The 69,519-nt window shown below is 51.3% G+C and overlaps 3 protein-coding genes across 8 annotated transcripts in view; 2 read left to right on the top strand and 1 right to left on the bottom strand.

The window, feature by feature from the left end:
• The first annotated feature begins 9,940 nt into the window (after window positions 1-9,940).
• On the top strand, window positions 9,941-26,069 carry LOC100153205 (anomalous homeobox protein). 2 transcript variants are annotated; one of them, XM_084993387.1, is made up of 10 exons: window positions 9,941-10,025; window positions 12,155-12,424; window positions 14,652-14,779; window positions 16,891-17,014; window positions 17,956-18,160; window positions 18,585-18,705; window positions 20,150-20,439; window positions 23,317-23,464; window positions 25,136-25,220; window positions 25,441-26,069. In XM_084993387.1, exons 2-10 carry the CDS (start codon window positions 12,176-12,178, stop codon window positions 25,525-25,527), a joined length of 1,437 nt encoding a protein of 478 aa, XP_084849513.1. In that variant the 5' UTR covers window positions 9,941-10,025; window positions 12,155-12,175; the 3' UTR covers window positions 25,528-26,069. The 2 variants fall into 2 exon arrangements, with proteins under 2 accessions (XP_084849513.1, XP_084849514.1); XM_084993388.1 differs by having other exon boundaries at window positions 20,150-20,421.
• Window positions 26,070-34,443: 8,374 nt separating this feature from the next.
• Window positions 34,444-36,714, top strand: LOC100157664 (methyl-CpG-binding domain protein 3-like 1). The gene has a single exon (XM_021072904.2). The coding sequence runs from the start codon at window positions 34,444-34,446 to the stop codon at window positions 35,074-35,076; it is 633 nt and encodes a 210-aa protein (XP_020928563.1). The 3' UTR covers window positions 35,077-36,714.
• Window positions 36,715-47,273: 10,559 nt separating this feature from the next.
• Window positions 47,274-69,519, bottom strand: part of LOC102158190 (anomalous homeobox protein-like) — a 23,388-nt gene continuing 1,142 nt past the window's right edge. Inside the window, exons 2-10 of one of the 5 annotated variants that reach the window (XM_084993384.1) lie at window positions 68,982-69,251; window positions 67,019-67,146; window positions 64,817-64,940; window positions 63,669-63,873; window positions 63,124-63,244; window positions 61,392-61,681; window positions 58,378-58,525; window positions 56,635-56,719; window positions 47,274-47,590 (exon numbers count right to left, since the gene is read on the bottom strand). In XM_084993384.1, coding sequence (XP_084849510.1) covers window positions 47,585-47,590; window positions 56,635-56,719; window positions 58,378-58,525; window positions 61,392-61,681; window positions 63,124-63,244; window positions 63,669-63,873; window positions 64,817-64,940; window positions 67,019-67,146; window positions 68,982-69,230 — 1,356 coding nt within the window. In that variant the 5' untranslated portion in view covers window positions 69,231-69,251 and the 3' untranslated portion in view covers window positions 47,274-47,584. Of the gene's footprint in view, window positions 47,591-55,783; window positions 56,415-56,634; window positions 56,720-58,377; window positions 58,526-61,391; window positions 61,682-63,123; window positions 63,245-63,668; window positions 63,874-64,816; window positions 64,941-67,018; window positions 67,147-68,981; window positions 69,252-69,519 lie in introns of those variants that run through there. The other 4 variants (XM_084993383.1, XM_021072907.2, XM_084993385.1 and 1 more) reach the window with 4 other exon arrangements.

The following is a 69,519-nucleotide window of genomic DNA, read 5'->3' on the forward strand; positions in this document are numbered from 1 at the left end:
AGAGTCCTGAATAAAACTATATACTGCATCATTTGATTTTTGTCAGAATTACAAAAACAAGTCATTGGAAAGAGGATAGTCCTTTTTTTAAAATGGTGCAGAGAGAGTTCCTATCATGGCTCAGTGGTAAACAAATCTGACTAGGAACCATGAGGTTGCAGGTTCCATCTCTGGCCTCACACAGTGGGTTAAGGATCTGGTGTTGCTGTGAGCTATGTGTAGGTCAAAGATGTGGCTCAGATCGCGCATTGCTGTGGTTCTGGCATAGGCTGGCAGCTACAGCTCCCATTAGACCCCTAGCCTGGGAACCTCCATATGCCGTGGGTGCAGCCCTAGAAAAGACAAAAAAAAAAAAAAAAAAAAAAAAATGGTGTGGAGGATTTCCCATTGTGGTGCAATTGAAATGAATCTGACTGGCATCCCTGAGGATGCGGGGTTGATCCCTGGCCTCACTCAGTGTGTTAAAAGATTTGATGTTGTCATGAACTGTGGTATAGGTTGCAGTCGGGCTTAGATACTGCATTGCTGTGGCTGTGGCGAAGGCCAGAGGCTACAGCTCCGATTCGCCCCTAGCCTGGGAACTTCCATATACTGCAGGCACAGCCCTAAAAAGCAAAATAAATAAACAAATAAATAAATAAATGAATAAGGAGTTCCCGTCATGGCTCAGTGGAAACAAATCTGACTAGCATACATGAGGACCAGGTCTGATCCCTGGCCTTGCCCAGTGAGTTAAGAATCTGGCATCGCCATGAATTGTGGTGTAGGTTGTAGACATAGCTTGAATCTGGCGTTGCCATGGCTGTGGTGAAGGCCAGAGGCTACAGCTTCGATTTACCCCTAGCCTGGGAACCCCCTCAGCCTGAAAAAGACAAAATTAATTAAATATATAAATAAATAAAAAGGTGCTGATTCACTTGCACATCTGTATGAAAAAATACATGTGTATCTTGATCTATACTTACCTGATATACAAAAATTAATTTTCTGAGGAATATACTGGAGGTTGAGCTTCATCCACCTAAAGGTTTGGTGTGAGCATTTAATATATGTAATTTCATAGCTAAGATTAAAATGAGGGTTGATCAAAGATGGAAGAATACTATATATTTTCTGGTAAATAAGTAGGAATGTAAGCAAGCATGGGAAGAGATTGAGGGGTGGGGAAAGTAAAGTATTGCCATTGAAATTAGGTGGAAATCAAAGACCACTTCAACTGATAGACTGATAATAAAAGGTGGAGAGAAGTGGGATTCAGGGCATTATAAATAAAAGGAATAATTAGAACAAAAATATAAAGCCTAAATTACAAGACAAATTACTTGAAGGAAGAAAGAACCATGCAGAACAAAAAAGTGAATATAAAAATAAATGATTTGCACTGAAAATAATGGGTAGGAGGAAATGATGAAATAAAATTGTCACTGGGCAACCTCTATAGTAAGGATTGTTTCAGGGCAGAATTATCAATAGATGCTAAAACTTGTAAGCAAAATGTTGTGAGGAACAAGTATTGGTCTCACAGCATCTTCCAGATACTTTTTAATTACAGAAAGAGTGATAAATTTCAGAAGCTAGGAAATATTTTTACATAAATGTTTGTAAAATACAATGTCAAAGAGTGAAGAGAAAATGTAAATTTTTAAATTAACATATTAAGAAAAAGGTTGAAAACCAATTACATAGCCCTCTATTTCAAGAAGGCAGAATAAATAAAACCCAGAGAAAGGAGAAGGAAGGCAATAATGAACAGTAGCAGTCAATTAAATAGCAAATGTACAAAGGAGAAAATAGCACTGAAAGTACTGGTCCTTTTATTAGTGAAATACACTACTGATTAGGAAAAAAGCAAGAAAGTAGAAAAAAATAGTTTGCTAGTATCCAAAATGAAAATGGAGCATGACAAGTAAAGTCAATGAATAAATTAATATAAAAGTTAAACAAAAGTAAAAGAATGTTATATAATAGAAAAATACATACGACAGTTTAGGTCAGGCAGACAAATATCTTAAAAATCACAACTTTAAAATGAACACAAGGAGAAATAAAACACAATTCAGTCCTAAAACTATTGAAGAAATTGAATCCAAAAATTAAAACCTTTTCACAAAGAGAGCTTGATGCCTAGAAGACTTCACCAGTGAATTCTTCTGATATTCAAAGGAGAAATAATTTCAATTCTATAAATATTTCAAAAGAACAGAAAAAATAAGAGCATACACACCAGTACTACTTAGGAGACCTGCATGTAACTTTGGTGCCAAATACAGCAAACACCTTAGGAAAAACAAAAATGTAGACATAATTCTTTTTCTTGAATGGAGATACAAAAGTCCTAAAAAATTATCAGGCTGAATCTGGTGATATGTAAAAATTTTAATAAATCATGATCAAATATGGTTTATTCTGTCCATGCAAGAATGGTTTAATTTTAAAAAATAAAACCAACCAACCACTATAATCCACCACCTTTATAGAATAAAGGAGGAAAACAACCAAGATTGTAGGGGAAAAAAAAAAGTTGATGATATTAAACAAGTGTTCCTAGCAAAAGCTCTTAAACTAGTAATAGAGGGGAAATTCCTCAATCGAATAAAGCTTGTCTACAAAAGAAATCTACCGCATGGAGTTCCCATTGTGGCTCAGTGGTTAGCGAATCCAACTAGGAACCATGAGGTTGTGGGTTTGATCCCTAGCCTCGCTCAGTGGGTTAAGGATCCAGCGTTGCCATGAGCTGTAGTGTGGGTCGCAGACACAGCTTGGATCTGGCATTCCTGTGGCTGTGGCGTAGGCTGGCAGCTACAGCTCTGATTTGACCCCTAGCCTGGGAACCTCCATATGCTGCGGGAGCAGCCCTAGAAAAGGCAAAAAGACCAAAAAAAAAAAAAAAAAAATCTACTGCAAACACTTCCTGATGCAAATACATCATCATTTCAGGTGAAATATTTAATGCTCCCTCATTACATACAAGAACAAAAAATTACAACTGTTACCTCTTATATTCAACACTGAATATTGGTGGCCCTAACCAGTGCAATAAGCTTTTTTAAGTGTGAAGATTAGAAATAAATAGGAGTCTCCACTGTGGCACAGTGGGTTAGGATCCGACATTGCTGCAGCTGTGGCATAGGTCCCAGCTGCAGCTCAGATTTGATCCCTGGCCCTGGAAATTCTGTATGCCACAGGTGTGGCCAGAAAAAAAAAAGAAAGAAAAAAAGAAAACTTGTCTTTCCTACAAAATATTTGTATATACTTAGAAAACCCAAAAAATCTACAGATAAACAAAATCAAGTGAATTTAGCAGAGTTGCTAGGTAGAATGTCAGTATGCAAAACAACCATATTTCTATATATTAAAAATTAGTTATATAATGGAACTAAAAGTACCATTGACAATGACATCAAAAGCGTTAAATATTAGAAACAAGTCTAAAGAAAGATATGAAAAACTTCTGTAGGGGAAAAAAACACAAAGAATTGCTTGAAATTAAATGAGATCTCTTTCCATATCAGTGGATTGGAAGACACAGCATTGTTCTCAAACAGTTCCCAAAGTGATCTATAAACTCAGTAGATACTCAAAGCCCTAGTGGACACATTTTTGTCAAAATTAACAAGCAGATTTTGAAATTTATGTGAAAATGAAAAGGGTAAAGCAGAAGTTCCCGTCGAGGCTCAGTGAAAAACCAATCTGACTAGTATACATGAGGATGCAGGTTCAATACCTGACCTCACTCAGTGGGTTAAGGATCCCGTGTTGCCATGAGCCATGGCGTAGGCTGCAGATGCAGCTCGGATCTGGTGTTGCTGTGACTGTGGTGTAGGCCAGCGGCTACAGCTCTGATTTGATCCCTAGCCTAGGAATTTCCATATACCCTGGGTGTGGCCCTAAAAAGTAAAGAAAAGGGTAAATAAAGCATGGCAAAGACAAAGAGGAAGAAATTGGAAGGATACAGACTGAATATCGACTTACCCCAGGATTAAAACAGTGTAGTTTTGTGTGAAGCTAAACAGACAGACAATGGAACAACAGGCCAGAGAACTCAGAAACAGACCTGCACATGTACTATCATCTGATTTAAGAGAAAACGTGCCACTGGAATTAGTGGTGAAGACACTCTTCATTCAATTGGCTGGATCAGTTGGATATCCTATGGGGAGGAGGGAGTTAACACCCCATTACCTCATACTAGAAGTTAAGGTTACTTCCAGGCGAATTGTACTCCTAAATGTAAAGGGGGAAAAGTAGACCTTCTAGAAGGTTACCCATGGAAACTTTACAGCATTTGAGAAAGCAGGTCAAGTGCCAAAACAGACAAAGCTAATGTATGGTGACGTAAGTCCAGTGATTACCTTGGGGGCGGTTGTGTCTGTAAATGAGGCTGAGCCTTTGCACATGCTAGAAGTAGTGGTGACACACGTGTCTGCGTGTATGAAAAAACAGGTAAACCCTAAAGATGTGTGCACTTTATGTAAATTACCACTCAGCAGAAAAGACAGAGGAGCCAAATCGTTAAGAACTTTCACAATGTGTTTTCATTTTCCTGGATTTTTATGTTCAGTTTTTCACATGTAATACTATGTTAATTTAAAATGCTTTTCACTAAGTATCTTTTTTTTTTTTTTTTTTTTTTAAGCTGCACCCAGAGCATATGGAAGTTCACAGGCTAGGGGTTGAATTAGAGCTGTAGCCACTGGCCTACACCACAGCCACAGCAACAAGGGATCCAGGTGGAGTCTGTGATCTACACCCAGTTCACACCAATGCTGGGTTCTTTAACCTGCTGAGCGAAGCCAGGGATGGAACCTGCATCCTCATGGATACTAGCAAGTTTCGTTACCCCTGAGGTACAATGGGAACTCCCTCGTTAAATATCTTTTTAGGCTCTTTTTTTCTTTTTCTTTTTTTCTTTTTCTTTTTTTTTTTTTTTTACTTTTTAATAACAAGAGTAGATAGATTGATGTATTCCTGTGCTACACAGGGGAGGCAGTCAGCAGGTCTTGAGAGGCTGGATTCCTCAAACACAGGGACACCACTGATGCAGTGCCCAACATGAGCCTGGAGCACAACAAGCACCAGGAAGTTTTGCTGAGTGATGATGGAGTGAAGTTTACACCCAGACAGCCCTCTTCTCCCTGTTCCAATTCAGTGTGCTGCTAGGTAACGTCAAAACCACACGCTTTGGGAGTTCCCGCTGTGGCTCAACAGAATCACCGGTGTCTCTGGAGCACTGGGACGAAGGTTTGATTTCTAGCCAGACACAATGGGTTAAGGATTGGCCTTGCCATTGCTAGGTCGGAACTGTGGCTGGGATCTAACCCTTGGCCTGGGAACTCCGAATGCTGCCGGGTAGCCATTGAAGCCAGGTGAGAGGGGTTAACCTCACACCCACCCCTACCAGTTCTGTGACTCTAGACCACTGACTTGACCTTTCTGGAGGATGTCTTCTAATTTGGGAATAATGGCAAAGTTCCCACTTCGCAGGAAGATCAGTAAACAATCCATGGGTTTTTGAGTCCCCCTTCCTCCCTGCACCTGACCTGCCACCAGAGGGAAAGAAGGTTTTAGCAGGTGAAGTGGGCCTTGTTTGGGCACAGCGCCAGGGCTCAGCCACCTGTGAGCCGGAAGCAAGGAAAAATCAGTAAACTCATCTTGTCTTTGACATTTAAAAAAATATATATTCATCATGGATTCTCTGCCCAAAAAAGTGATTTTCAAAAATATTGCATTAAAATGTTTCTCTTATTACTGAGTTTTTTGTCTTTTTTTCTTTTTTTTTTTTTTAAGGGCTGCCTCCACGCATATGGAGGTTCCCAGGCTAGGGATCTAATTGGAGCTATAGCCGCCGGCCTATGCCACAGCCATGCCAGATCCTTAACCCATTGATCAAGCCCAGGGATCAAACCCGAAACCTCTTGGTTCCTAGTCGGATTTGTTTCCGCTGCGCCATGACAGGAACTCCATTACTGAATTTTTTGATTCCCCACCTGCCTCACCCTAATCCAGCCTTATTGGAAGATAGAGCACTCCTTCTGGGGCCTTAGAGATCCAGACTGCGGGGGTATGTTAAGCACCCACCTGCTGGTTCCTTGCCCTGAGTGGTGAAGCTAGCACCCACTGTGATGATGAAGAAGCTGGCTCCAGCCTTCCGGCAGGTCTTTAGCCTGAATTGCCTCTAGCACAGAAAAGGAAAAAAGGAGTTTCCAGCACCTCTGGGGCAGAATGTGGAAGGGTTTTCCTGTTCCTGCCTCCATCTTCCAAGAAAGGAAGGCCAGCCAATCACTCTTTCACGCTCTTGTGGAAGCGCCCAGGGTCCTTCACAGCATTCTGCCCAGGAGGTCACATACCCCTCCGGTCCTGTCAGGCACCTGTTTCCCAGGGTGTTCCCCAGAGGAGCTGTTCCTGCAGGTCTGTGAGCCCAACAAAGGGGCCAAAGGGCTGGTCTCCAACAGCTATAAGCACCGCCAGTGTGCAAGACACACAGCCAACATGTGGAAGGCCCTTCCCTGGGTTTGGGCAGGTTGGGCAGGAACTCCTTCAGGGGAACCTTGGTGATGAAGATAGTTTCCTGGAAGGAATAGGGGGCTCAGGGTGAAGAAGCGGTTCCCAGGAGGCTGATCCACCTGGGCTTCCAGGCTTCTGTGGATCAGGGATTTTTTTAAAAAAACGTGTTCAGCTAGTCATTGTGGATGAAAGTACATGAATGGCCAGGGAATTTCTGAGAAGAAGTCATAAGGGGAAAGTGACCAGATTTTGACTGTGTTAAAGATGAACAGTGTAGATAAAAAACAAAATGATGAAGAGGAAGACTGAACGTGTTGACTCTTGACACATTTAATTATCTCAATTCAGTGAGGGAAGAAGTGCTGTTATTACAAGTAATAAACTTGACCAAAGAAGAGAGAAGGTACAGAGAGCATCAGGAACTTGTCTAAAGTCCAACAGCTTTGAAGTAGTTGATGGGAAATCCGCCCCAGGTAGTCTGGGTCCAGAGTGAAGAGAAAATAGGAAATAACAGGGAAATATGCCTTAGAATGTGTCATGCGGTAATGACTGCATTTCAGATTAGAGCACACGGAACAGGAGAGAAGCAGCCTCTGTGTACAGTGGGTTGTGAATAACTACGTTTTTGAGATGGGTCCTGTGGCTCACAGCTCACAAAACCAGTACTCACTGATGTGACAGGAAGCACGGTTTCCATCCCCATGCCCCCAATCCAGAAAGATAGTGGACTCTGCATGCCCCTCAACCCCCCTCCCAAGATTCTGCTTGGCCATGAAAGTTTTTAAAGGGAATCAGGGAAGTCATCTCAGTTAATCGTTGAGGGGGGTGGGGTCAGGTTGTTGTGCCCCCCCCATGCAGCCTTGTGGCCTCCTCCTGATCTTTCTGTAGATGCCACCTTGATGACACTGTTTGAGAGATCATTGGAGGGGAAGCCAGGGAAGAAACCTGGTCATCTGTTAATTACTTATTTTTCATGTCTACTTTGATCTATGGGAAGAACCAACGAGTTAGGCAAAGTATTGTGTGATCAAAAGATGTGAAAGACTTGTTAGGGACAGAGATGATTAGGACATGGGGGTGCCTGGTTCAAGGTTAGCGACCAAGACAAAAGGGTGCCTAGTGCAGAGAATCCTTTCCTGCACAAAGCTTTTTTTCCTGCCAAAAGTTTCTTACAATGACATTTTGGCCTACCTTTTGTAGGAGGATTAGACCTCTATTACAAGTGAATCTTATGAACAATTTGCCTCATTAGAATACTTAAAATTGTTATATGCTTATGTTAAGAGTGTATATTTTTGTGTCTGACAGTGCTTATTGGTGGAGGGCCTCTGGAAAGTGGTTTAAAATTCACTGGACCTGGAGTTCCCGTCATGGCACAGCAGGAAACGAATCCAACTAGGAACCATGAGATTGCAGGTTCAATCCCTGGCCTCAGTCAGTGGGTTAAGGATCTGGCATTGCCATGAGCTGTGGTGTAGGTTGAAGACGCGGCTCAGATCTGATGTGGCTGTGGCTGTGGCGTAGGCTGCCGGCTACAGCTCCGATTGGACCCCTAGCCTGGGAACCTCCTTATGCCGTGGATGTGGCCCTAAAAAGACAATAAATAAATAAATAAAATTCAGTGGACCTATTTATTTTCTTATCAGTAACAAGAGAACATAACTCTTGCTCAAGGAGCCTTGAGAGGCTCTAATAAGGCAGTATTTGTAAACGTCTTACCTAGCAACCCAAAAAAGTACCTGATTTTATAACAATGAATTAGAATCATAAAATTTGAGTTACATTTAATTGAAGAATATAGACATTTTGGGTTCTGCTGATGGTTTAGATTCATTTGTGCTAGTGGGTAGAGAGAAATTGGGAATATTCTCATGGAGCACTTAGGGTGCCCCAGAGAAAGACCTGTGACTGCATCCCCACAGTGGGAAGATTTGCTGCCCAATCCTCGAATTTCCCTGGCAGGGTTGCTTCTGCCTTAGGACACTTGGTGGCTGGGGATGGCTCCCCTCAGCCCTGCTGTCTGTGTTTTTTCTTTCACTTCTTGAAAAAGAACCTTAAAAAGCAGAAAACAGAGATAATCTTTTTTATAAAAATTGAAAAGCAGAATAGAAAAATGAGACAAAGTCATAATGCCGTGGCCTGGTGGCAACTAGGGTTTAACAATGTGGCACATATATTTTATGTCTGTACTTTTCAAATGGGCTCATATCCCACCATTTTGTAACAGGTCGTTTTTATTGTACAATGTATCATGATCACTAGTCTGGTCAGGAAGCGTTCTTCCTCTGCACAACTCCTAATTGCCTTCCAGGAGCCCAGCCTCTTCTGAAGTGGGATTTATTTAGCAAATCTTCCACCAGACTCTTGAATTGTTTCTAGATTTTCATGGGAGCAAATGCCAAAATATTTCTCTTTCTGCCGAAGGCTTTTGCATGAGTGTAGGCATAAGCTTTGATGTCAGAGAATTTTTACCCTGACCAGCCTTTTAAAACCAACTTGGGGAGTTCTCTGGTGGCTTGGTAGATTAAGGATTTGCCATTGTCACTGCTGTGGCATGGGTCAGTCCCTGACCGGGGAAACTCTGAATGCCAAAGGAGAACAAAAAAACAAAACCCAACCAACGTGAACTCTTCCTGGTCTCATCTCTAGAGCTTCTTCCCTGCTTGATGTGCCAAACAAGTAATACAGCTAAACTGCGTGGGATGAGGTCAGCGTCCCGCCAAGACGATGGCAGCTCAGCAGTTTCTCCTGCGTAGCCGACCAGGGTGAAGGAGAACCCGCCCTCTAGACCCCAGGATTGTGAAGTCCTCTCCACCTTGCGCAGGGTTGCGAGCCCAGGATGCTGGGGGTCGTCCCAGCATGGGATCTGCAGGGTCCTCTGCGGAGAGGCCCTCTCCTTGAAGGCACCCCTCTCCCAGGGGCCAGGCTGAGTGTGGGGATCTTGACCAGCAACATGAGGGCCTGGAGTGTTCGCTGCATAGGCTGTGAGCCCAGCTGGGCTTTGACTCTGCAGCGCACCAGGGCGATGGCGTGGGGTTACTCCAGGGTCAAAGCTTCCTCCTACAGCAGGGGGTGGGGGTCGTGGCGCCCTCTCCACTACAGCTCATGGCCCCCAGGATCCCAGCTCCACTCCATCCGGGGCCTGAGGGCATGCAGAGCCAGTCCTGATGGCGCCTCAAATTCCCCTCATTCCACCCCCTGGACTCTTGACCAGATCCCTGGATTCCACGGACCCCCAGAACCTCTTGACTCACAAAGAACCAAAACCACAAGAACCCCCATAAATACAGGCAGATCTCCAGACACCCCCACCTATGTAGGGAATCCAGGGGTGGCGGGGCACAGGTCCAGGTCGTGGGGTGGGGCCATTGCAGGGATTGGCTGAGGCCTCGATACTTTGTAGCTTCATCGCATTCGCTGCTGCCTGCCAGGAGGTGTTGGGGGAACACAAGCACACCAAGCAAGGAAGGCTGAGCTGGACCTGCGCCTATTGAGAGAGTCCCAGGGGTATCCAGGTAAAGGTGAGTGAATTGGGGAGCATCTGGGAGGAGGTGAGAATGGGGGCGTCCAAGCCAGAGTGATTGAGTCAGGGGTGCTGGGTGGGCAGCCTGGGAGCTATCTCGGAGCCATGATAAACGAAAGATACCAGGCACAGGGCACCGTATACCCCGTGATACCACGAAAGATAACAGGGACGCAGGGCCACAGCCGGGCAGAGGGTGTCAAGCAGGACGTGCAGCAAAGCCCCCTGCCCGCTCCATCCCCTCAGTGTTTGGGGTGCCCCCAGAAACCACTTCCTCCCAGAACTCCAGGACTTATCCTCGTGAATGCGGCCCTTAGCCCCCTTCCCGCCCTTCCTGGATCTGGGAGGATAGTGGGCGCTGGAGGAAACCCGGGGTCCCTCGAGGGATTGGAGGTCAGGGGTCTCCGGCTAATCACGACAGGAAGAAAGCAGGGCTCTGGGGCGGGACCTGGTGAGAAGACACTATCGTTGGTGACAAGACAAGTGACAAGACACTAAGCCTGAAAGGGGCAGCACAGAGAAGAGCATGGCCCTTGGTGGGCGTCCTGGAGGCGGTGCAGGGCAGAAAGAGCTGGAAACAGGCCAGACCCTCCACCAGGAGCACAGGAACTCTCTGCAGATCCTCATACCCTGCGAGGAAAACAAGTTGGCAGCATCTCCTGAGCCTCGCTTCCAGGAGTGTGTTCCACGGAAGGATGGGCAGCTGTGAACACAGGCCTGAAGGTTAATGTCTGACAAAGTGACCACGCGCGCAAGCTGCCTGAACGCCCTGGGCTGGGGAGGTGCTGCCTCGAGTTAGGGCCGCTTCCTTCCCCGGGTACTTCGGGTACTTCACTGGGCCCCACAGAGACTAGGATTTGTGTCTGCGGCGCCTCTCTGCTGTGAAAACTTCATCTTTGTTTACACAGTTTGTACAAAAGAAATTCAAAAGCATCCATCCAGGTCACTGGAGCTCTTCGTTTTTTGTGGGGGCTGGGAGGACAGAGTGGATAGAAGACAGCAGAGGGGGCTTTGGGGCTTAAAGATCAGTGGCAGCCCCCACACCATAACTTCCCCCCCAAAACACACCCCCTTCTGCCGCAGCCAGCCAGCCTGCCAGGACCCTGACCCTCTGGCCTTTACAAGTCACCTTGACTCTCTCAGCCTCTGTCCTCACCTGGCTGCAGGGCTGTGAGTGCTGGGCCAGCGAGGTGGGCCCGTGTTCATCCCTTTGTGCAGGTTCTTCTCTCCCGCCTTTCTATCCTTCCTTTTTTCTATCCTTCTTCCCTTCCCTTTCTTCTTTGATTAATTGGTTGGATTAGGGCAACCTTAAAATCTTTGTGGTTTTCAAAAATGGTTTTTTTTTTTCCAAAATTAAAATAGTTAAAACCAAATTAAAAAAAAAAAAATGGGAGTTCCTGTCATGGCGCAGTGGAAACGAATCCAACTAGGAACCATGAGGTTGTAGGTTCAATCCCTGCCCTCGCTCAGTGGGTTAAGGATCCGCCATTGCCGTGAGCTGCAGTGTAGGTTGCAGACTCAGCTTGGATCTGGCATTGCTGTGGCTCTAGTGTAGGCCGGCGGCTACAGCTCCAATTGGACCCCTAGCCTGGGAACCTCCATATGCTGCGGGTGCAGCCCTAAAAGGAAAAAAGACCAAAAAAATTTTTTGCTGATCCTTCCCCAGTGGCCCCTTGACTCCCCTTCCCAGGAGTGTAAAGGTCGTCTGCCCACCTGCTCTGAGAGGCCTTGACCTTCATCTGGCAGATGCTGGGGGAATCTGACACCCCAATTCAGGGGGCCCTGCACCACTGAGCCCGGGGAAGGAGCAAAAGGAACTCAGTAACAGAGTGTGTGAGAAGTGGGGTGTGGGGGTGCAAGAGGGGAGGAGATGGGGCCCCCTGGGAAACAGACAGGAAGGTCCTGAGGCCGGAGGTGAACTCTTGCAGCAATATCACCCAGCTGGGTCTTGGTGCACAGCCAAGGTCTGGATTGTTTGGGGACTAAAAGGGACCTGGCAGGCACTTCTCTCCTCATTCGCAGGAGGACCTGTGGCAGGAGAGGCCCCGCCGTGTAGGTCTGAGGACTGATGGGCAGTCAGCCCGTGGTCAGTGTGGGCCATGGTCCTGACTGTCCTCTTGTTTGCAGGGGCCACCTACCCGACCAAGGATGCAGAGCTTCCTGCAGCTGCTGAGGGGCAGCGGGGGCACTGGCCCGCCCTTGGCGGAGCTGGTGACCCTCGCAGGCAGGCTGTGCCGGGACCTCCAGGACGACCCCGAGCAGGTGCAGCCTTTGGTCTCAGCCGTGCTGGACAGCCAGCTCCGCCTGTACCTCCTGGACCACGCGGATGTGGCCCTGGTATGTGCCCGCGCGCTGGCCCAGCAGGAGCAGCACCAGGCCGCCTGCCGGCTGCTGGAGGTAGGACTGGGGCTCAGGGGGTGCGGAAAGAGGGGCAGCAGCCACTACCATCCCCAGCCCCATGGAGATGCCCAGAAGTCAGCAAGGCCTTGGGAAGGGGGCCTCTAAACCAAGCCGGGATGACAAGCTCTCGTGGCACTAAGTTCCAAGTCATTTGGTAACCTAAGAGCAAACTATCCCGTTGTTACATCCCAGTGGTCCTGGAATAGTGGTCCTGGCTGGGAGAGTTGGTGTCTCAATTAGCCAAGACAGTCAGAGAGACCCAAGGTCTCAGTCCCTCATCTGGGGGTCTGCATTCAGGATCTCTGAAACCACAAGTATCTTTGTCACTCCTCTGGTGGCACCTTGAACCTCAACTCACTTGACATCAAAGCCTGAGTCGCACTGGTGTGAAGCTGTTTTGGGTCTTTATTTATCCACTTAATGTCCGGCGATACCTAAATACAGGATGTTACTTGCCTCAGATGACACTGGGGTAGGGTCAAGTAAGGTAGCAACGCCTGGGTTACTACCTAAAACCTGAGAAATTCTTTTTTTTGTTTGTTTGTTTGTTCGTTTGTTTTCTTTTTTTTTTAATTTATTTATTTATTTATTTTTTCCCACTGTACAGCAAGGGGGTCAGGTTATCCTTACATGTATACATTACAATTACAGTTTTTCCCCTTAGCTATTTCTTGGGCCACTCCCGTGGCATATGGAGATTCCCAGGCTAGGGGTCGAATCGGAGCTGTAGCCACCGGCCTATGCCAGAGCCACAGCAACGCGGGATCCGAGCCGCATCTGCAACCTATATCACAGCTCCCAGCAACGACGGATGGTTAACCCACTGAGCAAGGGCAGGGACCGAACCCGCAACCTCATGGTTCTAGTCGGATTCGTTAACCACTGCGCCACGACGGGAACTCCTAAAACCTGAGAAATTCTGAATTCCAAAATACAGCTGGCTCGGAGGGCTTCAGGAAGAGGTCTGGGGGCCTGGCTTCCCCTTTACACTCCATATTACAGTCCATGCATCATTCACTGCGCGTTGACCTTCAAGATACTCAGTTCTTCCCAGTTCTGTGTCCCTCCCTCCCCCAAGCCCTGTGGACGCCACAGAGCTTTGTCTTTTGCCCTTTGCACAAGCCGTTCCCTCTGCCAGAGGCCAGAGCCTGCTCTTGGGGTAGCTAGTGCCTTCCTACCCATCTGGTTTCTGCGTCAGTGTCACCCCGTCTAGCCAGTGCCTCCTTTGTTCTCGGGGGTGGCCTCTTCCCCCGTTCATAAGGAGAAAAACCAATTTATTGGTCCATCTGGGTTCTGTCAGGCTCCCCTCCGGCACTGCAGGTGCCAGGGGTGGGGGTGCCTGAGTCCTGCTCATTAGAGGATCCCCCACACCCAAGAGAACACCTGGGACTTAAGGGGGCTCAGGGTTCCAATATGGGGGAATGAAAGGTGAGCACACGGCGCTGTAACAGCTGCTGGGAGGAGAGTCAGTGGCAAAGTGTGTGCATGACGCGGGTGATGGACATCTCCCATCTCTCAGTCAGGATGCTCCAGAGATGCCTCTGAAGGGGGATGTGTTCTGAGACCTGAGAGGGATGAAAGGAAAGGACGTTTCCTGCCAAGGGCCACTCCTGCAGTGGGAAGGTCCCCCTTGTCCCCCGGGTTCCCTGGTGGTTGTGTCCTAGGACCCTGCCTGCCTCCTGGCGGGACCTGTGGCCTCTGCCCAGGAAAATGGGCAAATGGGCTCTTCTGACACTTGAAGAGAAAGCTAAAGGATTCTTGCACCTCCCTCGCCGGGATGGGCCTGAGAACACTGGGGTGAAAGGTGAGAACTACACCCTGGCCACAGGGGCTGCATTGGAGGCTGGCCCGCACCCCGTGTCCTTGGCCGTGTCCAGAGTCTGCTTATGTGCCCACCTCACGCTGGCTTGTAGCTGTCACTGGCACAGACGGGGAGCCCTTATCCCCTGGGCTCAGAAATGTGCTCGCTAAGCCCCAGGGCCCATGGGACTGGTGGGAGGGAAGGGTCTTCCAGCAAGGGGCGGAGTGGGGGTCAAGCCTTTGGCTGCACACCTGCCCTGCATTTCTGCCCAGCCTCTTGTGTGCGGTGGCCACGGGCGGGTCACTGACCTGAGCTCCTCACCTCTGGGGTGTGACAGGGAGCTGCACCCACTCGTGGTCCGTGTGGTACGTGGCCCAGGGGACAGGAGCCAGGCCTCTGGGCTCAGCCAGCTCTCGTCCTCAGGGGTGCCGGGTGCCTGGGGGCAGCGCTGAGCTGGTGCGGCTCTGGAACGACATCCACTACCAGCTGCTCAGGAAGAGGCTCGGTGTGGCTGAGCTAACACCGGTGCAGAAGTTCCGCTGCAGAAAGAGGTACGGACCTCCCCAGGGCCTGGCCATCCAGCCCACAGAAAGGCTGAAGACAGTAGAGGCAGGAGGTCAGGAGAGGAGAAGGCGGATGAGCAGTGATGTCAGAGGGTCATGGGCTCCAGGTCGACCAGGGCGGGACACCGAGCTGCACCACCTCCTGCTCGGCCGGCTGGCTCCATGTGCCCCCCTGTGCCTGTGCCTGTGCCTGCAGGGCAAGGACAGGCTGCCTTCCCAGGAGCCGGGGCCCAAGAGCCAGGACCTGCAGGGAGGGAGTCAGAGGGCAGGCACCCTGCCCTCGCTCTCCACCAGGGGGAGGGGTGCCCTGGAGGCCGGGCCTGATCCCAGCACAACCCCTCAGGGCTGAGGGACCTTTTAAAGAAAAGATTAAGAGGAAGGTGCCACCCGCACCCCATGAGGTACTGAGGTGCTTAGAAGTTTGTCTGGCACAGGACAGCTGCTGAGCGATGTTAATAATAATCGCCACCAGGCCATTAGCAGCACGAAGTAAACACTCGAGCTCCTAGTTGTCATCTGTACCACCTTCACCATTCTCGGATGACCACGAGGTACAGGAAGGGCAGTTGCTTGGCCAAGGTTACTTGTTAGAGAGATGCAGAGGCAGGATTTTTTTTTCGTTTGCTTGCTTTTTAGGGCTGCCCCCTTGGCATATGGACGCTCCCAGGCTAGGGGTCAAATCAGAGCTCCCGCTGCAGGCCTACACCACAGCCACAGCAACCCTAGATCCAAGCCACATCTGCAACCTTGTGGGGAGGCCATATCCTTAGTATCCATGAGGATGCGGGTTCAGACCTGCCAGCGTTTGAACCCACATCCTCGTGGATACTGGTCAGGTTTGTAACCTGCTGAGCCACAACGGGAACTCCCACGAGACCTTTTGTTCTTGATCTTGGGTGTTCCCCAAGGGGAAGGGCCACAGGCCTGGCTCTGGGCTCCCGACAGCCCAAGTGACTGACTGCTGAGCCAGGGGCCTGGCTGGTGGAAGAAGAGAAGGATTCCTTTTGGATAGGACAGATTTCTTCTCACGGTGCCCGCCAGGCTATCCTCAGACCTGGCACTTGACCCCCCTTGAGGTCTTCAGGGATGCAGCACATCCTCCCCTGGAGCTTCTGAGAGCCACCAGAGGCAGGGGCAGCAGAGACAACGCTGTGGGGACCAGCCTGCAGTGCTTGTGAAGAGGCCCCTGGGTGCTGGGTGCTGCCACAGGCCCTGGGTCCCTGCTCTCGCGGAGCTGCCCGAGGGTGTGGACAATGAACAGTAGACCAGGAAACCAAGCAGATCCCAGAAAACAGGGCAAGGAGTGTGGACAGACGCGCTCAGTAGTGGGCATTGGCCGTTGGTGTGGTGGGGGCTGCCGCACAGGCCCGAGGAGCCTTGCAGAGGCCTGAGCTCGGGGACAATGTTGTCTGGGCATAAGGAGGGTGATGTTGGCATTAGAGCAGATGGTCAGTGCAGGAGCAGAGGCAGGAGGTTCTTGGAGTTCCTGGGAGTGGCCGTGGCCTGAGAAATGGTTGTGTCAGGATAGATTTTGGAGGACTTGCTGGCAGTGTGGATGTGTTGGAGGTGAAGAGATTAAAGCCAGGCTCTAGGGCTCTTGGCCTGATTGGCTGAAATGCGTTGGTCACTCACTGGGAGGCAGAGGACAGGCTGGGGGAAGATACCGGGAGCGGGGGGATCCAGCTCCACTGGGATGTGTGAGGTACGTTTTTTAAGTTCATGGGGATTCGTTCAGAGGGCCTTTGGATATCAGATCTTGTACAGATAGGTGCTTTTTTTTTTTTTATGTCACCTTTTCTTTTGGAAAAATACCAGTATGCACCCGGTAAAGAGACTAGCATGACCAGCCTCAATACCCTCATCGTCCAGGTTCAGCAGTCATGGGCACTGGTCAGTGAGTGGCACTGGAAACCCCAGGGGCAGGGGAGTGTGGAGTGTGGGCCGAGGCAACACCGGCTCCTGCCCTGTTCAGGGGACAGACCCAAGGAGCACAGCACCGAGCGTGGAGCAGGGTGGCCAGTGAGAGGAGAGCAAGGGGGCACAAGAGGTGCATCCAGAAGAAGGGGGTCTGTAACCACCTCTTCCCTGTCCCCATCCAGGAACCCCCCTCCCGCCTCCCTCTGCCCTGAGGGCCTCAAGAGCCGCAACTTCCCCAGAGAAGTTCGCCAGAAGCTGCAGGACTTTGCCTCGGGCGTGAGCACCAACCCCAGCAAGGCTGAGCGGGTAAGAACAGAGTTTAGCCAGGCCAGGCAACGCTCCCCTTGGCTGACCCTCCCTGTCCTTGGGGGACACCCACCCTTCCGGGACATGCACCCTTGGGGGACTCCCACTCTTGGGGGAACGCCCATATTTGACACCATCAGGCTTAGAGGCCTGACCTGCACCCTTTGCCACACCTCCCCACCTCCCTGGTGGCCTGTCTGCAGGGCGCTGGTCGTCTCTCCCTCTCCTGAACTCTGTGGGGACCGTGCTCCTTGGCTGGCGGCCCACGAACGTCCAGCCTGCACACATGGGTGGTTTGGTTTCCTCATGGGGATCTTCATAGTGTGTCACCCACTGCGGCTTCAAGAGATACCCACTGAGCCCTCACTGCCTCCAGGGCTCCAGCAGGCAGGATGAAGGGTGATCTCCCTGGGAGTAGGCAGAGGGCATAGGACTGAGAGGACTACAGCTCAGAAAGCCCCCGTGCTCACGTCGCTCCGGTCGACTCAGTTGGATTCTCCAGTGATCGCCCGGCTCCTTCTCTTGGTCCAGTCGCCTGGCCTCTCCCTTTGACCGCCCAGCTTCTGCCCTCCCCGTCCAATCAGCTGGACTCTCCCGGTGATAGCCCCTCCCCTTCTCTTTACGCTTCCAATCAGCTGGGCCCTCCCAGAGGGCCCTGCTGTGGCAGGTGGCAGTGGCTGGGATCAGGCCGCTGAGGAGGGACAGGTGTCTGGTCGCGGGTCAGGCGTGGCCGGTGTTCTCTCAGCCCGGGCAGGCGGGCAGTGTCTTGACAGAGCCTCGGGGAAGGTCCTGCTCGGCAGCCCTGCCCGCGGCTCCGTCTCTGGATGGTCGAAGGCGGGGCGGCGGCCTGAGGGAGGAATGGGGCTTGGTGTCTGGGCCGCCTGGTGTGTAGGTCCTGGCTCCGGAGCGGGCTGGGCTAGCGGCGCGTTGTTTCGGGGCAGGAGGACCTGGCCTTGGAGACGCGCTTGACCACCGAGCAGGTCTACAACTGGTTTGCCAATTACCGGCGGCGCCAGAGGGCCCTTGCACAGCGCGGGGCGCCGGCACAGGAAGCAGCCAAGGACCCGAGGGCGAAGGAAGCGGGTTCCCAGCCTGCAGACCACCCCCACCTTGGCCGTGGGAGCTTGGACAGGCCTCAGGGCTCAGGTGAGTGGCCCCTCGCACTAAGCCTGTGTCCAGGGCTAGGCCCAGGTAGGGTCACCGGTCACAGAACCACTCACCGCCCCCCACCCTCCACCCCACTCCCCAGTCTGCAAATTCAGGACTTCACCCTGTAGGAAGCGAGGTCCCTGAAGCTGAGGCTAAGCCCAGGTGGGGCTGCAGCAGGGATTTGCGGTTAGCAGTTACTCTGTGACCAGGGCCAGGGGTCAGTGCACAGTGAGCTGAGCACCAGAATTCAAGGTGTGGTGGGTTGGTAATTACCGGTTGCTGTTCAGACAGAGACAGATCAAAGCACAAAGCACACTGGGTGGCGCCCTTTCCCAGGAGGCTGGCTGCTCCTAACCTGCTGGGCAAGAGGCTGCCACTTGGAGCATCCCCCAGCCTCCCCTCCTGTCTCTTCGGCTTGCAGCACCACCTGAGGAAAGTGGGCCTGTCCAGACCCAGCAGACCCCTCAAGAGCCATGGAAGCCGCTGGTCCTGAGCCCAGATTTCTCCAGAGAGGAGGCTGTGCCAATGTCACTGGCCCCCAGGTACGGCCATCCACCTAGGCCATGGGACCATCTCCCTGGTCCGCTCCCTGTCCTCAGGGGCAGCCAGGCCTGGAGTGGGTGTGGGAATGCCTGCCGACCAGGCACTGGGACCAGGTCAGTGATGGCTGAGAGCAGGGAGAGCAGTGACCGGCAAGGCGCCCAGGTCAGGGACCCCACACTTGCTCCCTGGAGCCTGACTCGCAGCCTGACTGTGAAGCCATTTTGGAGAATGGGGCAACGACCCAGCAGAAAGGAAGAAAACCACGCAGACCGGCCTCCTAAAGGCAAACCTGCCGACCTCATGGTTTCTCTCTAGCTTTGGGTGTGGCTGGTATTTCATTGAATTAGGCTTAGCCACGTTTCTTGAGTTCCTACTGCGGATCAGGCACTGTCCAGGCCCTCTCCCTCAGCCTGTTGCTCCTCCCAGCATGCTGTACCAACTGCCCTGAGGATGAGGAGGGTGAGGGCCGCCAGCAACACCAGCCGTCAGAGCAACCGTCAGTGGAACCATCCAGCTGTGCCCCCCTCTTCCATTTACCCTTATGTCATCAACACCTCTCATGACACTGCCTGGGCTGGCACTTCACATCCAGGCCGTCACTGCCAGTTGTGACCTCAGGCAGGTTCCATGATGTCTTGGTGTCGTGATTTTTCTCATCTGTGTCATGGGAGAGTGATCGGACCTGCCATGCAGGTTGTTGCACAGATGATGGGGGTGGGCAGTTATTAACCGGTGGTCAGGAGCACCATCTGAGACCAGTGAGCATTTGTGGAATAGTCATTCTTTCTTATGACGATTTTCAATTTGTTTTGTCTTTGTTTATGGCTGCACCTGTGGCACATGAAGGTTCCCAGGCTGGGGGTTGAATTCTAGCTACCGCTGCCTGCCTATGCCACAGCCACAACAATGCAGGATCAGACCCCTGTCTGCAACCTACACCACAGCTCACAGCAGTACCCTGACCTTAACCTGATGAGTGAGGCCAGGGATCAAACCTGCATCCTCATGGATCTTAGTTGGCCTCGTTACCACTGAGCCCCCATGGGAACTCCTGTTGATGGTCATTCTTTAGATTTTAAACTACTGCCTAATATTCCTTTAAGTCCACCTCATCTAGTCACTCAACTGTTAGGCTCTTCTTACTCACGTTTAGCTTCCAGTGCTGTGCAGCAGTGCTTCATTGAAGGCCCTTGGAAACAAACCGGTAGTGTCTCAGGTTTGCAGCAGTTGTATGTTTGTGTCCTTGGAACCCTAGCAACCCCTGGGAGCACTGTGAAGGCAGTGCGACTGGGCCCCTGGTGGATTCCACGGCCATCGGTGGCTGAGTTGAGTTGGGAGCCCAAATTCCTGAGGTGGGCTGGAATCTCCTCCCAGGCCCCCGACCTCAGCCTGATGCGGGAGGGACCTCTGCCCACCGGGGGATGGTGTTCGCTGTGTTTCCAGGTCTCTGCAGCCTGGTGAGATGTACCCGGAGGGGCCTGGCTTCCATCTGGCCGCTGTCCCCCCTGTCTGCCCTGGCCTTGGACTCTGCCCTCTGGCTGCGGGCAGTGACGTGCTGGACCCCTCACTGGCTGCCCCCGAGTCCTGGCTGATGTCCCTCGCACTGGTGTCCTCCAAGGAAGTTTCCTTCCAGACCGGGCAGCTGGTCCACGATCCCGGGCTGAACTTCACCACACACCCTCCTGACGCTGCTGTGGCCACTCCTGCCGCTCTGGGTGAGCCCAGCCCCACGGGTGGGTCATTCCAGACAGACCTCGTGTCTCTCTGTCAAATGCTGCACCTGTTTGTGTCTCAAGGGCCAGGACTTTCAGCTTGACTCTCGTGTCTTTGATTAGACCCTAAACTGGTACAGCTGCAACAGAGGCTCTTCCCACAAACAGCCCAGAAATTTCTCACTTATTTTTGTTTGCAAAAGAAAATGTGCACATGACCCCCCCCAAAAAAAAAGGTATTGAGGAAAGAGTTAAAATGCAGCCAACTGGCTGCCACCCCTACACTCTGCACGCCAGTCCCCATAACTACCTTGTCCCCATCTGCTGCAGCAGAGGAGGGCAGAGCAGCTCAGACCCCTACTGCTCCTCCGCTCTTGTCCTACTTTCTTCTTAGTTCTAATTGTAGCTATAAATTCCTTTAAAGGGTATGCATTCACGTATGTATTTTGCCCACCAAGCACCACAGAATCTTGTGACATCCCAGCTTGTCCCCTAAATTTCTTAGTCTTCTGTGGTTATATACGTTGTCCTGGAGTTTCTCGTTGTCTTCTTTTCCCTTATGTTGCCTGCTTTTGCAGAAGTCTGGGCTTCTGCCAGTGTTTCAAGGGATGCCTCTGAAGACTGGCTGCTGGGAGCTGCCCTCCCTGTTCCCATCCGAGGGCTGCCCCCTAGGCCTGGGTGGAGCCGTCCTCCCAGGGCCTTCCTTTCATTGCTTCCCTGGGTTTGCCTCAGTGTTTCCTGAGTGGCAGGTCTTGTTCTTTCTGTCTTGACTCTCCTTGTGCTAGAGAAAGTCTTCAGTTAACTTTACAAGAAACGGTGCCTTTGAGGTAAATTTTCTGCTTCCAGGCATCTCCTGACATTGTCTTTCATCTGCCTCACATTTGATTAACAGCTTGTCAGGGACAGAATTCTGAGTTTAACTTTTTCCCTTAGAAAATTCTAAGCAAGATACCATTGCAGCGTTCAGTGTTGACCTTTCAAGTAAGAATGTCCTTCTGATGTTTATGTACTTTTCCTTTCTTGGAGCTTTTTGCTTTTTAAGTCTTGGTGTTTCTGCACTTGCACAATGATGGCCGTAGGTCTGAGTCTCTTGCATTCACTTTGTTGTTAAGCCTTTCAACTTCAGGAACCAGAGAACAAGTTCTTCTTTAAGCTCTGGGCATTTTTTGGATTATTCTTTGATAATTTCCTGCCTGCAGTTCTCTCTTTAGAGCACAGATGTTACTTGGATGTTGGAAATCCTGAAGCAGTCTCCCCAGATGCTTGCCTTTCAAAAGATACTTTTTCCTTGTATGTGCTTTTGTCTGAAAATCCGTCTTCTGATCTTTTCTTTTCTTTTGTTGGCTACTTCTGCAGCACGTGGAAGTTCCTGGGCCAGGGATCAAGGCTGCATCATAGCTGCTACCAGAGCTGCTGCAGGGACAAGGCAGAATCCTTAAACCACTGCACCACAAGGGAACTTCGTGATGATTTATTTTGTTGTTTATATTAAGAGAACTCCAAGCTGTCTCTTCTCATATCTGATGTCCTTCCTTCTTACATCCTGTTAGTTTTTATAGGTCTGATATCTTGTGTTTCTCTGAGGATCCGAATTAGCAACTTCAGAAAACTCACTTTGTGGCTTGATGGGAGGGAATGTTGGGATCATGGAACGATCATGGAGGAGAAGGAGCCTGAAACAGGGAGAGCCCAGAGAATCATTTGTGTGAGGCAGCTTTTCTGTCTGATCAGATCTGTCTGTCCTTCCCAAGACTCCCCTTTGCGTGTCCTTCTTACTCATGAGGCTGAGTCAGGGGGGCAGTGACCACCCTCAGGCTGGGATGAGGGAGCTGGTCTGCACACCGTGTCCAGCACACGGGAGGGCGCTGTCCTCTGGGGATGGGCGAGCTCCCAGCTCACCGCCTGAACCCAGGATGCCACCTGGCTTTCCTTCTGTCCCAGGGAGCTCCTCAGGGTCCTTGGCCCCCACCAACGCCCCGCGTCCCCTCAGACACCCCAGCACCGTGGGACCTGTGCCCTGTGTCTGCAGAAGGTGGACGCCTCCCACCTGCCACGTCCCCTTCCCAGGACGTGCCCTTTGTTCTGGGCTTGGCGTTTGGATGTCTCTTCTCTTAGAGGAAGAGGGTATAACCACTGACCTAGAAGTGTTCAGAGTACCCCCATTTCATGGAGCTCAGAGGCCCTTGTAAGTTCTGCGGGAAAGAGGAAGCGGCAGAGAGTGGAGGTGGAATCGTGATGCACTCGGTTAGGGAGGATGGGCGGCCGGCAGACAGGAGGGAGGCTGTTGTGTGGGGTCTGAGTCAGGGACTCCTGCCAGTGCTCCCCCGGGATGGACTTAGGGCAGAAGCGGACCTTCCCTCTTAGTTCATTTTGCAGTCGGTCGCCCCAGGACTGGTCACGTCCACAGTGACTTGCCTTTGAGAGTGAAAGGCACCAAGAGATTTTCTGAAAGGTGTTAAGTAGACAGAAAGGGCGAGGTAAGGAAGGGACACGTCACAGGCCAGTGAGGTCCTGCTGAAACCCCAGGCCAAGGCAGGGGCGGAGGGGGGGACTGCCCGGAGCAGGGGCCACAGCATCAAGTGAACCACAGGGCAGCCACTCAGGAAGTGACCCCGGGGTCTGTCCTCGGGATGGCAGCGGGGTGGGCAGATCTGGAGGCTGAGCCCTGGGCACGGGTCCAAGGTGACAGCGCAGATGTGATGTCTGCAGAGGTTGACCAGGTGGGTCTTTGGAAGCCTGGAGAGGCCACTGAGATCAACGGTGGTAGCTGTTCTTTGCTCAGGGAGGGAGCTGAGACCCTGGGCTGAAGGCTGCCCGTGGCCTCTCCACTGTCTGGGTTGTGCCACATGGGCCCTGGTCCCTTCTCCCAGCACTGGCTGTGCCTTTCCTCCTGTGCAGGATTGGCTGAGCCTCCCAGCGGCAGCCCCGCGAATGCGGGCCAAGAGGAGGGCCCTGGCACCCACGGTGGCCAGGCAGGAGGGCAGCCAGATGGCTTCCTGGTGACACAGCCCCCATTGCAGGCGAGCGGCTTCCTGCTCACCCAGAGGTAAGCTGCAGAGCCGGGCGGGTGCCGCTTCCTTGGGCACGGAGGGGTCGTGTATGGTCGGTGGATTCTCCGCACCCAGCTGTGTGGTTCACGTCCTCTCCTAGGGTTTTCTGGAAACTGCAACACCCCTCCACCTGCCAAAAGAAGGTGGTAGTTTTTCCCTCAGACAGAAGAACGTCTGGAAGCATGGGCGGACTTGGGGGCATCCGTTCTGGAGACGGTGCCCGGGGCCTCAACGCTTCCCCACAGTCCCCCAGGGCCTTGGCAGCCCCTTCCGGGCATTTTTGTTCCCCGGACAGGGTCTGCTTTAGTTTCTGAGCAACATCAAGACCCCGGTTTTATATCCAAAGTGCAGTTTTCAACAGGACAGCCTAGTGCTGAGGCTGTGGCCGGGGCCCTGGGGGCTGTGACAGCTGCACTGACAGCCTCAGAGGAGGGCGAGGCAGGCCGGGGTCCTCAGGGGAGGGAATCTGCCACGGAGGCCGCAGGACTGGGCGCCCTGCGTTTGGGGCCTCTGTAACCTGGGAGCTGGGGGCCGTGTGCCCAGTGAGGGCGGAATTACAGGGAGACGTGGGAGAGAAGGGAGCAGCTCCCCAAGTCACAGGCTCTGTTCCTTGTGGGAACAGCCGGATGGTGCGAAGCTGCAGTGCACAGCGGGGACTCACTTTTCCATCTATGCTGGGAGCCACGTGGGCAGAGCAGCCCCTCGGCCTCTCCTTGCATCTAGGCCTCCCCACCGGCCGACTCAGCCCTGGCCTCGATGCCCAGCCCATCTCTGCTCTGCCCTGACCGCCTGGTTCCTTTAGCAACAGCTTCCTTGGGGTGCAGTTGGCATAAGGGGAAGCCACGTGTTTCGATGGTGCAGATGAAAGGTTTCTGAGTGTGGCTTCCGTACCCCAAGAACTAGAACCAGGCTGCAGGTCCTGGGCCCCAAGACTGTTCCCACCCGCCTCCACCCCCGACCCCAGGACCAGGGCTCTGCCTTCTTTGGCTGTGCTTTTGAGAATGCCATCTCCATGACGTTCCAACAGCATCTGCTCCTGGAGTCAGCCTCCTTGTCCAGCCTGACCTCGTCAAAACCTGAGCCTCCTGTGTCTGGGCAGTGCCCTCCCCTTCACTGCTGTGCCCTGGTCCTCACCTGTTGGGGGGCATTGGGGGGGCTCCTGTTTCCGGCCTGCTAGGGTCCTTCGGGACACAGGCAGCCTGCACTTTTACCTTGGTGTCTCTGGTGCGTGTACACCCAGGAACGGAATGCCCAGAATCCCAGGCGGGTGAGGTCTGACTAAGAAACTGCAGGACCGGGGTCCCGAGTGGCTGCCCTTGACCCCCGCCCCCCTGCTCTGGTCCTAAGGGCCTCCTGATGCCTTTGCACTCGGCCTGCCCCTTCTTGAGACCTTCTCATCCTTCACATCTCACATCTCACATCTCTGCCCCCACCTTCCAACTGTGAGCCCCTCTAATGTCCTCGCTGCCCACCTGAGCCACCTGCTCCAGGTGTGGTCCAGGCCCCTCCAGCCCCCTGGGCACCTGAGGGCCCTGCGGGAGGGGGCTGTTCCTGATGAGCACGCAGCCCCGGGAAGGGCTTCTGACAGGCAGAGAGCTCTCAGGGCCTGTTGCTCAGGGTAGATGGTGGGACCCTAAGGAGCCTGTCCTGACCCATCCCTCTTCCAGCCCCCCAGAGCTGGCCCTGGCCCCGCCTGCCTTCGCCGGCCCCCTGCCCACCGTGGAGCTGAGCCAGCCCCTGCCTTCCAGCCAGGTGAGGCCTCCTGTGAGGTACAGGCTTTTCCTCCTAACTCCTGGTCCCTCAGCGTGTGCCTTTGGGGCGAAGAAAATGGGCAGAGGTGCAGTGGGGCAGGGATAGCTGGAGGATGGACCCCAGTGGCTCGAGGCCTGGGGCGGGTGTCATGGGGCAGGTTCTTCCTGAGGGCAGAGCCAGCAGGCGGTGCCTCGACTGTGACGTGCTGTTGGCTTTCCAGGTGCAGTGGCCCGACGCCCAGGCCTCCGGTGACACCTTCTGGGGAGCCAGGATGCTCCTGGAGCTTTCAGGGGGCAGCCTGGGCTGAGCTGCCCTCTGGAGGCTGGCCGGTGCCCCAGGGGAGCAGGCGTGGACACCTGGCAGCACCCGTCACAGAGCTTGCTCCCTACTGAAGAAGGATGTCCCCAGGGTCCCCCGGGGGTGTCGCCGAGAAGCACTGAGAACTGCTGGGCCCCCTGGCCTGTTGAATGGTTTGGCGGGCAACTCCCCATATGGGAGGAAGCTTCTGAGAAAGGAGCCTGAGGTCGGAGGTCAGGGGTGGGGGGTCCTTGTGCTCAGGCAGCAGCAGTTTGCGGTCAGGCTCCCGGGCAGGCTGGGCAGTGGAGGCCGTGCTGCAGGGAGGAGGCTGCTGCTCTCCCTGCTGCCACCTGTCCTGTGACAAGGCCAGGCCTGTCTGTGGGCCTGGCGAGTGAGGAGTGGGTGGCCTTTGCCCTTTGCGTCTGAGGCTTCCGCACAGGCGCGCGGGCCTGGGGAGGGCCGGTCAAGGGCAGCTTCCCCTCTCGTTGGGATGTGTGGTGTTTGCCGAGCAGATGTTCTGACAGTTAAAGTAAAGGTTAATGTTCTGAGCTCCCCTTGGCTCACGTCACTGTCCCGGACGCCTGCCCGTCTCGGGCCTGGCCAGCGTTTCGCGGCGGGGGTGCGCTGAGCCCGCATCCCTGTGGCTGGACACTTGGACCCTTTCCAGCATCTGTGCTGTATGAGCAGCAGCGCGTGGGCACCAGTGCCCTCTGCCCTTCATCTGGGTTGTTTTGCTGCAGGAACAAGGAGTTGCCTGGAGGTGGGAGCAAAGGTGCCGAGCGCACCGGTGCCGGGGCCCGGGGGCTGCGACTCCCCTTTGTGGGTTGACTTGACCCCAGGGACCCTCATCTCTGGGAAGGGGCCCTTGACCCTCACCCCCCCCCCCGTCGTGTTAGAGGACAGGGGTGACAGAGCAGGGAGCAAAGTCAGGTGTGCACTCGCTCAGGGCTGAGGGTCGGGGAGGCCGAGGACTGAGGGGCGCCTACAGGTAGCTGCTGGAGGATGGTGTGAGGGGCGGGCACTGAGAACCCGGGACACTGAGGAGACACGGGGGGCCTTTGTGCTCAGCACCCCCCAGGGGCTCTCAGCCGCACTGCTTCCCTGCCCCACGTGCTGTCTCCACCGCCAGAACCCAGGGCACCGATGGGCCCTGCACTCGGATCATGACACACATTCTAGGTTCCCTAAAGCCCGGGCCTTTCCATCTTTGGAACCATTGAAAACTTCCAAACAGTCGAGAGGGGAATACAAAGACCTTCCTTGCTTTGAACCACTCGAGAATCGGTTCCTGCCCGAACCCCCGGTGTCCGTCGGACAAGGGATTCTGCACCCCACAGGGCCTCCATCAGACTCGGGAGACCAGTCCTGGTGCGTCCTAGTTGCCAGACCCCGAGAAAGTTGTTGGTGGTCCCAGCGATGCCCTGAACTGGGAGAGAATCCAGATCCACCCGCAGCACGAGCTGCACTTCCTTGACACGTCGTTCAGTGTCCCTCAGCTTGGAGTGGTCCCTAGTTCTTCCCGGACTCCGTGACCTTGACACTTGAGGGTCCCTCTGTGGCGTGTTCCCCAGCGTGGCCATGTGGAGGTTTCCTTGTACCTGGGCTGCGCATTTTGGAAGGTATGTCCCAGGCTGTGCGTGGGCCTTGCTGTGTCCCCCGGGCGGACATGAGTTTGTTCCAAGTCACTGATGGTGCCCACCTCGGTCTCCGGGTTAGGGCGCTGCCCCCCCAGACTTCCCCTCCGTAAAGCTGCTCTTTTTCTCCTCGTGTAAATGTTTTGGGGGTTGTGCTTTGAAGCAATGCCGATATCCTGTCTCATCAAACTTTAATTAACTGATGTTTCCCTAATCTGTACTTAATTTTCATAATTCATGAACACGTTACTCTCTCTTTTACCCCCTTTCTGGGATCTCAACCCCCCCGCCCCCGGCTCACAGTGTACATGGAGTCACCATGAGTCCCATCACCTTTATGACCTCCTGTTCCCCCAAGTGGCGATCGGTTCAAGAACCGAGTCCCCCGGCTCCTCACTTTACCCGCCCTCATCCATGTTACTGGAAAGATGTTCCCGGGATCTGGGTTCTTGTTCATGGAACTGAAGAATGGGCTCCCTCCAGGGTCAGACAGCAGGATCACCTCTTCCAGCCAGTCAGGGACCCTGTTCACTTGTGTCACTCTGTCCTGGGGACACCTGTAAGTGTGAGTGAGGACACACTTAGAGGCCCTGTGGTTGTGGATGAGCCACATCTCATGCTGGGCCTAACACCTCAGTGGTTTTTGTTTGTGTTTTATTTTTTTTAATTTAAAAAATTTTTTTGATCTTTTTGCCTTTTCTAGGGCCGCTTCCCACGGCATATGGAGGTTCCCAGGCTAGGGGCTGAATTGGAGCTGTAGCCACCAGCCTACGCCAGAGCCACAGCAACTCGAGTTCTGAGCCGCGTCTGCAACCTACACCACAGCTCACGGCAACGCCGGATCCTTTACCCACTGAGCGTGGCCAGGGATCGAACCTGAAACCTCATGGTTCCTAGTCGGATTCGTTAACCACTGAGCCACAATGGGAAACCTGTTTGTTTTTTATTGAAGTGTAGTTGTTTTACAATGTTGTGTCAATTTCTGCTGTACAGCAATGTGATTCAGCTATACATTCTTTTTTTCTTTGTACGACTGGACCTGCATCATATGGAAGTTCCTGGGCCAGGTCTCAAATTGGAGCTGCAGTTGAGGCCTATGCCACAGCCATGGCGGGCACAGAACCCTGGTTTGGACTTTGTGGCATGGTTTAGCTTCCCTTTCTCAGGTAGAATTTCATCAGGATGCACAATTGACATTGAGGCAGAGAGGTTGAGGCAAGGCCCCCCTGCATGGTGGAGAAAGGGTGTCACTTACATGTCCCTGGTCTCACATTGGCAGATTCAACTGACTTTGGATGATATAGTATTGTGTATTTTCTATGAAAAAAAAAATCACCTACGATCAGTTTGAACCCTTGTTGTTGAAGGTTGGTTGTATTTTACAAAAGCATCTTTGTGTGAAGGTACCCTTGCTCACAGCCCACAGCAGTGCTTGTTACAGATTCAAGTTTTTCCAGAAAAACATCCCAGCGGAGAGAAAGTGCACATGGGGACTGGCCTGCAGCCCCCTGTTCTTGCTCTCATGAAAATTGTGCCAGTCCTTTTTTTGTTACAATGTTGATGCCATTGAAAGGGTAAATAGACACACTGAGAAGTAGTTGTCTTAAAACTCACAACATTGGAGTTCCCATCGTGGTGTAGTGGTTTGAGGTTGCAGGTTTGATCCCTGGCCACGCTCAGTGGGTTAAGGATCCGGTGTTGTCGTGAGCTGTGGTGTAGGTCACAGACTCGGCTTGGATCTGGCGTTGCTGTGGCTCTGGCGTAGGCCGGCGGCTACAGCTCCAATTCAGCCCCTAGCCTGGGAACCTCCATATGCCGTGGGAAGTGGCCCTAGAAAAGGCTAAAAGACCAAAAAAAAGCAAAAAACAAACAAAAAAACAAAACAAAAAACTCACAGCATTACTTAAGCTTAAATATATTTTTACACCAAAATAAGAATATTTGAAAATTTGTCTTCTGTTTTGTTTTGTTTTTTCTTTTTAGGGCCACACCTGTGACATATGGAAGTTCCCAGGCTAGGGTTCCCAGGCTAGGGTTCAAATAGCTGCCGGCCTACACCACAGCCACAGCAATGCAGGATCCAAGCGGTGTCTGTCACCTACACCACAGCTCATTGCAATGCCAGATCCTTAACCCACCGAGCGAGGCCAGGGATTGAACCCACATCCTCACAGATACTAGCCGGGCTCTTAACCCACTGAGTCACAACGGGAACTCCAACTTCTCTCATTTGACTTTAATTTTTCCTCTCTTCCTAGTTTTCTACAGACTTGACATAATTAGGAACACGTACTGATACCTCATTATCAATTGCTATCCAGATTTTGAGTTTCTTTGGTTCTACCTTTTTCTGCTCCAGGATCCCATCCAGGGCCACACGTGACATGTAGTCATCAAGTCTGTTCATCTCTTCTGGGCTTTGTCAGCTCCTGAGACTCCTTGTTTGGAGGTCCGTGACAGCATGGAGGAGGACAGGGCAGGTACTGTGTAGGCTGTCCCACCCTGGGACTTATGTGGTGTTTTTCTCATGAGTGTTGCAGGGGGTGTAATGGGGTTTGTGGAAGAAGATCACAAAGGCAAAGTGCTTTCTCATCACTTTATATCGAGGGGGGAGGCTCTCGAGGCTCAATGTACATACAGCCACATGTGAAAGACAGTTTGCCTAGTTTTTTCCAAAACTCACTGTCTCACCTTAGACCCCAAAGATCACACTCCAGTATTTATACACCTGCTTTGAAAAACTATGTCCAAACAAGAACTTGTATGTAATTACATACAGCAGCTCTACTTATAATGGCTAAGACTTAAAGAAATCAGTATGTCCGTCAGTAGATAAAGGCATGTGCAAACTGGGGTGCACCCATGTGAAGGGGCACAGGATATGCAACCCCAAAATATGCCTCTTAGGCAGAAGGATTATTTGGGAGTGATTAACTTTTAGCAACACTGGGGGAGAGAGTGGGATGGGCTGGGAATCTGGGGTTAATAGATGCACACTATTGCACTAAGACTGGATAAACAAATCCTGCTGTGTAGCAGAGGGAACTCTATCTAGTCACCTATGATGGAGGATAATGTGAGAAAAAGAATATGTGTGTGTATGTGGACGGGGTCACTTTGCTGTACAGTAGCAAGTTGACAGAACACTGTGAACCAACTATAATGGAAAAAATAAAAATCATTAAAAAAAACCTTTTGGAAACATCAGACACAAGATAATCTCTGAAAGCCAAGTAGAAGTTGCCCTTTTGTGGAGGAAATTTACACTTATCAGGGAAGTCTCCATTTGCAAGTGTCTCCCTCTCTGGACCAGGGATAGAAGGGCGACTAAATCTCAAGAAACTTATCAATGGAGAACACCTGGACTTAAGTCTACATAACAACACAACCCTTGTTTACTGTGCTTTACCCACTAACCTCCCTTAAGAGCATCACCACTCCCCCAACATCTTTTCATTATTTGTCTTTAGTTGAAGATGGTATTTAAGGTGATGGCGTGGGCCAATTAGAGGAATTAGTTTTCCTGATTATCCCCCATGTTTATGGGCGGTAAACTTCTTATTAAACTTCTGGGAGTTCCTGTTGTTGCTCAGCAGGTTAAGAACCTGACTAGTGGCCGTGAGGATGCAGGTTCGATCCCTGGCTCTCTAAAATGGAGTTGAGGGAGTTCCCATTGTGGCTCAGCAGAAACTAATCTAATTAGCATCCATGAGGACGCAGGTTTGATTCCTGGCCTCACGCAGTGGGTTAAGGATCAGGCATTGCTGTGAGCTGTGGTATAGCTCGCAGGCGAGGCTTGGATTTCATGTTGCTGTGGCTGTGGTGTAGGCCAGCAGTTACAGCTCTGATTTGACCCCTAGCATGGGAACCTCCCTATGCTGCAGATGTGGCCCTAAAAAGACAAAAAATAAAATAAAATAAAATAAAAAAGTTTCCTTGTTTGTGGAGTTCCCATTGTGGCTCAGTGGTAAGGAACCCGACTGGTATCCAGGAGGACTAGGGTTAGATCCCTGGCCCAGCTCAGTGGGTCAGGGATCTGGCATTGCCATGAGCTGTGGTGTAGGTTGCAGACACGCCTGGATCCCACATTGCTTGGGCTGTGGTGTAGGCTGGCAGCTGCAGCTCCGACTCAACCCCTAGCCTGGGAACCTTCATACACCACAAGTGTGGCCTTAAAAAGCAAAAATAAAGAAATAAATAAAAGATATTTGTGTCCTATCATCTTGACTTCATTTATTATTTTTATTACATATATTCTTTATTATTACTAACTTCTTGAGTTATCATTCTTTACATATATTGTATAGTTTGACATAGTAAAGATAAAGTGATTTTTTTATATGACCTTCCTTCAAAAGTTTCCCCAAGCATATGAATTCATAACGGAACTCAACACCAGAGACTAAGGGCAAGATTTTTAGAGGAATTCCCCCTCTGTTTTTGACTCATCCTAATCGATAAATTATTTTCTGACCTCTTCATTGAGGTCACTCCATTTAGGACTGTGTAGGGTGCACTTGAGATGTAGTGGGGGACAGACGCTGGAGCGACAGTTGTTTGGTTTGAAAACTGTGTGGGCACATGCAAGAGACAGGGTTGGGCTCCCTGCCTACCCCCTTGGGTGAGGCTGGCATAGGCTCCCTTCCCTGGGAAAAGTGTTTTCTCAGCCCTTTCTGTGGGCTTTATTTTCACTAACGGCTTGGACCAGAACTGCCCAGTAGTACCTTTAATCACTCTATTACCATAAGTACGGCATTTAAATATTTTTAGTAGCCACATTTTAAAGACTAAAAACACCCAAGTAATTTTTTTTTCTTTTTAGGGCCACACTTGAGGCACATGGAGGTTCCTAGGCTAGGGGCTGAGTCTGAGCCACATCTGCTACCTAGGACGCATGCAATGCTGTATCTTTACCCACTGAGAGAGGCCAAGGATCAAGCCTGCATCCTCATGGACACTAGATGGGTTCTTAACCTGCTGAGCCACAATGGGAATTCTTAAATTATTTCAACTGTACATTTTTAAGACATTGCAGCCAAGGATATTTTCATTTGTGAATGCAATCAAATGGAAAAATTAATAACGATGGATTTCCCGTCATGGTGCAGCAGAAACGAATCCAACTAGGAACCAAGAGGTTGCGGGTTCGATCCCTGTCCTTGCTCAGTGGGTTAAGGATCCAGCATTGCCATGAGCTGTGGTGTAGGTCACAGATAAGTCTTAGATCTGGCATTGCTGTGACTGTGGCGTAGGCCAGGGGCAACAGCTCCGATTAGACCTCTAGCCTGGGAACCTCCATATGCTGCGGGTGCAGCCCTAAAAGGACGAAAGACAAAAAAACATTTAATAATTACATATTTTACATTCTTATTTTGGTATGGAGTTCTGGAAATCCATTTTGTGCTTTTCACATACAGTACAATCCTAATTCGTAACATGAATTTCATCCAACATGTCACACCATTTTTAGATTTTGTAAGATTCACAGCTGTCCAGTGAGATTCACATGTCTAAATTGTTCCAAACATACTTAAACGTTTGCCACTCAAAGATCATTTTGTATGAAAAATGAAAAGCTCCATGTTGGCCTAGTAACAAAGAGTCATTGTGACCTTGCCAAGGGAAGCCCCCACAGAGCAGTGAGGTCACCCCAGATGGAGAGGCCTGAGATGCTGGTTGGAGGTGAGGTCACAGAGACATGTGGTACAGATGGCCTTTCTTGGGAGTTCACAGCAAAGGGGCAGAAGTGGAAAGAGTATGGTGGAGGTGGATCCCAGGAAGACTAGGTGAGGTGTTTCTGTGTAGTTTGGAGAGATCTACAGGAGCCTAAATGCTAAATGCCTAAATTCTTTTCAAAAGAAGAGGTTGCAACTGCCAAGTTTCTCTGTTGGGTTCATGAACTTACTAAGAAGCAGAGGGCTGAGGCTCAGATCCCCAAAGGAGGATAAAGAGGGGAACTTTGAAAACAGTGGAAACTTAGAGATTTTTGCAGATTTGGCAAAAATCTTTGGTGGTAAAATTTCAATCCAGTAGTTAGCAGCTTCTCTGTGAAATACAGACAAGGGACATGGGATGTGTGTGAAGGAAAAAGGAAAGTGGAGAAAATATGAAATAGACTTTGGGAAAAATAAAAAAATACATATGCTAACATATAAAAAGAAAATAAGCAGTTCCCGTTGTGTCTCAATGGGTTATGAACCTGACATAGTGTCTGAGGAGGCAGGTTCTATCCTTGTCCTCACTCAGTGGGTTAAGGATGCAGAGTTGCCACAAGCTGCTGTGTAGTTTGCAGACTCGGTTTGGATCTGGCATTCCTGTGGCTGTGGTATAGACTGGCACTTGTAGCTCCGATTCGACCCCTAGCCCAGGAATTTCCATATGCCGCAGGTGCCACCCTAGAAAGAAAAAAAGAAAATAATTTTTCCAGGCATTATGGATGGTTCCAAGTGACTGATGATGGTCTTGGATTTACAATGGTAGCAAAATACGTTGTGTGCCTTTCTTAGCAGTTACCATAAGACCAGCAGTAGCTCTGGTGTGGCAGCTGGGTGCCAAGTTTGAAGTTTTACAAGCAGATGGGATAGGCAGTAAGGAATTTTGGATTATTCCAAGAGAATTATTGAGATCATAGTCCATGGAACCCAGGACTGATAGGAATAGGAAGAGAGAAATGAAGATGAGGATGTGGTGACATGGCATAAGTTCCAATCTTGGGGAACAGGTGTCTACTGTTTGAACATTTGAGAAAAAAAATTGGAGATCAGAAATTCGTAGTGAGTTAATAAGTTTCTGAATTATTATTTAGAACATGACCTATCGGATTGATGTGAACATCAGGGGTACAGGGCGAGTTGCTAAGCGCCAGGCAATTGTTAATGTCACTATGGACTTAAGATCTAAAGGATCACACCAATTGTCAATGGGTTAACCAAATGAACAGTCACCTGGCACAGAAGAAGGCTAGCACTGGGGATTTAGAAAAAGGCTGAGGACCAGGTGACATGAGAGACTACCCGGACTTGTGCAGCTGAGAGTGACAAGAACCAAAAGAAAACATAATCATACTTATAAAGGAGGTGGTGTTACAAGCTGGTGGAGGAGAATGGATCTGGAGTAGCCCAGAGTTTTGACCTTGAGCTTTCTGTCTTTGACCCACATTTGCTTGAGGATGTTCCAAGATGTGGAGGAATGAAGGGAGGATGAAGGTACAAAAGAGCCAAGATAATGGTCCAAGAAGGCAGATTTGGAGCCAGTCTCACAATTTATTTTTATAGGGTACGAGGAAAAGAAGTATGATGAAGACCTCACAGAGAAAGCATCGTGATGGGGGGAAACAAGGCAAACCAGAGCCTAGTTTAAACATCTCGATCCCGCTGAGACTGTCCAGTTACATATTCAAGAGACCAGTTACTAGAATCACACCCCATCCTGGCAATGAGGTCAGATGCCATCACTGGGAGGAAACCTTGGACAGCCCCCAGCAGCTGTACTGGCACAAGAGGCTGCAAGGACTGCAGGCCTGCAGCAGCACAGGGGAACTGTTAAGCCCCTTGGATCTTGCCAAAGCCCTGCAGAAACTTGCGCCTCGTTGCACAGATGAGTCCCTGCTGGGGCTGCCTGCAGGTGACCCCAACTCTGGCCCTGTGGCCACCCCTGCCCGGTCCACGGATTTGCCAGAGACAATTTCAGGAGCTAGCCTGGACCGCCCACAGCTCCACTGCAGACGATGCCTGGTCACTGAGGAGGACATCAGGAACCAGGAAAGGAATGTGAAGACAGCGAGGGAGAGACTGGCCATAGCCCTGACTGCAGACCGGCTGGCGGGCGAGGCGGAGAAAGCAAGGGGCCAAGAGGGGCATCCTGACAAACACTGTGGGAAAGAAGTCAGGATGGTGCAGATGAAGCTGCACACGATGCTTTATTAGTGACTCTTTGCAGTTCTCTTGCACTGAGCTCTTGAAAATTTAAGATATATTAATGCTTTCCTTTATTGTTAAGTCCTTTGTGTGACATAGAAAATATAGACAGGGATTTCTTTTTGAGGTGAGAAATTGGGTTTTAGGCTAGAGGACCCAGGCTCTTTCCTCTCCATGTTGTTCTCTCATTTTCATTTACTAAGCGAAACATACCCATTTACTAAGTGAAAAATACTTTCAGTTACTAAGTGAAAAATACTCATTTATTTATGAGTATTTTAAAGTTAACAGAGTCACCAAAGTCACGGGATTCTTCAAGTTCTTACCCTCACAGAGAACAAACTACCCACTTAGACCGGATTGTTCTTTTTGAATAATATTCCCCAGTAGATTCCGAAACAACCTTTCATTAAAAGGATGTCATAGCTATGTTCCCAAATAAGATACCTAGTTCTAGTTTTCTTGTTTGGGTTGCATGCTAATTCAGAGTTGCCTGTAATGAAACATCAGACTTTCACTTGTTTTCTAGATCTACACGTGTTTGAAATCTGATCTGCGATCATTGATATGCCATTCAGGGCAAATCATACTATCAGGAGACTGTTTTTAGCATCATTTAGCAAGAAGCCTGGGCTTGTTGCGTGTATTTATCTATTTACCTGATCACGCATGTTGTGCTCTTTAGCTTGTTTTCATCATTACTTATGTTTGCTGGATGGATTTATCAGTTTCTGAAAGAGTTATGTTAAAAATAATAAGAGTATCTGTATGTATAGCTTCCCTAAAACCAGCTTATTTTTATTTTTCTTTTATCTTATTTTTGGCCATGCCCACAGCATGTGGAAGTTCCCAGGGCTAGGGATAGAACTCACACCATGGCAGTGAGCCAAGCCACTGCAGTGACACGGGATCCTTAACCCAGATGTGCCACAAGGGAACTCTACCAAGTTTTGTTTTATTTTTTCTTTTTAGGGCCACACCTGAAACATATGCAAATTCTCAGGCTAGGGGTAAAATTGGAGCTGCAGCTGCCAGCCTACACCACAGCCACAGCCACAGCAACTCCAGATCAGAGCCACATCTGTTACACTGTATCATCCCCCATCATGGTCTATCCTAAGAGACTGGATAGAGTTCCCTGTGCTGTACAGCAGGACCTTCATTGCTTATCCATTCTAAATGGAATAGTTTGCATCTACTAACCCCAACCACCCAGTCCATCCCACTCTCTTCTCTTACCCCTTGGCAAACACAACTCTGTTCTCCATGTCTGTGAGTCTGTTTCTGTTTTGTAGGTAAGTTCATTTGTGCCCTGTTTAGATTCCACAGATAAGTGATAGCATATGGTATTTTTCTTTCTCTGTCTGACTGACTGCTCTTAGTATGATCATCTCTAGTTGCATCCATGTTGCTGCAAATGGTATTATTTCATTCTTTTTATGGGTGAGTAGTATTTCATTGTGTATATGTACCACATCTTCTATATCCATTCATCTGTAAATGGACATTTAGATTGTTTCCATGTTTTGACTATTGTGAGTAGTGCTACAATGAACATAGGTGTGCATGTATCTTTTTGAATTGTAGTTTTGTCTGGATATATGCCCAGGAGTGGGATTGCTTGATTATATGGTAGTTCTGTATTCAGTTTTCTGTGGAACCTCCATACTGTTTTCCATAGTGGTTGTACAACCATTCTTGAGGCATGCCCAGTATGCCAAGGTGACTGGATGAGAATGAATGCAATCACAATCTACATATTAAGTCCAGAGTGAACCTTTCCTTAAAATCATGGGGACTAAGAGAGAGAGAGAAAGGGCCTTTCTTGGGCCCCATTCCTCCCACCAATCACTGACAGAGCTTAGATTTTCTAGTAAAACCATGCAGGTATAACTGTGGGGAGAGGAAGGCTTGGAGGTGCTGGCTAGGCAATCAAAATACCTCCTGCTGGAGTTCCCATCATGGCTCAGTGGTAAAGAACTTGACTAGTATCCATGAGGATGTGGGTTCAATCCCTGGCCTTGCTCAGTGGGTTAAGGAATTGGACATCCAATGTGCCAACTAAAGCTCAACTAAAAGATGACTGTGATCAGAATAGTGAAACCTACACATCCTAAGAGATCGAAATGAGCCCCACTTCTGCATGTGAGTGGTTTTTTCCCCCCCTTTTTGTCTTTTGAGGGCTACACCCATGGCATATGGAGGTTCCTGGGCTAGGGATCTAATTGGAGCTGCAGCTGCCGGCCTACATGACAGTCACAGCAACACCGGATCCTTAACCCACTGGGCGAGGCCAGGGATCGAACCTGCAACCTCATGTTTCCTAGTTGGATTTGTTTCTGATACGCCACGACGGGGAACTCCTGCGTGTGAATGTTTGTTGAGTCACCAAACTAACCAGACTTTCTGGTTCCACATTTTGGGCACAAATTGGGAATGTGGTCATAAAAGCCAGGCAGCAGCTGACCGTCAGCATCATCAGACCACCGTAGTAGACCACTCGTTCTTGAGGAACCACAGGGCACTAAGTGTGAGGACAATGAAAGGAGGTGCCTGTGAGTCTGGGCACAAACAGAAGAAATGAGAAAAGGAAAACAGAGATCACAAGGAAAGCTGTGAGGAGAACAGGACCTCACTCTCAATCTGGCAGCTGCAGCTGCTCATAGAAGTGGTGGAATACCGAAAGAAGGGAGGCAGGTGACACCTGTGGGGACAGAAACACACCTTGGTTCAGAGAATTTTTTTTGGAGAGTCTTATGTGCTGTTGGGACCCTGGTGAATAGGAATGGGGCCTTTGTGAATTGGGGTTGAGGTGATTATGGTAACATGTAGAAAAGACAGTGGCTTTGGGTAATTTTTGTCAAAACCCTGGGTGGGCCTACAGTAATTTCTCTGTATGTGGGTTTTGTTTGTTTTTGTTTGTTTTTGGCAGCGCCCATGGCATGTGGAAGTTCCCAGGGCCAGGGATTGAAACTGCTCCACAGCAGCGACCTGTGTGGCTGCAGCGACAACACTGGATCCTTATGAGAGAAGCTGTAAGAGAAGCCAAATCCATCCTTCAGATGAGAAAGTTGGAATATGGTCCAGGAGTGGCAGGCATGCAAGCAGGTAGAACCAGGGGGGAGTTGGTGAGGGAAGGAAAGAGATAGCGAGGAAGGAGCTGGTGCCTGAAACTGCTTGAGCAAATAGCCATGGAGCGGCAGAGGTGGGGGGGAGGGCTGCTTGAGCCACAAAAGCACAGGTGAGACCTGTACTTGACTTGCAGTCAAAAAGGAATGGCATCTGTGTAGCTAAAACAGCCTCTGTGCACCAGCACCAATTAAATCTAAGAGACAGAGTTTCACATGAAGCAGAAAGAACAGCTTTGTTGCTTTGCCAGGTGAAGGAGGCCACAGCAGGGTAATGTCCTCAAAACTGTGTCCTCCCTTGAGAGGGGATAGCAAGGGGTGTTTTAGGTTTAGCTTCAAAGACAGGGTTATTGATTAAGGTGTAGAGTCTACTCCCTACATAGATCATTTCAAAGTCATCAAGACTGGCATCAGATGATTGTCATTGTGATTATCATCCCTTGCCCTTCTCTCTGGAATGAAGACTGATTACAGGGAAGAGGTGTTAGGGAGTGTTCCAGTTAAAAAAGTTGCGGCCCTAAAAAGGCAAAAACAAAGAAAGAAAACACTAGGAGTTCCCCGTCCTGGCTCAGCAGTAACAACCCAACTAGTATCCATGAGGTTGCGGGTTTGATCCCTGGCCTTGACCAGTGGGTTAAGAATCCAAAAAAAAAAAAGAAAGAAAAAAAAGAAGGAGTTCCCGTTGTGGCGCAGTGGTTAACGAATCCGACTAGGAACCATGAGGTTGCAGGTTCGATCCCTGGCCTTGCTCAGTGGGTTAAGGATCCGGCGTTGCCATGAGCTGTGGTATAGGTCACAGACGAGGCTCAGATCTGGCATTGCTGTGGCTCTAGTGTAGGCCAGGAAGCAACAGCACCAATTGGACCCCTGGCCTGGGAACCTCCATATGCCATGGGAGTGGCCCAAGAAATGGCAAAAAAAAAAAAAAAAAAAAAAAAAGCATCCAGTGTTGCCATGAGATGTGGCATAGGTTGCAGATGCAGCTTGGATCCTGAGTTGCTGTGGCTATGGTGTAGGCCGGCAGCTGTAGCTCTGATTCAACCCTAGCCTGGGAACTTCCATATGTCACAGGGGCAGCCCTTAAAAAGATTAAAAAATATATATGTAAAAAACATTAATACTAAATTAATGGGCCAAGACAGGGCATAATGCAATGGAAACCATTTGAACTTGTTTTATTTTTTTAGCTGTAACATCTGTGACCCCAAGAGGGAAGAAATCTTGTCTAGGAATCTGGGGCAGTCAGCTGAGGCTGGAAACTAGTGGTTGGAAGATTGCCACGATAAAGCGTGGCCCTTGAACTCCTTATTCACAGGGGATTGAAATTACCGTGAGGGTTGGAAATATCATGGATCAGGATTCCCTTGGTTTTGTCACCAAGTGTTGGTATGTTTTTTTTTTTTGACATTTTACATCAGCTTTAGCATCATCACTAACCTTCTCAAAAGCCTCCTGAGCTATTAGTAGGTACTTCTGGATGCTGTTACTTCAGATGTGAAAATCAAGTGTGTACTCAGACCCTGTCCTTACAACATACAACGAAGGTGACTCCTACTCACAGACATCAGTCATCATGTCGTCAGAGGGGCCTCAGCCAGGCCCTTCTGAGCCCGCTTCACTTCTCAACTTTGGTCTATACAGACTTGAACAGAATAGTATATAGTTTCTATCAGCTCAAAGCCTCATCCCCAAGACAATCCTAGCTCCCTACCAAAAAGGATGGCAAAATCATGTGAGGTTTGGTACACTTGTCGACTTAAAAAAATGCACAACCTGAAAGTTGAGAGTTAAATTTTAGTTGGGGCTACATTAGGACTTATGCCCGGAAGACAGAATCTCAGGAAGCCCTGAGAAAACTGCTCTAAGGAGGCAAATGGGGAGCTAGGATATATATATAGCCAGGTAGCAGGAACAAAAGATTACAGAAAACCAGATAACAAGGAATTCAGCACATTTCTATGGGACATGCAAAGGTCTGAACTTACTGGAATAGGCACCTTTGCTATGCACAACAGCTATGGGGCCAGCATCTTTGTTTCCTTCCTGAGTTCCCTCAGGGCTCACAGGCTCACCTTTGGAGTGACCGCACTCACAGATGACTGTGACATATTTTGTTTTTTTAAAAAAAGAGTAGATAGAGATGGGATTAAGATGGCAGAATAGAAGGACTGGAGCTCAACTTCTCTCCTAAAAACAACAAAATTCACAACTAAAGACTGAGCACTCTTCACCAAAATGGACCAGAAACCTTAACAAAGGTACCCTATTCCAGAAGAAAAAGAGGAGGCCACATCAAGAGGTAGGAGGGGCGATTTTGTGATATAAAAAACCCTATACCTCCTGGGTGGGAAGCTCCACAGACTGGAAACTAACTGGTTCACAGAGACTCACCTACAGGAGTGAGAGTTCTGAGCAACACATCAAACTCTCACGTGTGGGGATCTGGCACTGGGAGAAAGAGCCCCAGAGCATCTGGCATTGACGGCCAGTGGGGCTTGTGCACAAGAGCTCCACGGGACTGGGGGAAATGGAGATCCCATTCTTAAAAGGTGCACACAGACTTTCGCATGCACTGAGTCCCAGGGCAAAGCAAAGTCTCCAAGAGAATCTGGGTCAAACCTGACTGCAGTTCTTGGAGGACATCCTGGGAAAACAGGGGTGAACGTGCCTTGTTCTGAGGGAAGGACATTGAAAGCAAAGATCTCGGGAATATTCAGCAGCAGTGCCCTTCTCTGGAGGTGGCCATTTTGGGAAAATCTGGCCCCACCCATCAGCCAGCAGCTGAGAAGCCCCAGGGCAAACAACAACCCAAGTGGGATCACAGCCCCACCCCTCAGTAAACAGGCTACCTAAAGACCCCTCAGGCGCACAGCTGCCTCTAATCCCATCCAGAGACTAAGCCCCACCCACCGGAGGGAGTAGAATCAGCTCCTCCTACCAAGGGGCAGGCATCAGCCCCTCTCATCAGGAAACCTACACCAAGCCCCCATACTGACTTCAGCCACAGGGAGGCAGACATCAGAAGTAAGAGAGGCTACAACTCTATTTCCTGTAAAAAGGTCACCACACCAAAAACCTATAAAAAGGAAAAGACAGAGAACTATAACTCAGATGAGGGAGAAAGGAAAAACCCCAGAAAATCAGCTAAGCCATGAGGAGATTCTCAGCCTCCAGGAAAAAGACTTTAGACTGTTGATGCTGAAGATGATGTGAGACATGGGGAATAAACTGGAGGCAAAGGTGGATAACTTACAGGAAACACTGAGCAAAGAGATACAAGATATAAAACTTAAACAAGAAGAGATGCAAAATACAGTAGCTGAAATAAAAATTCACTAGAAGCAGCTAACAGCAGAATACAGGAGGCAGAAGAACGAACAAGCGAGGTGGAGGACAGATTAGTGGAAATTATGGATGCGGAACAGAAAAGAGAAAAAAGATTGAAAACAAATGAAGAGAGTCTCAGAGAACTCTGGGACAATGTGAAACACACCAAAATCCGTATTATAGGGTGCCAGAAGGAGAAGAGAGAGAGAAGGGGACAAAAAAATATTCCAAGAGATAATAGCCAAAAACTTCCCCAACACGGGAAAGGAACCACTCACTCAAATCCAGGAAGCACAACGAGTACCATATAAAATAAACCCAAGGAGGAACACCCCGAGACACATACTAATCAAAATGACCAAAATTAAAGACAAAGAGAAAATCTTGAAAACAGCTAGGGAAAAGAAACAAATCACATACAAGGGAACCCCGATAAGGCTATCGGCAGATTTTTCAACAGAAACTCTGCAGGCCAGAAGGGAGTGGCATGATATACTCAATGTGATGAAAGGAAAAAACCTCCAACCAAGATTACTCTACCCAGCAAGGCTCTCATTCAGATTTGAAGGAGAAAGCAAAACCTTCACAGAGAAGCAAAAGCTGAGAGAATTCAGCAACACTAAACGAGCCTTACAACAAATACTAAAGGAATTTCTCTAGGCAGAAAAGAACAAGAGAAGAAGGAAAGGAAAAAGAGCTGCAAAAACAAATCCAAAGCAATTAATAAAATGGCAATAAGAACATACATATCAATAATTACCTTAAATGTGAATGGACTAAACGCCCCAGCCAAAAGACATAGACTGGCTGAATGGATACAAAAACAAGACCCATATATATGCTGTCTTCAAGAGACCCACTTCACTTCTAGGGACACGTACAAATTGAAAGTGAGAGGATGGAAGAAAATATTTCATGCAAACATGGATCAAAAGAAAGCTGGAGTAGCAATACTCATATCAGACAAAATAGACTTTAAAATGAAGAATATTTTAAGGGACAAAGAAGGACATTACATAATGATCAAAGGATCAATCCAAGAAGATGATATAACAATTTTAAATATCTATGCACCCAACACAGGTTCACCACAATATATTAGGCAACTGCTAACAACCTTAAAAGGAGAAATTGACAATAACACAATCATAGTGGGGGACTTTAACACCCCACTTACAGCAATGGACAGAACAACCAGATAGAAAATCAATAAGGAAACACAGGCCCTGAATGAAGCATTAAACCAGATGGACTTAATAGATATTTATAGGACATTTCATCCAAAAGCAAGAGAATACACATTCTTCTCAAGTGCACATGGAACATTCTCTAAGATTGATCATATCCTGGGCTACAAATCCAACTTCAGTAACTTTAAGAAAATTGAAATCATATCAAGCATCTTTTCCGACCACAATGCTATATGACTGGAAATCAACAACAAGAAAAAAACTGCAAAAAACACAAACACGTGGAGACTCAACAACATACTACTAAACAACCAATGGATCACTGAAGAAATCAAAGAGGAAAATAAAAAATACATAGCAGCAAATGACAATGAAGATACGACACTCCAAAACCTATGGGATGCAGCAAAAGCCATTCTAAGAGGGAAGTTTATAGCAATACAAGCCCATCTCAGGAAACAAGAAAAAGCCCAAATAAACAAGTTAACTTTACATCTAAAGCAGCTCGAGAGAGAACAGACAAGACCTAAAGTTAGTGGAAGGAAAGAAATCATAAAGATCAGAGCAGAAATCAATGAAATAGAAGCAAAGAAAACCATAGAAAAGATCAATGAAACAAAAAGCTGGTTCTTTGAAAAGATGAACAAAATTGATAAACCCCTAGCCAGACTTATCAAGAAAAAAAGAGAGAGGACTCAAATCAATAAAATTAGAAATGAAAAAGAAGTAACAACAGACATCACAGAAATACAAAGGATCATAAGAGACTACTATATGCAACTATATGCCAATAAAATGGAAAACCTAGAAGAAATGGACAAATTCTTAGAAAAGTACAATCTTCCAAGACTAAACCAAGATGAAATAGAAAAGATGAATGGACCCATCACAAGAACTGAAATTGAAACTGTGATTAAAAAACTTCCAACAGGAGTTCCTGTCGTGGAGCAGTGGCTAACAAATCCGACTAGGAACCATGAGGTTGTGGGTTCGATCCCTGCCCTTGCTCAGTGGGTTAAGGATCCGGTGTTACCGTGAGCTGTGGTGTAGGTCACAGACGTGGCTCGGATCCCGCGTTGCTGTGGCTATGGTGTAGGCTGGCAGCTACAGCTCCAATTAGACCCCTAGCCTGGGAACCTCCATATGCCATGGGAGCAGCTCAAGAAAAGACAAAAAAACAAAAAACACCCCAAAACTTCCAACAAACAGAAGTCCAGGATCAGATGGCTTCACAGGTGAATTCTATCAAACATTTAGAGAAGAGCTAACACCTCTCCTTCGGAAACTATTTCAAAAAATTGCAGAGGAAGGGATACTCCCAAACTCATTCTATGAGGCCACCATCACCCTGATACCAAAACCAGACAAAGATTCCACAAAAAAAAAAAAAAAAGACTACAGGCCAATTTCACTGATGAACATTGATGCAAAAATCCTCAACAAAATACTAGCAAACCGCACCCAGCAATACATTAAAAGGATTGTACATCATGATCAAGTAGGATTTATCCCAGGGATGCAAGGTTCTTCAATATCTCCAAATCCATCAGCGTGATACACCACATTAACAAACTGAAGAATAAAAACCATATGATCCTCTCAATAGACGCGGAAAAAGCTTTTGACAAAATCCAACACCCATTTCTGATAAAAACCCTTCAGAAAGTGGGCATAACGGGAACCTACCTCAACATGATAAAGGCCATATACGACAAACCCACAGCAAACATCATTCTCAATGGTGAAAAGCTGAAAGAATTCCCACTGAGATCAGGAACAAGACAAGGATGTCCGCTCTTGCCACTACTCTTCAACATAGTTTTGGAAGTCCTAGCCACAGCAATCAGAGAAGTAAAAGAAATAAAAGGAATCCAAATTGGAAAGGAAGAAGTAAAACTATCGCTATTTGCAGATGACATGATACTATGCCTAGAAAATCCTAAAGACTCTACCAGAAAACTGTTAGAGCTCATCCACGAATTTGGCAAAGTTGCAGGATACAAAATCAATACACAAAAATCGACAGCGTTTCTATATACTAACAATAAAAAAGCAGAAGAGGAAATTAGGGAAGCAATCCCGTTTACCATCACATCCAAAAGAATAAAATACCTAGGAGTAAACCTACCTAAAGAAACAAAAGACCTATACTCTGAAAACAAACCACTGATGAAAGAAATCAAAGATGACACAAATAGATGGGAAGATATACCATGCTCTTGGATTGGAAGAGTTAATATTATCAAAATGACTATACTACCTAAGGCAATCTACAGATTCAATGCAATCCCTATCAAATTACCAAGGACATTTTTCACAGAACTAGAACAAAATATTTTAAAGTTCGTTTGGAAGCACAAAAGACCCAGAATAGCCAAAGACATCCTGAGAAAGAAAAATGGAGCTGCAGGAATCAGGCTCCTGGACTTCAGACTATACTACAAAGCAAATGTCATCAAAACTGCATGGCACTGGCACAAAGACAGAAATATAGATCAGTGGAACAGGATAGAAAGCCCAGAATTAAACCCACGCACCTACAGCTAACTAATCTATGACAAAGGAGAAAGAATATACAATGGAGAAAGGACAGCTTGTTCAATAAGTGATGCTGGGAAAACTGGACAGCCACATGGAAAAGAATGAAATTAGAACACTCCCTAACACCATACACAAAAATAAACTCCCAATGGATTAAAGACCTAGATATAAGACCAGACACTATCAAACTTCTAGAGGAAAACATAGGCCAAACACTCTCTAACATAAACGACAGCAACATCTTCTCAGATCCACCTATCAGAGTATCAACAATAAAAAGAAAAATAAATAAATGGGATCTAATCAAACTTCAAAGTTTCTGCACAGCAAAGGAAACCCTAAACAACACAAAAAGACAACCCACAGGATGGGAGAAAATCTTTGCAAATGAAGCAACTGACAGGGGATTCATCTCCAAAATTTATAAACAGCTTCTGCAGCTCCATACCAAAAAAACAAACAAGCTTATCAAAAAATGGGCAGAAGATCTAGACAGACAATTCTCCAAAGAAGACATACAGATGGCCAAAACACACATAAAAAGATGTTCAACATCACTCATTATTAGAGAGATGCAAATCAAAACAACGATGAGGTACCACCTTACACCAGCCAGAATGGCCATCATCCAAAAGTCTACAAACAATAAGTGCTGGAGAGGGTGTGGAGAAAAAGGAACCCTAGTACACTGTTGGTGGGATTGTAAATTGGTGCAACCACTGTGGAAAGCAGTATGAAGATTCCTCAGAAAACTAAACATAGAACTACCATTTGATCCAGCAATCCCACTCCTGGGCATCTATCCAGAGAACACCACAATTCGCAAAGACACATGTACTCCAATGTCCATTGCAGCACTATTTACAATAGCCAAAACATGGAAACAACGTAAATGTCCATCGACAGAGGAGTGGATCCAGAAGATGTGGTACATATACACAATGGAATATTACTCAGCCATTAAAAAGAATGAAATACCAGCATTTTTAGCAACATGGATGGACCTAGAAACTATCATGCTAAGTGAAGCCAGCCATACAATGAGACACCAACATCAAATGCTTTCACTGACATGTGGAATCTGAAAAAAGGACAGATGGAACTTCTTTGCAGAACAGATGCTGACTCACAGATATTGAAAAACTTATGGTCTCCGGAGGAGACAGTTTGGGAGGTAGGGGGATGTGCCTGGGCTGTGGGATGGAAATCCTGTGAAATTAGATTGTTATGATCATTATACAACTACAGATGTGATAAATTCATTTGAGTAATTTTAAAAAAATGAAAAAATAAAAATAAAAAAAGAATAGCCCGGAAAGGGGGGCTAAAGAGGAAAGGGGGGATATCAGGATATGTGTGATAAAGGTGAGGGGGAGGTGAATGAGGCCATGCACACATTTCACAGATGTGTGCTGCTGGTCTCGTGAAGGTGACAATTACTCACAGACATCAGTCATCATGGAGGATTTTAGTGTTTTTCTAGATATGAGGAGATGCAAGAATTGGGCTCATAAAATCTTCTCCCAAAAATATTTAATTATCTGAGGACCAGTTCCTCCAGTTTTCCCAAGGCACAGAGTGCCTCTCTCCTGCTCTCCACCCTGAACTCCGCTCAGAGGGTGCTGTGGGTTGGCAGCGCAGTGGCTCATGATTTAATCCATGCAGAGGCTGACGGCAAGTGCCAAACTCCAGTTCACAGAACAAAGAAAACCACAGCCCAGCAAGATGAAGCCAGCAGAACTGTCTGCCTAGAACTGTCAGAGAAAATGACTCATGACCCTTAATAAAGGCAAGGGTTATTCAGGACCATTGTGAACAGTGTAGGGACCGCTGGGATGGGGCTTTGCAGTGAGGGAGAGAGATTGGCTCAACTCTAAATACTATACAGACAAGTAGAGATTTGTAGCCAAGGAGCAGGGTCAGTGAGTAGAAAGTTACTAAGAGAAAACTTTGAGGCCAGGGGGTGTAGCTAAAATCCCACCTCTATCCACAGGTACAGAATTGGATCTGGGAGACAGAGTTTTGGGTGAAATAGAAGAGAATTGCTTTATTGCTTTTTCAGGCACAGGGGCCACAGTGGGCTAAGGCCCTCAAAACTGTGTGCCCCCAACCCCTGGGGGTGGGAGTTGTGAGGAGTTTAACAGTCAAAGTCGGGCAGGTTTCTGACAAAGATCAGGGTGCAAGGCCTGCATTCTTTCAATCCAGAGATCATCTTGTGTCAAATGGTTTTATGACAGGCTTCTGTTATTCTTGAGGTTATTGATCTGTGACCATCTCTCTGGAATGAAGAAGGCTTCATCAAGTAGTTAACATCTTCATTTTGGTGGGGGTTTAGTTCTGCAGAAAAGTTCAAAGATATTATTATGTGTGTCCCTTGATGGGGAACCAGGATCCTGCCCCAAGGCTGAACTGTTGTTGCTTGACTGCTCCTCCCTGGTCTCTGCCTCCCCTCCCTTCCCTGATCAGCAACTGTCTGAACCTGCCCCTTGGAGCTCAGGGAAGGTCCTGGAGGCTGAATGAGGCCTGTTTCCTACAGGAAATGGTAGACACAGAAGGGCTTTTGTGCCCAGGAGCCCCACAGGGCCCTGCTTAGTTTCAGGGGCATCTCACTAGATGGACTTGATAGGATTTTTTCTGGAGGCAGGCCAAAGAGAGGGAGGGGCTGAAGAATCTGATCAGATACCCGGGGTGATCAGATACCATGCGGGGTGATCAGATACCATGCGTAGGCTGTGTTAACTAAGGAGGCCAAGGACGGAGAGCAAGGCCAGGAACTAAGGGCACCCTGACTCATCAGGACCCTGTGGCCAGTATTGTTCTCACCACACCCACTTAACCCTTGGCTCTGCTGCAACCGCCAAGAACATTCCATGACTTTCTTTCTAGAGCCCAAGTCCTGGCTGGAAGAGGCCCCAGGCTAACCTAGTCTGGGTCACATATCCTTGCCAGAGTTATTATAACTGAGCAGGGCCCTGTGGGCTCCTGGGCATGCAAGCCTGTGTCCTCCAATTCTTGTTTTTAGGGAATAGGATTCAGCCTCCATGACCTTCCCTGAGTTCCAGAGGGCAGTTTCAAAGAGTTGCTAATCAGGAAGTTCCCACTGTGGCTCAGCGGTAACAAGTCTGACTAGTATCCATGAGGTTGTGGGTTTGATCCCAGGCCTCACTCAGTGGGTTAAGGATCCAGCATTGCCATGAGCTGTGGTGTAGGTCGCAGACAAGGCTTGAGGCTTGGATCCTGTGCTGCTGTGGCTGTGGTGTAAGCCCGCAGCTGCAATTCTGATTCAACCCCTAGCCGGAGACTTACACATACTGAAAGCACAGCCCTAAAAAAGGTCCTCCCCCCGACAAAAAAAGCAAATGTAGCCCTCTTTGTTCTCAGGGCAGAGCCCCCTCACCCGCCTACTTGCATCCCTCACAAGTGTCCTATATTAATAAATCTACTTCTTTTTTTTGTTTTTGGTAGCAGCTTTTTTTTTTTTTTTTTTTTTGTCTTTTTTGCTATTTCTTTTGGGCCTTTCCTGCGGCATATGGAGGTTCCCAGGCTAGGGGTCGAATCAGAGCTGTAGCTGCCGGCCTACGCCAGAGGTGCAGCAACGCGGGATCTGAGCTGCGTCTGCAACCTACACCACAGCTCACGGCAACGCTGGATTGTTAACCCACTGAGCAAGGGCAGGGATCGAACCCGCAACCTCATGGTTCCTAGTCGGATTTGTTAACCACTGAGCCACGACAGGAACTCCTTTGGTAGCAGCTTTAACAAGATTTGACTCACATACATACAATGTAACCATTTACAATACACGTTGATGATTTTAGTATATTCACAAAGCTGTGCAACCACCACCACAATCAAAGAATATTTTTTGTCACCTCAAAAAGAAACCTCATACTCATTAGCTATCACCCTCTGATCCCCCATCCCCGAACACCCACTAATTTACTTTCTATCTCTGTAGATTTGCCCCTTCTGAGCATTTCATATAAACAGACACATATAACATGTGGTCTTTTATCACTTGATTTTTATACTTAGTGTATTGTTTTCAAGGTTCATTCATGTAGCAGCACTTATCAGTTCCATGATTTGGTAAATGTCCCTTCCTGTTTTATTTTCTGGAAGAGTTTGTGAAGAATTAATATTAATTCTTCTTTAAATGTTTAGGGAGTTCCCTGGTGGCCTAGCAGTTAGGGATCTGGCATCGTCACTGCCATGGCTTAGGAATAAATCTACTTCTTACCTATCACTTTGCCTCTTGCAGAGTTCTTTCTGCCCCGAGACATAAAGAACCTGAGCCTCAGCAAGTCCTGACACCAGGTGAGTGATTCTAATTAAAGGATTGTGGGTTCCAGTCCCAATCTGAGTCTGGCTGGCTCAGAGTCCCAATACATGGGTTCCCATCCCAGTCTGGGTCTTGGCTGAGTTTGAGTCCTGGCACATGGGTTCAAGTCCCAATCTGAGGCGTACAGTTTCAAAAGGAAAAACCCCATCTAGTTACACACACAAGCTTGTACTGATGGACCCTTGGCACTCAAGACAATCTAGGCACCGAACCAATTTAGGGGTGTTGAAACTTTGGGACCCAAACTACAGTGGCTGGGTAAGCGCTTCCACAGGACATGGATGAGACCAGCTGCTCTAGAACTTCCTGCTCTGGGAGGCCCTGCTGCCTCCTGGGAGAGAGGAGAAAGGGTGAGTGGAGGAGGAAGTGCATCTGGTGAATTTGGGAGGCAGTGTGCAGGCCAACCTGCCTGGATGGAACCGGGTCTGGTGGCCCTCAATGTAGTGACAGAGAAGGGGGAATGTGAGATGGGGACTTTGAAGGCTGGACTAAGGAATCTAAACACTCTAGGCACCAGCTTCTTCTTTTTTTTAGGGCTGCATTTGTGGCATATGGAGGTTCTCAGGCTAGGGGTAGAATCAGAGCTGCAGCCACAGGCCTATACCACAGCCATAGCAACGCCAGATCCAAGCCATGTCTGCGACCTACATCACAGCTCACGGCAATGCCGGATCCTTAACCCACTGAGCGAGGCCAGGGATCGAACCCACAACCTCATGGTTCCTAGTTGGATTCATTTCATTTCTTCTGCACCACGACAGGAACTCCCCAACTTTGCTATTTTTTTTTTTTGTCTTTGTTGTTGTTGTTGTTGTTGTTGTTGTTGCTATTTCTTGGGCCGCTCCCACGGCATATGGAGGTTCCCAGGCTAGGGGTTGAACCGGAGCTGTAGCCACCGGCCTACGCCAGAGCCACAGCAACACAGGATCTGAGCTGCGTCTGCAACCTACACCACAGCTCACGGCAACGCCGGATCGTTAACCCACTGAGCAAGGGCAGGGACCGAACCCGCAACCTCATGGTTCCTAGTCGGATTCGTTAACCACTGCGCCACGACGGGAACTCCCCAACTTTGCTATTTTTTATGTACATGCATGATAGTGCATTAGAGTCCATGCTCGAACGATAACAATATAGTATACATGTATGCTAATTCTGTTCACGCCTCATCTCCCCCTTCAACTAAAGTTCCAGAAAGGAAAACACTATCTGTTCATTTTTGTATCTCCAAAGCACCCTGCACTGTGCTTAGTGTGGGTGACAGAAGACACCCAGTCAATTTCTGCAGAATGGATGAGTTAAAGGTTTCCAAGCAGGCGACTGATGTGCTGAATGGAACTTTGGAGGGTTCGCCTACTGGACAGATTGAAGGAGGAGAGGCTGGAAACAGACGCCATGGATTTTCATCTGTGCCCACAGCCAGGACAGTGATCCGCTCAGAGAACCTTGGCCATATGGGGATGGACTGTGCTGCAGGTTGCACCTCAGGCTCGTTGTCCTAGTGTTTTCTGTCTTTTCCTGTCCCCCAGCTCTGCACAACCAAATCTGCTGCCTGAAAGTGGCCCTTCATGAAATTCATGACAGGGCTGGAGACACTCAGTTTGCTGTGGACTGTGAGGCTGAGGTGAAATTTCTGTTCTGAATCTCAAGATTTTGTTCATGGGCAGCAGACATTAAGAACACCTCTTGGAGCTCCCGTGTTGGCTTGGCAGAAACAAACCTGACTATATCCATGAGAATGAGGGTTCGATCCCTGGTCTTACTCACTGGGTTAAGAATCCAGTGTTGCCATGAGATATGGTGTAGGTCACAGAAATGGCTCAGATCCCGAGTTGCTGTGGCTGTGGCTGTTAGCTGCAGCTCTGATTCGACCCCTAACCTGGGAACTTCCCTAAGCCTCAGGTGTGGTCCTAAAAAAAAAGAAAGAAAGAAAGAAAGGGATAAAAAAAAACACATGTACAACTGAATCATGTAGCTGTACAGCAGAAATCGACACATTGTAAATCAACTGCACTTCATTAAAACACAAAAACCACTGAGGTGTTAGGCCCAGCATGAGATGTGGCTCATCCACAACCGCAGGGCCTCTAAGTGGCTCCTTACTCAGGTGCCCCCAGGACAGAGTGAGTCAAGTGAATAGGGTGGCTGGCCGCCTGAAAGACGTGTCCCTGCTGTCTGACACCCAGGCCTGGTCCACAAGAAGCCATGCAAGCCACAGATGCTGTTACACACACACTGCACTGGGGTCCCCAGGGCTGGGCTCCTGGAAGTGGGTTCACATGAGGATCCAATGCTGGGCAGCAGCTGAGGATGTCTGCGCCTCATTCCCCTCCACACTGTGAGGCTCTCTGGACACAAATGACACGGTCTGGGTCCCACCTCTCCTGCCCACAGGGATCTGGCTCTGGGGAGGCTCCTCCCAAACCCCCAGGCTCCACAGGCACACAGAGGAGAGGGGGAGTCCTGTCTGAACCAAAAGAGACTTTGCCTTTGGGACCTGGAGCCCCTGGAAACGGGTCCTCACAGGATCAGCGCCCAGAGAACCAGGCCTCCAGCTGTCCCACCTCCAATACTCTAGCACCTCCGAGCCCAGCCCTCACTGGGCAGATGACCCCAGTGCCAGACCAAGGCCAGCAACCAAGAAGAATTCAGTCTTCTGCTTGAGGCCCCGGAAGAGTGATGGGTGGCCCTGGAGGGACCACAGTGCCTTGGCAGAGGCAGGGGACTGAGGTCACCGGCAGAGGCAGGGACACTCCAGTGGATTGAACTGTGCTCCCCAGAAATGCACATGTTCAAGTCCAGACTCTAAGTACCTAGGAAGGTGATGGTCTATGGAAATGGGGACTTTGCAGAGGATCAACACAGATGGAAGAATTCAGGTTGGCCCTAACTCACCAGGATTGTGCTGATATTCAAAGACAGAATCTGGCCCCCCCCCCCACACACACACACAAACTTGGGAGGAATGGGCCATGCTGTCCCAAGCCAAGAACCAGCAGGGCTGGACTGAGCCTGAAGGCCTTGGCAACACCTGAGGCCAGATGTACAGCATCCAGACCAGGAGGCAAATTTCTGTGGTTCTCAGTCATCTAGTTGGTGGCACTTTGTTATAGCAGCCCTAAGACATGGACACAGGTACCCTCTGCTCTGTCCTCCTCTCTCCAGACCACGGAAGGTGGGGGGAGGCAGGGTCCTTCACAGACCATGGCCAGTGCCGGGGGCACTTCTGGCCCTGACGCTGGGGGCTCTGGCCAAGTTCTCAGCCTCCTGGGGCCCAGGGAGGATGAGGATCAGGAGAGGGGGGCTCCCTGGACCTGGTCACGGAACCCCCCTTGCTGTTCCTGGAGCCCAGAGCCCAGGAAGAGCCAGACCCCTTGCCCCATCACAGTCCTCTGGGCCCCTCCCCCAGCCATCAGGAGTTGGGGACAATGGCCGAGGCTGGCCCTTGAAGAAGGGGAGAGCAGAAGAGACTGGAGCCAACACCCTCTTGTCAGAAGGGCCTGGAGTCAAGCCAGGAAGCAGTGAGAGAAGCGGTGGGTAGGGGCCTGTTGGGCAGGATGCTAAGGGCAGGCCCCTGCCCCTGGGGCTGAGTGGGATTAGGGGAGAAGCCTCCTGTCCCAGTCCATAGGTGTGACTGGGCAAGGTCGCTCTCCACAGGAGATCCAATCTGTCAAGAGTCAGCTCCAGAAACTCCAGGCCATTTTCCCCAAAGCAGACCTGATGCAGGCAGCCAAGTAGGGTGCTTGCACTTTCACAGATGGAGCCCAGTGTCTGCCAAGAACAGGTTGCAGGCAAGCGCCCTGGAGGTGCTCACAGGACCCCTTCACCAGGGCCTTGCCTGACTATGCCCAGCCCCCACACAGGAGCCTGCTGGCTAGGCTCCAGGCTCTGCTGGCTGCAGGAAAGCCCACAGACAGACATGATGACAGGCCCAGAGCTCTGCTTTGTGTGTTTGCTGGGAAGACTGGGGGGCTCCACATCCCGTAGCAGCCCAGGGCGTTATACTCCCAACCCCCAGGCCCAGAGCATGTTCATTAATTGGGCTGATGTTCTGGGCAGAATTTGGATGAATGGGGGTGATTGACCTCGAAGAGTGTGCTGCCTTGTGGTGTCAGGCTGTGGGGATGAGGCAGAATCATAATTTAGATAGTTAGTGTAGGTACATGGGCTTCGATATAGTCTTTGATAGGGTCATGGATTAATGTCTGTGACTTAAGGTTTCCAGGGAGTGACATCCCGACCAGCCTTGTTTACTGCAGGAAGTATATTTGTTTTCCACCCAGGTGGACGTTCATCTCTAACCCACTCCTCAACTGATAGAAAAGGACTAAGAGGAATGGTGACTCCCAATCTGGGGACGAGATGAGCAAAGGGACCATAAAACTTTCGGGGCATTTCCACCTCTAAGACCCCTCCTGGACAAGGACCGACACAGGCAAACTGGGCAAGGCCAAGGGGAAAAAGAATCACTACCTGGACCCCACGTTGGTCCTCCTATCTGTAAGAGATAAAACCGCTGTAGGACAATAGACTGGGGGACCCTTCCTCCCGCTCCCAGCGTCTGTGCGGGGAGCTATCTGCTTTCCCTTAACAAGACGTTGCTTGCTGGCTGCCTGTGTGTTTTTGAAGCCCATTCTTCAGTTCCATGAACAAGAACCCAGATCCCGGGAACATCTTTCCAGTAACATGGATGAGGGCGGGTAAAGTGAGGAGCCGGGGGACTCGGTTCTTGAACCGATCGCCACTTGGGAGAACAGGAGGTCATAAAGGTGATGGGACTCATGGTGACTCCATGTACACTGTGAGCCGGGGGCGGGGGGGTTGAGATCCCAGAAATGGGGTAAAAGAGAGAGTAACGTGTTCATGAATTATGAAAATTAAGTACAGATTAGGGAAACATCAGTTAATTAAAGTTTGATGAGACAGGATATCGGCATTGCTTCAAAGCACCACCCCCCAAAAACATTTACACGAGGAGAAAAAGAGCAGCTTTATGGAGGGGAAGTTTGGGGGGGCAGCGCCCTAACCCGGAGACCGAGGTGGGCACCATCAGTGACTTGGAACAAACTCATGTCCGCCCGGGGGACACAGCAAGGCCCACGCACAGCCTGGGACATACCTTCCAAAATGCGCAGCCCAGGTACAAGGAAACCTCCACATGGCCACGCTGGGGAACACGCCACAGAGGGACCCTCAAGTGTCAAGGTCACGGAGTCCGGGAAGAACTAGGGACCACTCCAAGCTGAGGGACACTGAACGACGTGTCAAGGAAGTGCAGCTCGTGCTGCGGGTGGATCTGGATTCTCTCCCAGTTCAGGGCATCGCTGGGACCACCAACAACTTTCTCGGGGTCTGGCAACTAGGACGCACCAGGACTGGTCTCCCGAGTCTGATGGAGGCCCTGTGGGGTGCAGAATCCCTTGTCCGACGGACACCGGGGGTTCGGGCAGGAACCGATTCTCGAGTGGTTCAAAGCAAGGAAGGTCTTTGTATTCCCCTCTCGACTGTTTGGAAGTTTTCAATGGTTCCAAAGACGGAAAGGCCCGGGCTTTAGGGAACCTAGAATGTGTGTCATGATCCGAGTGCAGGGCCCGTCGGTGCCCTGGGTTCTGGCGGTGGAGACAGCACGTGGGGCAGGGAAGCAGTGCGGCTGAGAGCCCCTGGGGGGTGCTGAGCACAAAGGCCCCCCGTGTCTCCTCAGTGTCCCGGGTTCTCAGTGGCGGCCCCTCACACCATCCTCCAGCAGCTACCTGTAGGCGCCCCTCAGTCCTCGGCCTCCCCGACCCTCAGCCCTGAGCGAGTGCACACCTGACTTTGCTCCCTGCTCTGTCACCCCTGTCCTCTAACACGACGGGGGTGGGGGGTGAGGGTCAAGGGCCCCTTCCCAGAGATGAGGGTCCCTGGGGTCAAGTCAACCCGCAAAGGGGAGTCGCAGCCCCCGGGCCGCGGCGCCGGTGCGCTCGGCACCTTTGCTCCCACCTCCAGGCAACTCCTTGTTCCTGCAGCAAAATAACCTGCAGATGAAGGGCAGAGGGCACTGGTGCCCACGCGCTGCTGCTCATACAGCACAGATGCTGGAAAGGGTCCAAGTGTCCAGCCACAGGGATGCGGGCTCAGCGCACCCCCGCCGCGAAACGCTCGCCAGGCCCGAGACGGGCAGGCGTCCGGGACAGTGACGTGAGCCAAGGGGAGCTCAGAACATTAACCTTTACTTTAACTGACAGAACATCTGCTCGGCAAACACCACGCATCCCAACGAGAGGAAAAGCTGCCCCCGACCGGCCCTCCCCAGGCCCGCGCGCCTGTGCGGAAGCCTCAGACGCAAAGGGCAAAGGCCACCCACTCCTCACTCGCCAGGCCCACAGACAGGCCTGGCCTTGTCACAGGACAGGTGGCGGCAGGGAGAGCAGCAGCCTCCTCCCTGCAGCACGGCCTCCACTGCCCAGCCTGCCCGGGAGCCTGACCGCAAACTGCTGCTGCCTGAGCACAAGGACCCCCCCACCCCCAACCTCCGACCTCAGGCTCCTTTCTCAGAGGCTTCCTCCCATATGGGGAGTTGCCCACCAAACCATTCAACAGGCCAGGGGGCCCAGCAGTTCTCAGTGCTTCTCGGCGACACCCCCGGGGGACCCTGGGGACATCCTTCTTCAGTAGGGAGCAAGCTCTGTGACGGGTGCTGCCAGGTGTCCACGCCTGCTCCCCTGGGGCACCGGCCAGCCTCCAGAGGGCAGCTCAGCCCAGGCTGCCCCCTGAAAGCTCCAGGAGCATCCTGGCTCCCCAGAAGGTGTCACCGGAGGCCTGGGCGTCGGGCCACTGCACCTGGAAAGCCAACAGCACGTCACAGTCGAGGCACCGCCTGCTGGCTCTGCCCTCAGGAAGAACCTGCCCCATGACACCCGCTCCAGGCCCCGTGCCACTGGGGTCCAGCCTCCAGCTATCCCTGCCCCGCTGCACCTCTGCCCATTTTCTTCGCCCCAAAGGCACACGCTGAGGGACCAGGAGTTAGGAGGAAAAGCCTGAACCTCACAGGAGGCCTCACCTGGCTGGAAGGCAGGGGCTGGCTCAGCTCCACGGTGGGCAGGGGGCCGGCGAAGGCAGGCGGGGCCAGGGCCAGCTCTGGGGGGCTGGAAGAGGGATGGGTCAGGACAGGCTCCTTAGGGTCCCACCATCTACCCTGAGCAACAGGCCCTGAGAGCTCTCTGCCTGTCAGAAGCCCTTCCCGGGGCTGCGTGCTCATCAGGAACAGCCCCCTCCCGCAGGGCCCTCAGGTGCCCAGGGGGCTGGAGGGGCCTGGACCACACCTGGAGCAGGTGGCTCAGGTGGGCAGCGAGGACATTAGAGAGGCTCACAGTTGGAAGGTGGGGGCAGAGATGTGAAGGATGAGAAGGTCTCAAGAAGGGGCAGGCCGAGTGCAAAGGCATCAGGAGGCCCTTAGGACCAGAGCAGGGGGGCGGGGGTCAAGGGCAGCCACTCGGGACCCCGGTCCTGCAGTTTCTTAGTCAGACCTCACCCGCCCGGGATTCTGGGCATCCCGTTCCTGGGTGTACACGCACCAGAGACACCAAGGTAAAAGTGCAGGCTGCCTGTGTCCCGAAGGACCCTAGCAGGCCGGAAACAGGAGCCCCCCCAATGCCCCCCCACAGGTGAGGACCAGGGCGCAGCAGTGAAGGGGAGGGCACTGCCCAGACACAGGAGGCTCGGGTCTTGACGAGGTCAGGCTGGACAAGGAGGCTGACTCCAGGAGCAGATGCTGTTGGAACGTCATGGAGATGACATTCTCAAAAGCACAGCTAAAGAAGGCAGAGCCCTGGTCCTGGGGTTGGTGGTGGAGGCGGGTGGGAACAGTCTTGGGGCCCAGGACCTGCAGCCTGGTTCTAGTTCGTGGGGATACAGAAGCCACGCTCAGAAACCTTTCATCTGCACCATCGAAACACGTGGCTTTCCCTTATGCCAACTGCACCCCAAGGAAGCTGTTGCTAAAGGAACCAGGCGGTCAGAGCAGAGCAGAGATGGGCTGGGCATCGAGGCCAGGGCTGAGTCGGCCGGTGGGGAGGCCTAGATGCAAGGAGAGGCCGAGGGGCTGCTCTGCCCACGCGGCTCCCAGCATAGATGGAAAAGTGAGTCCCCGGTGTGCACTGCAGCTTCGCACCATCCGGCTGTTCCCACAAGGAACAGAGCCTGTGACTTGGGGAGCTGCTTCCTTCTCTCCCACGTCTCTGTGTAATTCCGCCCTCACTGGGCACACGGCCCCCAGCTCCCAGGTTACAGAGGCCCCATATGCGGGGTGCCCAGTCCTGCGGCCCCCGTGGCAGATTCCCTCCCCTGAGGACCCCGGCCTGCCTCGCCCTCCTCTGAGGCTGTCAGTGCAGCTGTCACGGCCCCCAGGGCCCCGGCCACAGCCTTAGCACTAGGCTGTCCTGTTGAAAACTGCACTTTGGATATAAAACCGGGGTCTTGATGTTGCTCAGAAACTAAAGCAGACCCTGTCCGGGGAACAAAAATGCCCGGAAGGGGCTGCCGAGGCCCTGGGGGACTGTGGGGAAGCGTTGAGGCCCCGGGCACCGTCCTCAGAACGGATGCCCCCACCTGCGCCCATGCTTCCAGACGTTCTTCTGTCTGAGGGAAAAACTACCACCTTCTTTTGGCAGGTGGAGGGGTGTTGCAGTTTCCAGAAAACCCTAGGAGAGGACGCGAACCACACAGCTGGGTGCGGAGAATCCACCGACCATACACGACCCCTCCGTGCCCAAGGAAGCGGCACCCGCCCGGCTCTGCAGCTTACCTCTGGGTGAGCAGGAAGCCGCTCGCCTGCAATGGGGGCTGTGTCACCAGGAAGCCATCTGGCTGCCCTCCTGCCTGGCCACCGTGGGTGCCAGGGCCCTCCTCTTGGCCCGCATTCGCGGGGCTGCCGCTGGGAGGCTCAGCGAATCCTGCACAGGAGGAAAGGCACAGCCAGTGCTGGGAGAAGGGACCAGGGCCCATGTGGCACAACCCAGACCGTGGAGAGGCCACGGGCAGCCTTCAGCGCAGGGTCTCAGCTCCCTCCCTGAGCAAAGAACAGCCACCACCGTTGATCTCAGTGGCCTCTCCAGGCTTCCAAAGACCCACCTGTTCAACATCTGCAGACATCACATCTGCGCTGTTACCATAGACCCGTGCCCAGGGCTCAGCCTCCAGATCTGCCCACCCCGCTGCCATCCCGAGGACAGACCCCGAGGTCACTTCCTGAGTGGCTGCCCTGGGTTCACTTGAGGCCGTGGCCCCCACTCCGGGCAGTCCCCCCCTCCGCCACCGCCTTGGCCTGGGGTTTCAGCAGGACCTCACTGGCCTGTGACGTGTCCCTTCCTTACCTCGCCCATTCTGTCTACTTAACACCTTTCAGAAAATCTCTTGGTGCCTTTCACTCTCAAAGGCAAATCACTGTGGACGTGACCAGTCCCAGGGCAACCGACATTCGGGAGCAACATGAACTAAGAGGGAAGGTCCGCTTCTGCCCTAAGTCCATCCCGGGGGAGCACTGGCAGGAGTCCCTGACTCAGACCCCACACAACAGCCTCCCTCCTGTCTGCCGGCCGCCCATCCTCCCTAACCGAGTGCATCACGATTCCACCTCCACTCTCTGCCGCTTCCTCTTTCCCGCAGAACTTACAAGGGCCTCTGAGCTCCATGAAATGGGGGTACTCTGAACACTTCGAGGTCAGTGGTTATACCCTCTTCCTCTAAGAGAAGAGACATCCAAACGCAAAGCCCAGAACAAAGGGCACGTCCTGGGAAGGGGACGTGGCAGGTGGGAGGCGTCCACCTTCTGCAGACACAGGGCACAGGTCCCACGGTGCTGGGGTGTCTGAGGGGAAGCGGGGCGTTGGTGGGGGCCAAGGACCCTGAGGAGCTCCCTGGGACAGAAGGAAAGCCAGGTGGCCTCCTGGGTTCAGGCGGTGAGCTGGGAGCTTGCCCATCCCCAGAGGACAGCGCCCTCCCGTGTGCTGGACACGGTGTGCAGACCAGCTCCCTCATCCCAGCCTGAGGGTGGTCACTGCCCCCCTGACTCAGCCTCATGAGTAAGAAGGACACGCAAAGGGGAGTCTTGGGAAGGACAGACAGATCTGATCAGACAGAAAAGCTGCCTCACACAAATGATTCTCTGGGCTCTCCCTGTTTCAGGCTCCTTCTCCTCCATGATCGTTCCATGATCCCAACATTCCCTCCCATCAAGCCACAAAGTGAGTTTTCTGAAGTTGCTAATTCGGATCCTCAGAGAAACACAAGATATCAGACCTATAAAAACTAACAGGATGTAAGAAGAAAGGACATCAGATATGAGAAGAGACAGCTTGGAGTTCTCTTAATATAAACAACAAAATAAATCATCACGAAGTTCCCTTGTGGTGCAGTGGTTTAAGGATTCTGCCTTGTCCCTGCAGCAGCTCTGGTAGCAGCTATGATGCAGCCTTGATCCCTGGCCCAGGAACTTCCACGTGCTGCAGAAGTAGCCAACAAAAGAAAAGATCAGAAGACGGATTTTCAGACAAAAGCACATACAAGGAAAAAGTATCTTTTGAAAGGCAAGCATCTGGGGAGACTGCTTCAGGATTTCCAACATCCAAGTAACATCTGTGCTCTAAAGAGAGAACTGCAGGCAGGAAATTATCAAAGAATAATCCAAAAAATGCCCAGAGCTTAAAGAAGAACTTGTTCTCTGGTTCCTGAAGTTGAAAGGCTTAACAACAAAGTGAATGCAAGAGACTCGGACCTATGGCCATCATTGTGCAAGTGCAGAAACACCAAGACTTAAAAAGCAAAAAGCTCCAAGAAAGGAAAAGTACATAAACATCAGAAGGACATTCTTACTTGAAAGGTCAACACTGAACGCTGCAATGGTATCTTGCTTAGAATTTTCTAAGGGAAAAAGTTAAACTCAGAATTCTGTCCCTGACAAGCTGTTAATCAAATGTGAGGCAGATGAAAGACAATGTCAGGAGATGCCTGGAAGCAGAAAATTTACCTCAAAGGCACCGTTTCTTGTAAAGTTAACTGAAGACTTTCTCTAGCACAAGGAGAGTCAAGACAGAAAGAACAAGACCTGCCCCTCAGGAAACACTGAGGCAAACCCAGGGAAGCAATGAAAGGAGGGCCCTGGGAGGATGGCTCCACCCAGGCCTAGGGGGCTGGGAGGGCGGCTCCCAGCAGCCAGTCTTCAGAGGCATCCCTTGAAACACTGGCAGAAGCCCAGGACTTCTGCAAAAGCAGCCAACATAAGGAAAGAGAAGACAACGAGAAACTCCAGGACAACGTATGTAACCACAGAAGACTAAGAAATTTAGGGGACAAGCTGGGATGTCACAAGGTTCCATGGTGCTTGGTGGGCAAAATACATACGTCAATGCATACCCTTTAAAGGAATTTATAGCTACAATTAGAACTAAGAAGAAAGTAGGACAAGAGCGGAGGAGCAGTAGGGGTCTGAGCTGCTCTGCCCTCCTCTGTTGCAGCAGATGGGGACAAGGTAGTTATGGGGACTGGCGTGCAGAGTGTAGGGGTGGCAGCCAGTTGGCTGCATTTTAACTCTTTCCTCAATACTTTTTTTTTTTTTTTTTTGTGGTCACGTGCACATTTTCTTTTGCAAACAAAAATAAATGAGAAATTTCTGGGCTGTTTGTGGGAAGAGCCTCTGTTGCAGCTGTACCAGTTTAGGGTCTAATCAAAGACACGAGAGTCAAGCTGAAAGTCCTGGCCCTTGAGACACAAACAGGTGCAGCATTTGACAGAGAGACACGAGGTCTGTCTGGAATGACCCACCCGTGGGGCTGGGCTCACCCAGAGCGGCAGGAGTGGCCACAGCAGCGTCAGGAGGGTGTGTGGTGAAGTTCAGCCCGGGATCGTGGACCAGCTGCCCAGTCTGGAAGGAAACTTCCTTGGAGGACACCAGGGCGAGGGACATCAGCCAGGACTCGGGGGCAGCCAGTGAGGGGTCCAGCACATCACTGCCCGCAGCCAGAGGGCAGAGTCCAAGGCCAGGGCAGACAGGGGGGACAGCGGCCAGATGGAAGCCAGGCCCCTCCGGGTACATCTCACCAGGCTGCAGAGACCTGGAAACACAGCGAACACCATCCCCCGGTGGGCAGAGGTCCCTCCCGCATCAGGCTGAGGTCGGGGGCCTGGGAGGAGATTCCAGCCCACTTCAGGAATTTGGGCTCCCGACTCAACTCAGCCACCGATGGCCGTGGAATCCACCAGGGGCCCAGTCGCACTGCCTTCACAGTGCTCCCAGGGGTTGCTAGGGTTCCAAGGACACAAACATACAACTGCTGCAAACCTGAGACACTACCGGTTTGTTTCCAAGGGCCTTCAATGAAGCACTGCTGCACAGCACTGGAAGCTAAACGTGAGTAAGAAGAGCCTAACAGTTGAGTGACTAGATGAGGTGGAATTAGGAATATTAGGCAGTAGTTTATAATCTAAAGAATGACCATCGACAGGAGTTCCCATGGGGGCTCAGTGGTAACGAGGCCAACTAAGATCCATGAGGATGCAGGTTTGATCCCTGGCCTCACTCAGCAGGTTAAGGTCAGGGTACTGCTGTGAGCTGTGGTGTAGGTTGCAGACAGGGGTCTGATCCTGCATTGTTGTGGCTGTGGCATAGGCAGGCAGCGGTAGCTAGAATTCAACCCCCAGCCTGGGAACCTTCATGTGCCACAGGTGCAGCCATAAACAAAGACAAAACAAATTGAAAATCGTCATAAGAAAGAATGACTATTCCACAAATGCTCACTGGTCTCAGATGGTGCTCCTGACCACCGGTTAATAACTGCCCACCCCCATCATCTGTGCAACAACCTGCATGGCAGGTCCGATCACTCTCCCATGACACAGATGAGAAAAATCACGACACCAAGACATCATGGAACCTGCCTGAGGTCACAACTGGCAGTGACGGCCTGGATGTGAAGTGCCAGCCCAGGCAGTGTCATGAGAGGTGTTGATGACATAAGGGTAAATGGAAGAGGGGGGCACAGCTGGATGGTTCCACTGACGGTTGCTCTGACGGCTGGTGTTGCTGGCGGCCCTCACCCTCCTCATCCTCAGGGCAGTTGGTACAGCATGCTGGGAGGAGCAACAGGCTGAGGGAGAGGGCCTGGACAGTGCCTGATCCGCAGTAGGAACTCAAGAAACGTGGCTAAGTCTAATTCAATGAAATACCAGCCACACCAAAGGCTAGAGAGAAACCATGAGGTCGGCAGGTTTGCCTTTAGGAGGCCGGTCTGCATGGTTTTCTTCCTTTCTGCTGGGTCGTTGCCCCATTCTCCAAAATGGCTTCACAGTCAGGCTGCGAGTCAGGCTCCAGGGAGCAAGTGTGGGGTCCCTGACCTGGGCACCTTGCCGGTCACTGCTGTCCCTGCTCTCAGCCATCACTGACCTGGTCCCAGTGCCTGGTCGGCAGGCATTCCCACACCCACTCCAGGCCTGGCCGCCCCTGAGGACGGGGAGCGGACCAGGGAGATGGTCCCATGGCCTAGGTGGATGGCCGTACCTGGGGGCCAGTGACATTGGCACAGCCTCCTCTCTGGAGAAATCTGGGCTCAGGGCCAGCGGCTTCCATGGCTCTTGAGGGGTCTGCTGGGTCTGGACAGGCCCACTTTCCTCAGGTGGTGCTGCAAGCCGAAGAGACAGGAGGGGAGGCTGGGGGATGCTCCAAGTGGCAGCCTCTTGCCCAGCAGGTTAGGAGCAGCCAGCCTCCTGGGAAAGGGCACCACCCAGTGTGCTTTGTGCTTTGATCTGTCTCCGTCTGAACAGCAACCGGTAACTACCAACCCACCACACCTTGAATTCTGGTGCTCAGCTCACTGTGCACTGACCCCTGGGCCTGGTCACAGAGTAACTGCTAACCGCAAATCCCTGCTGCAGCCCCACCTGGGCTTAGCCTCAGCTTCAGGGACCTCGCTTCCCACAGGGTGAAGTCCTGAATTTGCAGACTGGGGAGTGGGGTGGAGGGTGGGGGGCGGTGAGTGGTTCTGTGACCGGTGACCCTACCTGGGCCTAGCCCTGGACACAGGCTTAGTGCGAGGGGCCACTCACCTGAGCCCTGAGGCCTGTCCAAGCTCCCACGGCCAAGGTGGGGGTGGTCTGCAGGCTGGGAACCCGCCTCCCTCGCCCTCGGGTCCTTGGCTGCTTCCTGGGCCGGCGCCCCGCGCTGCGCAAGGGCCCTCTGGCGCCGCCGGTAATTGGCAAACCAGTTGTAGACCTGCTCGGTGGTCAAGCGCGTCTCCAAGGCCAGGTCCTCCTGCCCCGAAACAACGCGCCGCTAGCCCAGCCCGCTCCGGAGCCAGGACCTACACACCAGGCGGCCCAGACACCAAGCCCCATTCCTCCCTCAGGCCGCCGCCCCGCCTTCGACCATCCAGAGACGGAGCCGCGGGCAGGGCTGCCGAGCAGGACCTTCCCCGAGGCTCTGTCAAGACACTGCCCGCCTGCCCGGGCTGAGAGAACACCGGCCACGCCTGACCCGCGACCAGACACCTGTCCCTCCTCAGCGGCCTGATCCCAGCCACTGCCACCTGCCACAGCAGGGCCCTCTGGGAGGGCCCAGCTGATTGGAAGCGTAAAGAGAAGGGGCGGGGCTATCACCGGGAGAGTCCAGCTGATTGGATGGGGAGGGCAGAAGCTGGGCGGTCAAAGGGAGAGTCCAGGCGACTGGACCAAAAGAGAAGGAGCGGGGCGGTCACTGGAGAATCCAACTGAGTCGACCGGAGCGACGTGAGCACGGGGGCTTTCTGAGCTGTAGTCCTCTCAGTCCTATGCCCTCTGCCTACTCCCAGGGAGATCACCCTTCATCCTGCCTGCTGGAGCCCTGGAGGCAGTGAGGGCTCAGTGGGTATCTCTTGAAGCCGCAGTGGATGACACACTATGAAGATCCCCATGAGGAAACCAAACCACCCATGTGTGCAGGCTGGACCTTCGGGGGCCGCCAGCCAAGGAGCACGGTCCCCACAGAGTTCAGGAGAGGGAGAGACGACCAGCGCCCTGCAGACAGGCCACCAGGGAGGTGGGGAGGTGTGGCAAAGGGTGCAGGTCAGGCCTCTAAGCCTGATGGTGTCAAATATGGGCGTTCCCCCAAGAGTGGGAGTCCCCCAAGGGTGCATGTCCCGGAAGGGTGGGTGTCCCCCAAGGACAGGGAGGGTCAGCCAAGGGGAGCGTTGCCTGGCCTGGCTAAACTCTGTTCTTACCCGCTCAGCCTTGCTGGGGTTGGTGCTCACGCCCGAGGCAAAGTCCTGCAGCTTCTGGCGAACTTCTCTGGGGAAGTTGCGGCTCTTGAGGCCCTCAGGGCAGAGGGAGGCGGGAGGGGGGTTCCTGGATGGGGACAGGGAGGAGGTGGTTACAGACCCCCTTCTTCTGGATGCACCTCTTGTGCCCCCTTGCTCTCCTCTCACTGGCCACCCTGCTCCACGCTCGGTGCTGTGCTCCTTGGGTCTGTCCCCTGAACAGGGCAGGAGCCGGTGTTGCCTCGGCCCACACTCCACACTCCCCTGGGGTTTCCAGTGCCACTCACTGACCAGTGCCCGTGACTGCTGAACCTGGACGATGAGGGTATTGAGGCTGGTCATGCTAGTCTCTTTACCGGGTACATACTGGTATTTTTCCAAAAGAAAAGGTGACATAAAAAAAAAAAAAAAAAAAAAAAAAGCACCTATCTGTACAAGATCTGACATCCAAAGGCCCTCTGAACGAATCCCCATGAACTTAAAAAACGTACCTCACACATCCCAGTGGAGCTGGATCCCCCCGCTCCCGGCATCTTCCCCCAGCCTGTCCTCTGCCTCCCAGTGAGTGACCAATGCATTTCAGCCAATCAGGCCAAGAGCCCTAGAGCCTGGCTTTAATCTCTTCACCTCCAACACATCCACGCTGCCAGCAAGTCCTCCAAAATCTATCCTGACACAACCATTTCTCAGGCCACGGCCACTCCCAGGAACTCCAAGAACCTCCTGCCTCTGCTCCTGCACTGACCATCTGCTCTAATGCCAACGTCACCCTCCTTATGCCCAGACAACATTGTCCCCGAGCTCAGGCCTCTGCAAGGCTCCTCGGGCCTGTGCGGCAGCCCCCACCACACCAACGGCCAATGCCCACTACTGAGCGCGTCTGTCCACACTCCTTGCCCTGTATTCTGGGATCTGCTTGGTTTCCTGGTCTACTGTTCATTGTCCACACCCTCGGGCAGCTCCGCGAGAGCAGGGACCCAGGGCCTGTGGCAGCACCCAGCACCCAGGGGCCTCTTCACAAGCACTGCAGGCTGGTCCCCACAGCGTTGTCTCTGCTGCCCCTGCCTCTGGTGGCTCTCAGAAGCTCCAGGGGAGGATGTGCTGCATCCCTGAAGACCTCAAGGGGGGTCAAGTGCCAGGTCTGAGGATAGCCTGGCGGGCACCGTGAGAAGAAATCTGTCCTATCCAAAAGGAATCCTTCTCTTCTTCCACCAGCCAGGCCCCTGGCTCAGCAGTCAGTCACTTGGGCTGTCGGGAGCCCAGAGCCAGGCCTGTGGCCCTTCCCCTTGGGGAACACCCAAGATCAAGAACAAAAGGTCTCGTGGGAGTTCCCGTTGTGGCTCAGCAGGTTACAAACCTGACCAGTATCCACGAGGATGTGGGTTCAAACCCTGGCAGGTCTGAACCCGCATCCTCATGGATACTAAGGATATGGCCTCCCCACAAGGTTGCAGATGTGGCTTGGATCTAGGGTTGCTGTGGCTGTGGTGTAGGCCTGCAGCGGGAGCTCTGATTTGACCCCTAGCCTGGGAGCGTCCATATGCCAAGGGGGCAGCCCTAAAAAGCAAGCAAACGAAAAAAAAATCCTGCCTCTGCATCTCTCTAACAAGTAACCTTGGCCAAGCAACTGCCCTTCCTGCACCTCGTGGTCATCCGAGAATGGTGAAGGTGGTACTGATGACAACTAGGAGCTCGAGTGTTTACTTCGTGCTGCTAATGGCCTGGTGGCGATTATTATTAACATCGCTCAGCAGCTGTCCTGTGCCAGACAAACTTCTAAGCACCTCAGTACCTCATGGGGTGCGGGTGGCACCTTCCTCTTTATCTTTTCTTTAAAAGGTCCCTCAGCCCTGAGGGGTTGTGCTGGGATCAGGCCCGGCCTCCAGGGCACCCCACCCCTGGTGGAGAGCGAGGGCAGGGTGCCTGCCCTCTGACTCCCTCCCTGCAGGTCCTGGCTCTTGGGCCCCGGCTCCTGGGACGGCAGCCCGTCCTTGCCCTGCAGGCACAGGCACAGGGGGGCACATGGAGCCAGCCGGCCGAGCAGGTGGCGGTGCAGCTCGGTGTCCCGCCCTGGTAGACCTGGATCCCATGACCCTCTGACCTCCCGCCTCTACTGTCTTCAGCCTTTCTGTGGGCTGGATGGCCAGGCCCTGGGGAGGTCCGTACCTCTTTCTGCAGCGGAACTTCTGCACCGGTGTTAGCTCAGCCACTCCGAGCCTCTTCCTGAGCAGCTGGTAGTGGATGTCGTTCCAGAGCCGCACCAGCTCAGCACTGCCCCCAGGCACCCGGCACCCCTGAGGATGAGAGCTGGCTGAGCCCAGAGGCCTGGGCTCCAGTCCCCTGGGCCGCATACCACACGGACCACGAGGGGGTGCAGCTCCCTGTCACACCCCAGAGGTGGGGAGCTCAGGTCAGTGACCCGCCCATGGCCACCGCACACAAGAGGCTGGGCAGAAATGCAGGGCAGGTGTGCAGCCAAAGGCTTGACCCCCACTCCGCCCCTTGCTGGAAGACCCTTCCCTCCCACCAGCCCCATGGGCCCTGGGGCTTAGCGAGCACATTTCTGAGCCCAGGGGATAAGGGCTCCCCGTCTGTGCCAGTGACAGCTACAAGCCAGCGTGAGGTGGGCACATAAGCAGACTCTGGACACGGCCAAGGACACGGGGTGCGGGCCAGCCTCCAATGCAGCCCCTGTGGCCAGGGTGTAGTTCTCACCTTTCACCCCAGTGTTCTCAGGCCCATCCCGGCGAGGGAGGTGCAAGAATCCTTTAGCTTTCTCTTCAAGTGTCAGAAGAGCCCATTTGCCCATTTTCCTGGGCAGAGGCCACAGGTCCCGCCAGGAGGCAGGCAGGGTCCTAGGACACAACCACCAGGGAACCCGGGGGACAAGGGGGACCTTCCCACTGCAGGAGTGGCCCTTGGCAAGAAACGTCCTTTCCTTTCATCCCTCTCAGGTCTCAGAACACATCCCCCTTCAGAGGCATCTCTGGAGCATCCTGACTGAGAGATGGGAGATGTTCATCACCCACGTCATGCACACACTTTGCCACTGACTCTCCTCCCAGCAGCTGTTACAGCGCCGTGTGCTCACCTTTCATTCCCCCATATTGGAACCCTGAGCCCCCGTAAGTCCCAGGTGTTCTCTTGGGTGTGGGGGATCCTCTAATGAGCAGGACTCAGGCACCCCCACCCCTGGCACCTGCAGTGCCGGAGGGGAGCCTGACAGAGCCCAGATGGACCAATAAATTGGTTTTTCTCCTTATGAACGGGGGAAGAGGCCACCCCCGAGAACAAAGGACGCACTGGCTAGACGGGGTGACACTGACGCAGAAACCAGATGGGTAGGAAGGCACTAGCTACCCCAAGAGCAGGCTCTAGCCTCTGGCAGAGGGAACGGCTTGTGCAAAGGGCAAAAGACAAAGCTCTGCGGCGTCCACAGGGCTTGGGGGAGGGAGGGACACAGAACTGGGAAGAACTGAGTATCTTGAAGGTCAACGCGCAGTGAATGATGCATGGACTGTAATATGGAGTGTAAAGGGGAAGCCAGGCCCCCAGACCTCTTCCTGAAGCCCTCCGAGCCAGCTGTATTTTGGAATTCAGAATTTCTCGGGTTTTAGGTAGTAACCCAGGCGTTGCTACCTCACTTGACCCTACCCCAGTGTCATCTGAGGCAAGTAACGTCCTGTATTTAGGTATCGCCGGACATTAAGTGGATAAATAAAGACCCAAAACAGCTTCACACCAATGTGACTCAGGCTTTGATGTCAAGTGAGTTGAGGTTCAAGGTGCCACCAGAGGAGTGACAAAGATGCTTGTGGTTTCAGAGATCCTGAATGCAGACCCCCAGATGAGGGACTGAGACCTTGGGTCTCTCTGACTGTCTTGGCTAATTGAGACACCAACTCTCCCAGCCAGGACCACTATTCCAGGACCACTGGGACGTAACAACGGGATAGTTTGCTCTTAGGTTACCAAATGACTTAGAACTTAGTGCCACGAGAGCTTGTCATCCCGGCTTGGTTTAGAGGCCCCCTTCCCAAGCCCTTGCTGACTTCTGGGCATCTCCATGGGGCTGGGGATGGTAGTGGCTGCTGCCCCTCTTTCCGCACCCCCTGAGCCCCAGTCCTACCTCCAGCAGCCGGCAGGCGGCCTGGTGCTGCTCCTGCTGGGCCAGCGCGCGGGCACATACCAGGGCCACGTCCGCGTGGTCCAGGAGGTACAGGCGGAGCTGGCTGTCCAGCACGGCTGAGACCAAAGGCTGCACCTGCTCGGGGTCGTCCTGGAGGTCCCGGCACAGCCTGCCTGCGAGGGTCACCAGCTCCGCCAAGGGCGGGCCAGTGCCCCCGCTGCCCCTCAGCAGCTGCAGGAAGCTCTGCATCCTTGGTCGGGTAGGTGGCCCCTGCAAACAAGAGGACAGTCAGGACCATGGCCCACACTGACCACGGGCTGACTGCCCATCAGTCCTCAGACCTACACGGCGGGGCCTCTCCTGCCACAGGTCCTCCTGCGAATGAGGAGAGAAGTGCCTGCCAGGTCCCTTTTAGTCCCCAAACAATCCAGACCTTGGCTGTGCACCAAGACCCAGCTGGGTGATATTGCTACAAGAGTTCACCTCTGGCCTCAGGACCTTCCTGTCTGTTTCCCAGGGGGCCCCATCTCCTCCCCTC

This window comes from Sus scrofa, chromosome 14, assembly GCF_054392235.1.
Source record: "Sus scrofa isolate SSC_HxYL_T2T_F1_AM1 chromosome 14, Sscrofa_HxYL_maternal_Yorkshire_Landrace_v2.0, whole genome shotgun sequence".
Taxonomy (NCBI): Eukaryota; Metazoa; Chordata; class Mammalia; order Artiodactyla; family Suidae; genus Sus; species Sus scrofa.

Bases quoted from the DNA above. Each gene is read 5' to 3' on its own strand.
- LOC100157664 (XM_021072904.2), top strand. From the start codon at position 34,444: ATGATGAAGACCTCACAGAGAAAGCATCGTGATGGGGGGAAACAAGGC.
- LOC100153205 (XM_084993387.1), top strand. From the start codon at position 12,176: ATGCAGAGCTTCCTGCAGCTGCTGAGGGGCAGCGGGGGCACTGGCCCG. The intron at 12,425-14,651 runs GTAGGACTGGGG...TCTCGTCCTCAG, and splicing joins CCGCCTGCCGGCTGCTGGAG to GGGTGCCGGGTGCCTGGGGG. The intron at 18,161-18,584 runs GTGAGTGGCCCC...TTCGGCTTGCAG, and splicing joins GGACAGGCCTCAGGGCTCAG to CACCACCTGAGGAAAGTGGG.